The 72,089-nt window shown below is 43.3% G+C and overlaps 1 pseudogene; it reads right to left on the bottom strand.

The window, feature by feature from the left end:
• Positions 1-30,167: 30,167 nt before the first annotated feature.
• Positions 30,168-31,784, bottom strand: LOC138637741 (tigger transposable element-derived protein 1-like; annotated as a pseudogene).
• Between the last annotated feature and the right edge of the window lie 40,305 nt (positions 31,785-72,089).

Here is a 72,089-nt window from a genome sequence, read left to right on the forward strand (position 1 = left end):
TATAGGAACCACAACAATGATACTGAAATTCACAGATCTTATATCTAATATATAAAGCTGAATGTGTGTGTGTATGTGTGTGTGTGTGTATGTACTGTATGTCCGGGATTGGCATCTGCACCGTCGCAGCTACAGCCAATTTTGCACAGTCACACGTCTGGACCCCGAGAGCGTCATAGGCTATGTTGTGAGGTGAAATTTTAACCCCGCGCGTTCCAATTCACCAAACAATTTTGCCCCTATCTACATAATGGGGAAAAAAGTGAAAGGAAAAGTGTTGGAGGCGTCGCAGCTACAGCCACAAAATTTTGCACAGTCACACGTCTGGCCCCCGAGAGCGTCATAGGCTATGTTGTGAGGTGAAATTTTAACCCTGTGCTTTCCAATTCACCAAACAATTTTGCCCCTATCTACATAATGGGAAAAAATGAAAGAAAAAGTGTAGGAGGCAAATTGACAGCTGCCAGATGTGAACAAGGGGGACTTAAAGAATGAGAGCGATGGCGCCAAAGAGTATATACCGTACAGTTGCTAAGGTGGGGCCCCGACATGGGATACTCACCACACACGGGGATATGAACACACACACAAAATGCGCCACACACTACCACGTGCTTGAACACATATTACCCTCAGCACACATTTCATGACAAATACACCAACCTCGCCACATAAAAGTCGAAAGACAAAAGTCGCCGCTCAAAACTCGCCACGCGCAGAACTCGCCACATGCAAAAACTAGGCTCTTGCAAAACTCGCCACAAGTGCAAAACTCACCTCATGGAAAACTCGCCACACGCAAAACTTGCACACGTGGAAAAATTGCCACATGCACAAAAGTTGCAACACATGCAAAAGTTGCCTCACACGAAACTTGCACATACTCAAAAGGCACCACACATAAAACTCGCCACGCGCAAAACTCGCCATGCGCAAAACTTGCTGCACACAACTTGCTACACTAACCTGTCACATGCAACTCGACACACAAAAAGTTGCTACACGCATGTTGCCACACAAAACTCATCTCACAAAAGTCGCTACATGCATGTCGCCACACGCAACTCAACACACACAACTTGACAAGCGAAACTCGCCCTGAAACACACACAAGTCTGGTATTATCCTTCAAAAATAAAAATCTGATTAATAAGCAGACAAACTACAACAAATGTACCATATAGGAAATATGGCAGCTGTCAGTCACATGACCTGTCTATTATGTGTATGTGTGAGCTAATATATACTGCCAGGGGGAGGGCTTCCTGTTGGCTGGGGATTTATCAGGCTGCCAATTTAGCTTACAAATACTGAAGTAAAAATACTGAGCAAATAACGTGTGAACGAGGTCTAATACAGGAGGAGATGACACACAGGTATATACTATATACGGGGGAGATGACACACAGATATATACTATATACAGGAGAGATGACACACAGGTATATACTATATAGAGGAGGAGATGACATACAGGTACATATATATACAGGAGGAGATGACATACAGGTATATACTATATACAGGAGGAGATGACACACAGGTATATACTATATACAGGAGGAGATGACACACAGGTATATACTATATACAGGAGCAGATGACCTACAGGTATATACTATATACAGGAGGAGATGACATACAGGTATATGCTATATATAGAAGATGACATGCAGGTATATACTATATACAGGAGGAGATGACACACAGATATATGCTATATACAGGGGAGATGACACACAGGTATATACTATATACAGGAGGAGATGACATACAGGTATATACTATATATAGAAGGAGATGACATACAGGTATATACTATATACAGGAGATGACATACAGATGTATACTATATATAAGGGAGATGACAAACATGTATATACTGAGGTGATGAGGTGAAAATGAGAGGTGTGAGGTGAAAATGAAAAGGTGTGAGTGCAAAATGAGAGGAGTGAGGAAAAATAGTGGAGTGATCAGAAAATGACAGATGTGAGGTTGAAATGACAAGTGTTAGGGGGGGAATGAGAGGAGTGAGGGAGAAAATGAGAGGTGTGAGGGAGAAAATGAGAGATGTGAGGGGGAAAATGAAAGATGTGATTGGGAAAATGAGAGGTGTGATGGGAAAATAAGAGAAGTGAGGTGCTATAACTAACCACAGATAACAACGCTGGGCTCTTCAGCTAGTATATATATATATATATATATATATATATATATATATATATATATATAAAGTGATGATAAAAATCCTTAGCAAGGTTAAACCAAAAAAGTAAAATGAATGAAAAATCCCCACAATACAACCAAATATGCCAAAAAGGGAAATGTAAAAGTAGCAAACAATATGCAAAATCGCATGGAATAATTAAATACAAAAGAAGTATTTAGGATAAATAAACTTAACACACTTAGATCCAATGGGCTCAATGAAGTCACAGATGTATTTCTTTGTTTTAATTATACAGGTCCTTCTCAAAAAATTAGCATATAGTGTTAAATTTCATTATTTACCATAATGTAATGATTACAATTAAACTTTCATATATTATAGATTCATTATCCACCAACTGAAATTTGTCAGGTCTTTTATTGTTTTAATACTGATGATTTTGGCATACAACTCCTGATAACCCAAAAAACCTGTCTCAATAAATTAGCATATCAAGAAAAGGTTCTCTAAACGACCTATTACCCTAATCTTCTGAATCAACTAATTAACTCTAAACACATGCAAAAGATACCTGAGGCTTTTATAAACTCCCTGCCTGGTTCATTACTCAAAACCCCCATCATGGGTAAGACTAGCGACCTGACAGATGTCAAGAAGGCCATCATTGACACCCTCAAGCAAGAGGGTAAGACCCAGAAAGAAATTTCTCAACAAATAGGCTGTTCCCAGAGTGCTGTATCAAGGCACCTCAATGGTAAGTCTGTTGGAAGGAAACAATGTGGCAGAAAACGCTGTACAACGAGAAGAGGAGACCGGACCCTGAGGAAGATTGTGGAGAAGGACCGATTCCAGACCTTGGGGAACCTGAGGAAGCAGTGGACTGAGTCTGGTGTGGAAACATCCAGAGCCACCGTGCACAGGCGTGTGCAGGAAATGGGCTACAGGTGCCAAAATGGGCTACAGAGAAGAAGCACTGGACTGTTGCTAAGTGGTCCCAAGTACTTTTTTCTGATGAAAGCAAATTTTGCATGTCATTCGGAAATCAAGGTGCCAGAGGCTGGAGGAAGACTGGGGAGAAGCAAATGCCAAAATGCCTGAAGTCCAGTGTCAAGTACCCACAGTCAGTGATGGTGTGGGGTGCCATGTCAGCTGCTGGTGTTGGTCCACTGTGTTTCATCAAGGGCAGGGTCAATGCAGCTAGCTATCAGGAGATTTTGGAGCACTTCATGCTTCCATCGGCTGAAATGCTTTATGGAGATGAAGATTTCATTTTTCAGCACGACCTGGCACCTGCTCACAGTGCCAAAACCACTGGTAAATGGTTTACTGACCATGGTATTACTGTGCTCAATTGGCCTGCCAACTCTCCTGACCTGAACCCCATAGAGAATCTGTGGGATATTGTGAAGAGAAAGTTGAGAGACGCAAGACCCAACACTCTGGATGAGCTTAAGGCCGCTATTGAAGCATCCTGGGCCTCCATAACATCTCAGCAGTGTCACAGGCTGATTGCCTCCATGCCACGCCGCATTGAAGCAGTCATTTCTGCCAAAGGATTCCCGACCAAGTATTGAGTGCATAACTGAACATTATTATTTGATGGTTTTTTTGTTTGTTATTAAAAAACACTTTTATTTGATTGGATGGGTGAAATATGCTAATTTATTGAGACAGGTTTTTGGGGTTATCAGGAGTTGTATGCCAAAATCATCAGTATTAAAACAATAAAAGACGTGACATATTTCAGTTGGTGGATAATGAATCTATAATATATGAAAGTTTAATTGTAATCATTACATTATGGTAAATAATGAAATTTAACACTATATGCTAATTTTTTGAGAAGGACCTGTATATATTGTGGCAAGTAAAAGTTTGAGCACCCCTTTCCAAAATGTGTTTTATTGTGAATAGTTAAGCAAGTTGAAGATGAAATGATCTCTAAAAATGAAAATGGTCACAAGTGCAGAAAGACAGGACAACAGAGTTGTTGCTTTCTTGCTCCTCTCCCTATTTCCCACTCACAGTATGTCTCTGACTGACAGATAACTGCTCTGTCGGTGACACTGTAAGTGCCATCGGTGCCTTGGGCGGCTCATGAGTGACGCAGTGTATTGATCTGTGAATGTGCCACCCCAGGCACTAATAGTGCTGAGAGGGATCTCAGTCAGGGATGGCAGGTCCTTGAGACAAGAGTCACACTTCAGTCAGCAGCAGGCGGGCAATAAGGAGAGAAACAAGAGAGCTATAAGTGCATTGTCCCACTGAAATTTTGACTCAGTAACATACTATTTGTACAAAAAATTTCTCTAAAATGTAAAAATCGAATTCCACATGGAAGGCAAGGATTTAATCAGCATTAAGTGACTTTACATTCAGTACATGCCATTAGTTTGGGATATAATTTCCTAATGACAAGTTCTCTTTGAAATGCAAATGGCAAATTATGAAGGGCCATCAAAAGTTTAAAAAGAAATGTTCATACTCAACTGACGTATCACTTCTCTGGCCCTTCCGCTTTGCATCATTACTTGTCAGATCCTTGGTTCATCTTATCATCCCTGACCCTGAGTTCTGAATCCCTGGGCCTCTTTGCTCTATGCTGTGACTTCTGTCTCTGATAAGGCCGTGGAAATTTTGATGCATGTGTGTGCAAGTTTATTGCTCATGGCATGACCTTATGCCCACTTATGCAGAGAAGTTCCAATCCAGCATTTGCGTCGATGGCCGATTGGGGATGATGAGGAGCAGAGAGACTTGAGAGGTGAGCGGTAAGGTAAATATAAGTATTTTTATTTTTTAGATCTTACATTTATTATGCATAATAAAGAAAATTAAACTTTTGGAGAGTAGCTTCTCTTCAAATCAAATATCCCAAGAAAATTTGCGCGAACAGGTTAATCCAAATTTTTTGTGATTCAGTCATCTCTAGCTGTCATCCTATCATTTAATGGCAATAACATTCCGTTATGTCAGCTTCTGTGATCGTGACAAATCCTTTTTTTTTAATCTACAGTACATAAATATAATTGAAAATCATATGGTTTATTTTTCGATGTTGTTAAACTTCTAAAGTTTTTTTATGCTGTGAGGCTACCTTTTAACCCCTTCCCGACCCATGACGCCACGTAGGCGTCATGAAAGTCGGTGCCAATCCGACCCATGATGCCTATGTGGCGTCATGGAAAGATCGCGTCCCTGCAGGCCGGGTGAAAGGGTTAACTCCCATTTCACCCGATCTGCAGGGACAGGGGGAGTGGTAGTTTAGCCCAGGGGGGGTGGCTTCACCCCCTCGTGGCTACGATCGCTCTGATTGGCAGTTTCACTTTCAACAACCAATCAGAGCGATTTGTAATATTTCACCCATTATAACAGGTGAAATATTGCAATCCAGCCATGGCCGATGCTGCAATATCATCGGCCATGGCTGGAAATACTAATTTTTTTTTCCACTAATGTTAGAATAGGGTTAGGGTTAGGGTTAGGGGTAGGGTTAGGGTTAGGGTTAGGGTTAGGGGTAGGGTTAGGGTTAGGGGTAGGGTTAGGGGTAGGGGTAGGGGTAGGGTTAGGGCTAGGGTTAGGGGTAGGGTTAGGGTTAGGGTTTCGGTATGTGCACACGTATTCTGGTCCTCTGCGGACTTTTCCGCTGCGGATTTGATAAATCCGCAGTGCTAAACCGCTGCGGATTTATGGCGGATTTACCGCGGTTTTTCTGCACATTTCACTGCGGTTTTACAATTGCGATTTTCTATTGGAGCAGTTGTAAAACCGCTGCGGAATCCGCACAAAGAAGTGACATGCTGCGGAATGTAAACCGCTGCGTTTCCGTGCAGTTTTTCCGCAGCATGTGTGCAGCGATTTTTGTTTCCCGTAGGTTTACATTGAACTGTAAGCTCATGGGAAACTGCTGCTTTTCCGCAGCATGTGCACATACCTTTAGAATTAGGCTATGTGCACACGGTGCGGATTTGGCTGCGGATTGGCCGCTGCGGATTCGCAGCAGTGTTCCATCAGGTTTACAGTACCATGTAAACATATGAAAAACCAAATCCGCTGTGCCCATGGTGCGGAAAATACCGCGCGGAAACGCTGCGTTGTATTTTCCGCAGCATGTCAATTCTTTGTGCGGATTCCGCAGCGTTTTACACCTGTTCCTCAATAGGAATCCGCAGGTGAAATCCGCACAAAAAACACTGGAAATCCGCGGAAAATCCGCAGGTAAAACGCAGTGCCTTTTACCCGCGGATTTTTCAAAAATGGTGCGGAAATATCTCACACGAATCCGCAACGTGGGCACATAGCCTTAGGGTTAGGGTTGGAATTAGGGTTGTGATTAGGGTTGTGATTAGGGTTATGGCTACAGTTGGGATTAGGGTTAGGGGTGTGGGGGGGTTAGTGTTGGAGGTAGAATTGAGGGGTTACCACTGTTTAGGCACATCAGGGGTCTCCAAACGCAACATGGCGCCACCATTGATTCCAGCCAATCTCGTATTCAAAAAGTCAAATGGTGCTCCCTCACTTCCGAGCCCTGACGTGTGCCCAAACAGTGGTTTACCCCCACATATGGGGTACCAGCATACTCAGGATAAACTGCGCAACAATTACTGGGGTCCAATTTCTCCTGTTACCCTTGTGAATCTAAAAAAATGCTTGCTAAAACAAAATTTTTGAGGAAAGAAAAATGATTTGTTATTTTCACGGCTCTGCGTTGTAAACGTCTGTGAAGCACTTGGGGGTTCAAAGTGCTCACCACATATCTAGATAAGTTCCTTGGGGGGTCTAGTTTCTAAAATGGGGTCACTTGTGGGGGGTTTCTACTGTTTAGGCACACCAGGGGCTCTGCAAACGCAATGTGACGCCCGCAGACCATTCCATCAAAGTCTGCATTTCAAAAGTCACTACTTCCCTTCTGAGCCCCAACGTGTGCCCAAACAGTGGTTTACCCCCACACATGGGGTATCAGCGTACTCAGGAGAAACTGGACAACAACTTTTGGGGTCCAATTTCTCCTGTAACCCTTGGGAAAATAAAAAATTCTGGGCTAAATAATTATTTTTGAGGAAAGAAAACGTATTTATTATTTTCACGGCTCTGCATTATAAACTTCTATGAAGCACTTGGAGGTTCAAAGTGGTCACAACACATCTAGATAAGTTCCTTTCGGGGTCTAGTTTCCAAAATGGGGTCACTTGTGGGGGGTTTCTACTGTTTAGGCACATCAAGGGCTCTGCAAACGCAACGTGACGCCCGCAGAGCATTCCATCAAAGTCTGCATTTCAAAACGTCACTACTTCAATTCCGAGCCCCGGCATGTGCCCAAACAGTAGTTTACCCCCACATATGGGGTATCACCGTACTCAGGAGAAACTGGACAACAAATATTGGGGTCAAATTTCTCCTGTTACCCTTGGGAAAATTAAAAAATTCTGGGCTAAATAATTATTTTTGAGGAAAGAAAACGTATTTATTATTTTCACGGCTCTGCATTATAAACTTCTATGAAGCACTTGGGGGTTCAAAGTGCTCACCACACATCTAGATAAGTTCCTTTTGGGGTCTAGTTTCCAAAATGGGGTCACTTGTGGGGGGTTTCTACTGTTAAGCCACATCAGGGGCTCTGCAAACGCAACGTGACGCCCACAGAGCATTCAATCAAAGTCTGCATTTCAAAACGTCACTACTTCCCTTCTGAGCCCCGACGTGTGCCCAAACAGTGGTTTACCCCCACACATGGGGTATCAGCGTACTCAGGAGAATCTGGACAACAACTTTTGGGGTCCAATTTCTCCTGTAACCCTTGGGAAAATAAAAAATTCTGGGCTAAATAATTATTTTTGAGGAAAGAAAACGTATTTATTATTTTCACGGCTCTGCATTATAAACTTCTATGAAGCACTTGGGGGTTCAAAGTGCTCAACACACATCTAGATAAGTTCCTTTGGGGGTCTAGTTTCCAAAATGGGGTCACTTGTGGGGGGTTTCTACTGTTAAGCCACATCAGGGGCTTTGCAAACGCAACGTGACGCCCACAGAGCATTCCATCAAAGTCTGCATTTCAAAACGTCACTACTTCACTTCCGAGCCCCGGCATGTGCCCAAACACTGATTTACCCCCACATATGGGGTATCAGCATACTCAGGAGAAACTGGACAACAACTTTTGGGGTCAAATTTCTCCTGTTACCCTTGGGAAAATAAAAAATTGCAGGCTAAAAGATCATTTTTGAGAAAATAATTTTTTTTTTTTATTTTCATGGCTCTGCGTTATAAACTTCTGTGAAGCACTTGGGGGTTCAAAGTCCTCACCACACATCTAGATTAGTTCCTTTGGGGGTCTAGTTTCCAAAATGGGGTCATTTTTGGGGGATCTCCAATGTTTAGGCACACAGGGGCTCTCCAAACGTGACATGGTGTCCGCTAATGATTGGAGCTAATTTTCCATTTAAAAAGCCAAATGGCGTGCCATCCCTTCCGAGCCCTGCCGTGTGCCCAAACAGTGCTTTACCCCCACATATGGGGTATCAGCCTACTCAGGACAAACTGGACAACAATATTTGGGGTCCAATTTCTCCTATTATCCTTGGCAAAATAGGAAATTCCAGGCTAAAAAATCATTTTTGAGGAAAGAAAAATAATTTTTTTTTTTCATGGCTCTGCGTTATAAACTTCTGTGAAGCACCTGGGGGTTTAAAGTGCTCAATATGCATTTAGATAAGTTCCTTGGGGGGTCTAGTTTCCAAAATGGGGTCACTTGTGGGGGAGCTCAAATGTTTAGGCACACAGGGGCTCTCCAAACGCGACATGGTGTCCGCTAACAATTGGAGCTAATTTTCCATTCAAAAAGTCAAATGGCGCGCCTTCCCTTCCGAACCCTGCCGAGTGCCCAAACAGTGGTTTACCCCCACATATGAGGTATCGGCGTACTCGGGAGAAATTGCCCAACAAATTTTATGATCCATTTTATCCTACTGCCCATGTGAAAATGAAAAAATTGAGGCGAAAAGAATTTTTTTGTGAAAAAAAAGTACTTTTTCATTTTTACAGATCAATTTGTGAAGCACCTGAGGGTTTAAAGTGCTCACTAGGCATCTAAATAAGTTCCTTGGGGGGTCTAGTTTCCAAAATAGGGTCACTTGTGGGGGAGCGCCAATGTTTAGGCACACAGGAGCTATCCAAACGCGACATGGTGTCCGCTAACGATGGAAATAATTTTTCATTCAAAAAGTCAAATGGCGCTCCTTCCCTTCCGAGCCTTACCATGTGCCCAAACAGTGGTTTACCCCCACATGTGAGGTATTGGTGTACTCAGGAGAAATTGCCCAACACATTTTAGGATCCATTTTATCCTGTTGCCCATGTGAAAATGAAAAAATTGAGGCTAAAATAATTTTTTTGTGAAAAAAAAGTACTTTTTCATTTTTACGGATCAATTTGTGAAGCACCTGGGGGTTCAAAGTGCTCACTGTGCATCTAGATAAGTTCCTTGGGGCGTCTTGTTTCCAAAATGGGGTCACTTGTGGGGGAGCTCCAATTTTTAGGCACACGGGGGCTCTCCAAACGTGACATGGTGTCCGCTGAAGAGTGGAGCCAATTTTTGATTCAAAAAGTCAAATGGCGCTCCTTCCCTTCCAAGCCCTGCCGTGCGCCCAAACAGTGGTTTACCCCCACATATGAGGTATCAGCGTACTCAGGACAAATTGGACAACAACTTTCGTGGTTCAGTTTCTCCTTTTACCATTGGGAAAATAAAAAAATTGTTGCTAAAAGATAATTTTTGTGACTAAAAAGTTAAATGTTCATTTTTTCCTTCCATGTTGCTTCTGCTGCTGTGAAGCACCTGAAGGGTTAATAAACTTCTTGAATGTGGTTTTGAGTACCTTGAGGGGTGCAGTTTTTAGAATGGTGTCACTTTTGGGTATTTTCAGCCATATAGACCCCTCAAACTGACTTCAAATGTGAGGTGGTCCCTAAAAAAAATGGTTTTGTAAATTTTGTTGTAAAAATGACAAATCGCTGGTCAAATTTTAACCCTTATAACTTCCTAACAAAAAAAATTTTGTTTCCAAAATTGTGCTGATGTAAAGTAAACATGTGGGAAATGTTATTTATTAACTATTTTGTGTCACATATCTCTCTGGTTTAACAGAATAAAAATTCAAAATGTGAAAATTGCAAAATTTTCAAAATTTTCGCCAAATTTCCGTTTTTATCACAAATAAACGCAGAATTTATTGACCTAAATTTACCACTAACATGAAGCCCAATATGTCACGAAAAAACAATCTCAGAACCGCTAGGATCCGTTGAAGCGTTCCTGAGATATTACCTCATAAAGGGACACTGGTCAGAATTGCAAAAAACGGCAAGGTCTTTAAGGTCAAAATAGGCTGGGTCATGAAGGGGTTAAACTACACAGCTACTAAACAGCAAAACAAGCATAATTAAATAAAATACCAAGTGATGTGTTCTCGGATATCCCAAAATACAAGAGTTTAAAGAGAAAACCATGAGCATATTTGTTTAAATGATACCTATTATGGCATGATTAGCATATTTGTAACTTTTATAATTGCATTGTGAGCAAGAAGTAGAGTGAATTTAAATTATACAGCACATTTACTCCTAATTTTGCGATTTTATTGTTATTAGAATTTTGCATTAAGTGTTAAAGCTTTACTCTGAGAAGCAGGTTAATTGTATCATCTATATTCAATTAGCTTTAATGGAGTGCATACATAGCAGTGGTGTCCATTGTGCATATCCTCATTCTGATGGGGAAATGCAGGAAAAGCTATTATTTTGATGTCCTGATAAATTATGTCCCATATTATGTTAAATTAACATAATGCTTGACTAATGTTCATGTATACATGTGCTGTGGCAGCATATCGGAATTTTAACAATTCTCATTGTTGGTTAATGTCTACTGTATTTTATGATTAATGCTAATTAAATGCACTTTTTCCCTAAATATACTTTGTAGTAGCTGTTTAAATGTTAAATGCCAATGGCAAATCACAGATTCACCATTTCCATTGGCAGCAAACTCTTGTCTTCACAAATTGCTCATTTTCCACTTGAGGATATCACTCAACAACAGATGTCCAAGTATATTACAATATTAGATGCAAATTAAATGCAAATGAGCAGTGTCCACTTGTTAGCCTTCATCATTTTAAATTTTAAGATTCATTTTTAAACACAAGTAATGCTTGTACACATAGAGTGGATTATAAAATAAATAAAAATGAAAAATATCAAATAGAACAGATCCCTTCAAGAATACTTGTATGCTTTTGTGTTAACTTTTATTATTTTTATTTAACTATGATTTCTTTTTTCACTACGGATGCAGAACTACTGCATCTATTTAGGTTATATACACCAAAACTTCCATATTAAATAATCTTAAATGGAAACATGAAGAGATCCCACAAATGATGCAAATAAAATACAACTTTTATTAAGCCACATTAAAAACAATATTAAAAAAGCAAAAACACCGTATAGTGGAAACCGAACAGGAAAAATCGGTGAAAAGATATGAACCGGTATTATAAGCTAGCAGCAATCATATCTCATGACATAAACTCTGGCACAGAGTATCTATAGTATTCCAACATGAATGAAATGCCAGGATTTCAATCAATACCGCCCACGTCCTAATACATAACAAAGTATCAATACAAATTTACTCAGCCATGAAGGGGGTAGCAAGGAAAATTCCTAAGCCTAATGTGTGCCCACAAAGCTACACTCTAGATATAGTAAAGTCATGTAAGCCAGCCTAACAATTAGAAGTAAGTAGTGCTTACCGCATCTCATCTATACACCCGTTCGGCGTCCACTCACCCCGACGTACGTTTCGCCACCTGCTTCTTCCGGGGGCGTCCCCGGAAGAAGCAGGAGGCGAAACGTACGTCGGGGTGAGTGGACGCCGAACGGGTGTATAGATGCGATGCGGTAAGCACTACTTACTTCTAATTGTTAGGCTGGCTTACATGACTTTACTATATCTAGAGTGTAGCTTTGTGGGCACACATTAGGCTTAGGAATTTTCCTTGCTACCCCCTTCATGGCTGAGTAAATTTGTATTGATACTTTATGTATTAGGACGTGGGCGGTATTGATTGAAATCCTGGCATTTCATTCATGTTGGAATACTATAGATACTCTGTGCCAGAGTTTATGTCATGAGATATGATTGCTGCTAGCTTATAATACCGGTTCATATCTTTTCACCGGTTTTTCCTGTTCGGTTTCCACTATACGGTGTTTTTGCTTTTTTAATATTGTTTTTAATGTGGCTTAATAAAAGTTGTATTTTATTTGCATCATTTGTGGGATCTCTTCATGTTACCATTTAAGATTATTTAATATGGAAGTTTTGGTGTATATTATGATTGGAAGTGCCCTTGTTTCTATATGGGACGTCTTTTTGATGTAGTTCATATCTATTTAGGTTATGTCCGCACCCAGTTGATATATTAAGTCATGGAACTTGCTGTTTATATTTGGTGAATCTGCAGCAAATTTTGCATGCATTATACATGGATTTTGCTTCAAATTGTACTGAGTAGTCACTTTAATGGAAATCAACAGCCATTCCACAAAATGAAGAGCATGCTGCTGACCTAAGAATCTATAGCTTGCTCATTTTTTCAAAAACTTGTGATGATTTGGCTTCAAAATGCTGTTTATTTGCAGTGATTACTCCTTGACAGCTGAAAGTCATAGACTAATTTACAAACAATCATCCTCTTAATAGCAACTTAAAGTGTTATTCAAAAGTTGTTTTTTGAGTAGCTAACAACTCTGCAACATTCTGTCACGCACAGTGTAGGAAAGACTAAGGGCAACACGAAAGGGATGAGTGGAAGGGAGCCCAACTCTAAGGAAGGAGGAGTGGAGAACCCTAGACAGATCTAAAGCCACCCTGTCTGCCCTAAACATCCGCCACCCTGTCTGCCCTAAACATCCCTATATAGCACCTATCACCGAGCAGGAACCTAATCCCTGCCTGACCCTGGTGATAAACCCTATTTAAGGAAGGACAGAATGACACCTGTTATGACCTGGTGGTCAGGACAATAATGGACCTGGTGGTTAAGAGCACACGGAATGACCTGATAGTTACTGATAATGAAGGACGAGCTCTGGGACGTGGGAACTCTGCTGACCGCAATCCCTAATCCTATCAAACACACTAGAAATAGCCGTGGATTGCGCCTAACGCTCCCTATGCAACTCGGCACAGCCTAAGAAACTAGCTAGCCCTGAAGATAGAAAAATAAAGCCTACCTTGCCTCAGAGAAATTCCCCAAAGGAAAAGGCAGCCCCCCACATATAATGACTGTGAGTAAAGATGAAAATACAAACACAGAGATGAAATAGATTTAGCAAAGTGAGGCCTGACTAACTGAACAGACCGAGGATAGGAAAGGTTACTTTGTGGTCAGCACAAAAACCTACAAAAAGACCACGCAGAGGGTGCAAAAAGACCCTCCGCACCGACTCACGGTGCGGAGGCGCTCCCTCTGCGTCCCAGAGCTTCCAGCAAGTAAGACAACAATAAAAAATAGCAAGCTGGACAGAAAAATAGTAAACCAAAGAAATGCAAGCTGAAACTTAGCTTCTGCTGGGAAGACAGGTCACAAGAACGATCCAGGAGTGAACTAGACCAATACTGGAACATTGACAGGTGGCATGGAGCAAAGATCTAAGTGGAGTTAAATAGAGCAGCCAGCTAATGAATTAACCTCGTCACCTGAGGAAGGAAACTCAGAAACACCCACCAGAGGAAGTCAATGGACAGAACCAGCCGAAGTACCATTCATGACCACAAGAGGGAGCCCAACAACAGAATTCACAACAGTGCCCCCCCCTTGAGGAGGGGTCACCGAACACTCACCAAAGCCCCCAGGCCGACCAGGATGAGCCAAATGAAAGGCACGAACCAGATCGGCAGCATGAACATCAGAGGCAAAAACCCAGGAATTATCTTCCTGACCATAACCCTTCCACTTGACCAGGTACTGGAGTTTCCGTCTCGAAACACGAGAATCCAAAATCTTCTCCACCAAATACTCCAACTCCCCCTCAACCAACACCGGGGCAGTAGGATCAATGGATGGAACCACAGGCGCCACGTATCTCCGCAATAACGACCTATGGAACACATTATGGATGGCAAAAGAAGCAGGAAGGGCCAAACGAAATGACACAGGATTGATAACCTCAGAAATCTTATACGGACCAATGAAACGAGGCTTAAACTTAGGAGAGGAAACCTTCATAGGAACATAATGAGACGACAACCAAACCAAATCCCCAACACGAAGTCGGGGACCCACACAGCGCCGGCGGTTAGCGAAACATTGAGCCTTCTCCTCGGACAATGTCAAATTGTCCACCACATGAGTCCAAATCTGCTGCAACCTATCCACCACAGTATCTACACCAGGACAGTCCGAAGACTCAACCTGCCCTGAAGAGAAACGAGGATGGAAACCAGAATTGCAGAAAAACGGCAAAACCAAAGTAGCCGAGCTGGCCCGATTATTAAGGGCGAACTCAGCCAATGGCAAAGAGGACACCCAATCATCCTGATCAGCAGAAACAAAGCATCTCAGATATGTTTCCAAAGTTTGATTAGTTCGTTCGGTTTGGCCATTTGTCTGAGGATGGAAAGCCGAGGAAAAAGACAAATCAATGCCCATCCTAGCACAAAAGGATCGCCAAAACCTCGAAACAAACTGGGAACCTCTGTCAGAAACAATGTTCTCCGGGATGCCATGTAAACGAACCACATGCTGGAAAAATAATGGCACCAAATCAGAGGAGGAAGGCAATTTAGACAAAGGTACCAAATGGACCATCTTAGAAAAGCGATCACAAACCACCCAAATGACCAACATCTTTTGAGAGACGGGGAGATCCCAAATAATATCCATAGAAATATGCGTCCAGGGCCTCTTCGGGACCGGCAAGGGCAAAAGTAACCCACTGGCACGAGAACAGCAGGGCTTAGCCCGAGCACAAGTCCCACAGGACTGCACAAAAGAACGCACATCCCGTGATAAAGACGGCCACCAGAAGGATCTAGCCACCAAATCTCTGGTACCAAAGATTCCAGGATGCCCAGCCAACACTGAACAATGAATCTCAGACATAACTCTACTAGTCCATCTATCAGGGACAAACAGTTTCTCCGCTGGGCAACGGTCAGGTCTATCAGCCTGAAATTTTTGCCGCACCCGCTGCAAATCAGGGGAGATGGCAGACAAAATTACCCCCTCTTTGAGAATACCCGCCGGCTCAGGAACACCCGGAGAGTCAGGCACAAAACTCCTTGACAGGGCATCAGCCTTAACATTCTTAGAGCCCGGAAGGTACGAAACCACAAAATCAAAACGGGAGAAAAATAACGACCATCGAGCCTGTCTCGGATTCAACCATTTGGCAGACTCAAGATAAGTCAAATTCTTGTGATCTGTCAAGACCACCACGCGATGCTTGGCTCCTTCCAGCCAATGACGCCACTCCTCGAATGCCCACTTCATGGCCAACAACTCACGATTACCAACATCATAGTTACGCTCAGCAGGCGAAAACTTTCTAGAAAAGAAAGCACATGGCTTCATCACCGAGCCATCAGAACTTCTTTGCGACAAAACAGCCCCTGCTCCAATCTCAGAAGCATCAACCTCAACCTAAAACGGGAGCAAAACATCTGGCTGGCACCACACAGGGGCAGAAGAAAAACGACGCTTCAACTCCTGAAAAGCCTCTACAGCTGCAGAAGACCAATTGACCACATCAGCACCCTTCTTGGTCAAATCAGTCAACGGTTTAGCAACAGTAGAAAAATTAGCGATGAAGCGCCGATAAAAATTAGCAAAGCCCAGGAACTTTTGCAGGCTCTTCACAGATGTTGGCTGAGTCCAATCGTAAATGGCCTGGACTTTAACAGGGTCCATCTCGATAGTAGAAGGGGAAAAAATGAACCCCAAAAATGAAACCTTCTGAACTCCAAAGAGACACTTTGACCCCTTCACAAACAAGGAATTCGCACGAAGGACCTGGAACACCATTCTGACCTGCTTCACATGAGACTCCCAATCATCCGAAAAGACCAAAATATCATCCAAATACACAATCAGGAATTTATCCAGGTACTCTCGGAAGATGTCATGCATAAAGGACTGAAACACAGATGGAGCATTAGAAAGCCCGAATGGCATAACCAGGCACTCAAAATGGCCCTCGGGCGTATTAAATCCTGTTTTCCATTCATCGCCTTGTTTAATACGCACAAGATTATACACCCCTCGAAGATCTATCTTGGTGAACCAACTAGCCCCTTTAATACGAGCAAACAAATCAGACAGCAATGGCAAAGGATACTGAAATTTGACTGTAATTTTATTAAGAAGGCGGTAATCAATACAAGGTCTCAAAGAACCATCCTTCTTGGCCACAAAAAAGAACCCTGCTCCTAACGGTGATGACGACGGGCGAATATGGCCTTTCTCTAAGGATTCCTTTATATAACTCCGCATAGCGGCGTGTTCTGGCACAGATAAAATGAACAATCGGCCCTTAGGAAACTTACTACCAGGAATCAAATTAATTGCACAATCGCAATCCCTATGAGGAGGTAGGGCACTAGCTTTGGGCTCATCAAATACATCCCGATAATCCGACAAAAACTCTGGAACTTCAGAAGGAGTGGAAGACGAAATATACAAAAATGGAACATCACCATGTACCCCCTGGCAACCCCAGCTGGACACAGACATAGATTTCCAGTCCAATACTGGATTATGAACCGGTAGCCATGGCAACCCCAAAACGACCACATCATGCAGATTATGCAACACCAGAAAGCGGATATCCTCCTGATGTGCAGGAGCCATGCACATGGTCAATTGGGTCCAGTACTGAGGCTTATTCTTGGCCAAAGGCGTAGCATCAATTCCTCTCAATGGAATAGGATACTGCAAGGGCTCCAAGAATAAACCACAGCGCCTAGCATACTCCAAGTCCATCAAATTCAGGGCAGCGCCTGAATCCACAAATGCCATAACAGAATAGGATGACAAAGAGCAAATCAGAGTAACAGACAATAGAAATTTAGACTGTACCGTACCAATGGTGGCAGACCTAGCGAACCGCTTAGTGCGCTTAGGACAATCGGAGATAGCATGAGTGGAATCACCACAATAAAAACATAGCCCATTCCGACGTCTGTGTTCTTGCCGTTCAGCTCTGGTCAAAGTCCTATCACATTGCATAGGCTCAGGCCCATGCTCAGATAGTACCGCCAAATGGTGCACAGCTTTACGCTCACGCAAGCGTCGATCGATCTGAATGGCCAAGGACATAGACTCATTCAGACCAGCAGGCATGGGAAACCCCACCATGACATCCTTAAGGGCTTCAGAGAGACCCTTTCTGAAGATTGCTGCCAGGGCACATTCATTCCACTGAGTGAGCACAGACCACTTTCTAAACTTCTGACAATATATCTCCGCTTCATCCTGACCCTGACACAGAGCCAGCAAGATTTTCTCTGCCTGATCCTCTGAATTAGGTTCGTCATAAAGCAATCCAAGCGCCAGGAAAAATGCATCAACATCACGCAAGGCGCAAGGGAAAATGCCCAGTCTTGAGGGTCACCACGTAACAAAGAAATAATGATCCTTACTTGTTGAACAGGGTCACCTGAGGAGCGAGGTTTCAAGGCAAGAAACAATTTACAATTATTTTTGAAATTCAAGAACTTAGATCTATCACCAAAAAACAAATCAGGAATTGGAATCCTAGGCTCTGACATCGGATTCTGAACCACAAAATCTTGAATGTGTTGTACCCTTGTAGTGAGATTATCCATCCAAGAGGACAGACCTTGAATGTCCATGTTTACACCAGTGTCCTGAACCACCCAGAGGTAAAGAGGAAAAGAGAGACAAAACACACTGCAAAGAAAAAAAATGGTCTCAGAACTTCTCTTATCCCTCTATTGAGATGCATTAGTACTTTGGGCCACCTGTACTGTTATGACCTGGTGGTCAGGACAATAATGGACCTGGTGGTTAAGAGCACACGGAATGACCTGATAGTTACTGATAATAAAGGACGAGCTCTGGGACGTGGAAACTCTGCTGACCGCAATCCCTAATCCTATCAAATACACTAGAAATAGCCGTGGATTGTGCCTAACGCTCCCTATGCAACTCGGCACAGCCTAAGAAACTAGCTAGCCCTGAAGATAGAAAAATAAAGCCTACCTTGCCTCAGAGAAATTCCCCAAAGGAAAAGGCAGCCCCCCACATATAATGACTGTGAGTAAAGATGAAAATACAAACACAGAGATGAAATAGATTTAGCAAAGTGAGGCCCGACTAACTGAACAGACCGAGGATAGGAAAGGTTACTTTGCGGTCAGCAGAAAAACCTACAAAAAGACCACGCAGAGGGTGCAAAAAGACCCTCTGCACCGACTCACGGTGCGGAGGCGCTCCCTCTGCGTCCCAGAGCTTCCAGCAAGCAAGACAACAATAAAAAATAGCAAGCTGGACAGAAAAATAGTAAACCAAAGAAATGCAAGCTGAAACTTAGCTTCTGCTGGGAAGACAGGTCACAAGAACGATCCAGGAGTGAACTAGACCAATACTGGAACATTGACAGGTGGCATGGAGCAAAGATCTAAGTGGAGTTAAATAGAGCAGCCAGCTAACGAATTAACCTCGTCACCTGAGGAAGGAAACTCAGAAAGACCCACCAGAGGACGTCAATGGACAGAACCAGCCGAAGTACCATTCATGACCACAGGAGGGAGCCCGACAACAGAATTCACAACAGACATCTAGTCAGTCCTCACTATCACTAAAGACAGTTGGCATACACAAACAAGGGGAGCACTTATCTTGAGAAGACTCAGATGTACACAGACCTCCTCCAGCAACACTAAGGAGGATGGTAGAAAACTGCTTTAGCTCCAAGCCTCAACAGGGGGAAATGGAAATATCACTAGCAATTCCCAGAAGCAGGCTGGAAGTCTATAAACACCAGGTGTCCAATTAGAGTCAAGGTGTGTCAATTAGAGCCAGAGAAAGGTTGCCACTGGGTCATAGAGTTAGAAGGGTTAAGAAGGCATCTGCAAGGCCAAATACAGAGACCTTCTGCTGCTAGATTAGATGCGACTATCTGTAGCTACTGACACACTCGTGACATGCTCTCACTGCCTGGTTTCTAGTAGGTCCAGCGCTGTTCTTTGAGCGACAGTTCTGGTGAGTAGCAGAGCTGTAGTATTAGCAAATGTATAAAGCTCAGCATATAATTTTTCTGTAATACATCCAGTAGTGGCTTGTTTAGAAGTCTAAACTGTGATCATTATATGAATAGAATTAACAGTTATAGAATTAACAGGGCATTTGATAAACCACATTGTTCAGTGAGAGCCATGATTAGGAGATCTGCTGTTTAAACATCCAATGGATAAGGGCTGGTGATTTTGCAAAATTTATAAGACAATGTTGTCATGAGCTGAGGGAGGTGAACAGGTAACTTCTTTATAAAAATTAATAAGTTAGTGAGAGCTGTTAATAGTTAACTCCTCTCCTGTAATTTAACTACCGCACATTCATGACAAAGGTATGGGGAGGCACAAGTGGCCTAGCTCAATGGAAACCAGCTGTACATTATTTAAGATAAAAGCTCTCATATCAAGATAACTAAAACAGATGGAAAAAGCAAGTCAATTGTAAACTTGTTTATTTTCATATTGTCTAAGTAACTAAAGCAATGTATGAACATAAATCCCTCCCCTCCAAAAGAAAAATTTTTTTTTTTGCAATTTATTTTCAAACATTATTTTTTTTTTGCTGTCTTCTAATAGATATTTGTGGTCTTTCCACAATTTTTTAATCTTTCTTTCATTGTGACTAGGGTTGAGCGACCTTTACTTTTATAGGATCGGGTCGGGTTTCACGAAACCCGACTTTTGAAAAAGTTGGGTCGAGTGAAATCGGCCGATCCTATAAAAAAGTCGGGGTCAGACGAAACCCGAAACCCAATGCAGTGCATTGGGTTTCCATGGTTCCCAGGGTCTGAAAGAGCGAAAACTCTCCTTCAGGCCCTGCGATCCATATTTTAATGTAAAATAAAGAATTAAAATAAAAAATATCGCAATACTTACCCTCTGACGCGCCCTGGTACTAACCGGGAACCTTCCTTCCTTAGAATCAGCCTTCCAGGACCTTGCGGTGACGTCGCGGTGACGTCGCGGCTTGTGATTGGCCGCGCGGCCGCCCATGTGACCGCTCGCGCAGCCAATCACAAGCCGCGACGTCACCCGCGACGTCACCGAAGGTCCTGGAAGGGCTGATTCTTAGGAAGGAAGGCTGCCGGAAAGAAGCAGGGCGCGTCCGAGGATGAGTATATACGTCACCGCAGGGTCCTGGAAGGCTGATTCTAAGGAAGGAAGGTTCCCGGTTAGTACCAGGGCGCGTCAGAGGGTAAGTATTGCGATATTTTTTATTTTAATTCTTTATTTTACACTTAAATCTGAATTCCGATACCAATTCCCGATATCTTAAACATATCGGGAATCGGTATCGGAATTCCGATTCTAGATTCAAAAGAGCGCCGACTTCATGGCCGACCCCACACTGGAGTCGGGTCGGGTTTCATGAAACCCAACCTTGCCAAAAGTCGGCGACTTTTGAAAAATTTCGACCCGTTTCGCTCAACCCTAATTGTGACAGCAGACACCACAACTTTTTTTTTCTTATTTTTCACCTTGCAATTGTTTCAATGATCCATTCTGTCATCTTTAAAGAGAATTTGTCAGCAGGAGTGTGCTGAATAACCTACAGACACTGTCAGGTTGGCGCCATTATGCTGATTAAAATGATACTCTAGTTGATGAAATCCATCTTGTTGTTGTTTAATCTTTATTTTCAGTTTTGAGTTAATGACATGCTCGTGGGCGGGCCTGTGGGGGTTTCTTAATATGGTGCTCTGATTAGGTATTCTTCAGTATGGCTCCTGACAGGTCATTTATCCCTCAGTATAAAAGTGAAAAAACCGCAGCACAACCATTGTGCCATTTGTTTTCACTTTTATATGGTTATACCCTTATGTGTGCACATCGGGACTATCATGACTTCACAAACTTTCTCTTATAACACAGAGGAAACCACAAAAATTCTATCCAACTCCAACCTCTCTAGTGATTTCTTGAAGATTCCCTCAAGAGAGACACGTGGGAGGGACCTTTAGCGTGAAATACGTCACCTATTCAACTTTGAGCCCCATTATGCCACCCTTACTGAATATTTACAGGCTCAATGGATTCCAATGGGTCTCAGAGTTCCTATTCGACCCACTCTCTTCTATGATATCCCTTAATTCTGATTTAGATTTGAGCAAATATTGAACAAGTGCTCATTTCATCTTACATTCCTCACAGTAGAACACCTCCAAAAAGCCATCATTTCCACCAAAGAAAAGGTGGCCAACATCGAGACACAAATAACATCTTCTAGCAACACCGAAGAACTCGATAACTTGAAGGCTAAGATCAAGAGCAGTACGGACAAGCATAGACGAGATACAGAGGACAAAACGAGACAGAAATTCCAAAGAGACATGGATGACTATGAGCAAAATCATGTGTACCGGTGGAAAAATGGGACCAATACTAGAAGGAACTATTCAAGACCATCCAACAGGTCCTCCACAGATACCTCAACATCAGGGTCTGAACAAGAAGGACGAGACTCCCATTCCACACGAGGTCGTTTTTAGGACAATGACGGCGACCACAAAGAAGAAGAGGACTAGAAGAGGACAACGGAAGAGGAAACTTCAATCAGGCAAGAGTAACCAGATCACAGGTAAATGTCTGCTGGTAGTGAACATTTCCTCTAGGACATTGGGGATAGCAGAATGTAATCTGCTACAGAGGGGACTCTCTTTCTGCCCCACATATAAATTTAAGATCTATCCACAAATCATAATTCCAACAGGTTAATCGAATTGTAACGGACACAACATGACATGCACAGGGACTGGATGAAATGCATTCTAAATTTACGGAAAGGGGTTATCCTACCAACGTATTCAATCAGTCTGTCACAATCCATGTTTGGATCTGTGGCAGATCTGGTTTCCTTCAGATTAAAACCTTTTTTCATTTCAGGTAATCGAGGGTTAATGCAGTTTTTCCCCGGTGGCCGCTGGTGTAATTGCATTGCAGCTTGTTCTGCTGATGTGGGTGGTGACCACTCCCACCTTCCTTTAAAAGGTCACCTGGTGCATCAGCTGACTGTTGGTTATAGAGTTCCTTTCCGGAGAACAACCTCGCAATAGCAGCTCCCTGGTGTCAGCCAAGTCTGGTGTTTGGAGCTCAGTTGCTGTACTATCTGTGTTGTGGAGTCTGCAGCGGCGTGCACAAACTAAGGTCTGAGTTTTGTTACTTTGTAGTTTGTGCATTCACCTTTTGGTATCCTGTTCCCCTCACTCTCATTGTTTATTCCTGTTTATTTGCTTTGTGGTGCTGTTTACACTGGTCACCTCCTGGGGTGGAGGTTGGGGGCTTAGTTCAGGGTTTAACAGGAGACAGGGACAGGTCAGTAACTTGGGCCTCCCTACCTTCAAGGGTACCCCCAAGTTAAGGAAAGACAGGGCTTCCCCTAGCCTGAGGGGCAGTTCAGGGGCCCAGATTCCTCATCTCTTGTTTTCCTATTTCTGCCCTGTGACATTATAACCAACCCATTTTTTTTTATGGTGAGCTATGGCTCAAATGCAGGCCTTTGCTCAACTGCTTCAGACCCTCACCGATGAGTTTAAGGTGCTGCGTGGTGAGGTGGTGCAGCAGCTGCAGCAGTTGGTGGGGTTTTGGGCTTCGGCCCAGGTTCATGCTCAACCAGAGCCCAAGATATCTCTTCCTGACAGGTTCTCTGGTGGGAGAGATACATTTTTAGTTTTCCAGGAAGCCTGGAAAACCTGGACTCCGCCCTTGTTCATCAGGGAGTGAGGAACAGCGTGTGGGGATTATAATCTCCTTTTTTAAGGGTGATCCTCAATCCTGGGCTTTCTCCCTGCCGGCCTGTTCTCCATCTTTACGGTCGGTGGACGAGATTTTTGCGGCTTTGGCGCTTGTGTATGGGGATCCTGATGGCGTCTCCCTGGCAGAATCCCGACTGCGTAAAATCAAGCAGGGGGCTCGGCCGGCTGAGGAGTACTGCTCGGAGTTCAGGAGGTGGGCCACTGACACACAGTGGAATGACCCTGCCCTTAGGAGCCATTTTAGGCAGGGTCTGTTTCCAAAGTTGCAGGATACTCTTGTGCAGTATGCCGCCCCCAGGTCTTTGGAGGCCGCCATGTCCCTTGCCATCCAGGTAGATAGATGCTTGAGGGAGAGACATACGAGGGGCGATACAAAAGTAATGATAATCGGTTATTTCTATTGCACACATAAATTAAAATAAAATGTTTTCTTCTCTCTTAGGTACCCACTAGTCCAGGAAAAAAAAATTACTTAAATAGACCACGATTCCCGGGAGCTACATTCATTTGAATATGAACTGCCGAGGAGTGAACATCAAAATGGAAAAAAACGAGCTCAGAGCTGTCATCAAATACCTCTGCTTGAAAAAAAATGACTACCAAAGACATACAGAGCGACTTGGTGGAAACATTGGGGGACTCTTCTCCTCCATATTCCACAGTTGCACGCTGGGCCAAGGAATTTAAGCTGGGAAGAACATCGACGGAAAATAACCATCGTGAAGGACGCCCATCCACGTCCCTCAATGAAGAAAACGTGAAAAAAGTTGAAGAAGTTGTATTGGCAGATCGAAGAGAGGGTCAAGATCAAGAATTTTTTTCGAAGGGAATTCTAAGTTTAGAAAAGAGATGGACTAAATTTATAGACTTGTTAGGAGACTATGTAGAAAAATACATTTATTTTTTGACTATATTCATTGTGTTTAGTATTGATTATCATTACTTTTGGATCGCCCCTCGCACACCTAATGTGCCTCCGGTAGTCCTTGCTAGGGAGGGGGACACACCTGAGCAGGTGGATGAGCCCATGCAGGTGGGAGGAGTTGTTTCCCAAACGGGGTTGCCTGTGGTTCACCGTAGTGTGGGTGCATGTTTTTACTGTGGGCAGACTGGTGATTTTATCGGTATCTGCCCATCTCGCACCAAAATACCAGTACCACCTAAGAAGCTGCGTCCCCCTGGTCGTGTGGAGGGAGGCGACCAAGGAGTGTATATTTCCTCCATATCTTCTCCTCAGTGTAACCTGTCAGCTGAAGTAGTGGTTGGTGGGGTAACTAAGTGTATACCGGTGCTTGTGGACAGTGGAGCAGGTGTCAATCTGGTGGAAGCTCATTTTGTCCAGACCCATGGCCTGAGGTGTAGAACACTAACTAAACCCCTAAGTGTCCAGGCCATTGACTCCGTACCACTCAGCCAGGGGTGGATGACCCAAGTCGTGGACGATATACACCTGCGCATAGGGACTCATCATGAGGAGTTCCTGTCGTGCCACATCTTGGGGGGAATACCAACACCCATCGTTTTAGGACTCCCTTGGTTGAAAAAACACAACCCGGTCATAGATTGGTGGTCAGCTGGGATCAGTCATATGAGGGCTGCTGTCCAGGGGCAACTGTCTCTGCCATCCTTCCACAACCTACCCCTTCATCTCCAGTGGGGGCAGCAGATATGCTACCAGAAAGTAGGGTCAAGACACTACCCTCACTAAATACTAACCCGGTGTGTCAGAGACCACTTAGGAGGAAGTGTCAGAGGAGGGTGGTGGTTCCCTCTGAGCATAATGGGGGTGTGAGTTTGGTGACACAGGGGGACGCCTCTGTTGTCAAGTCCTCTAAGAATTCAACATCTTGTGGCAGACGCATGCATGAAAATAAACGTTCAGGTCCGGACCTGTGTGTAAATGAGTATGTATGGGATTCCACCAAAAACATCAGGTGGCAGTGTGCAACGGGGTCCTGGAGTTCCAGAGGGATTGGGCCATATCGGGTGTCAGCCATTCTCAGCCCAGGGACTTATCAGTTAGAGTTACCCCCAGTTATGCATGTACACAACTCATTCCCCAGGTCGGCCCTCTGGAGGTTTATGGTGCCTCCGGAGACTTTGTTGGTGGCATTTTCATCAGGCCACGTTTGCCATAAACCTGAGAGTCAGGTGACTGCCGAGGTGAACTTTGGTGGATCAAGGTGTCCTCACCATAGGTTGTTATGTGGTGAGGTCCAGTGTTCAGTGTCCAGAGGCCCCTCATTGAAAGGGTAGTACTGTCACGATCCATGTTTGGATCTGGGGCAGATCTGGTTTCCTTCAGATTAAAACCTTTTTTCCTTTCAGGTCATCGGGGGTTAATGCAGTTTTTCCCCGGTGGCCGCTGATGTAATTGCATTGCAGCTTGTTCTGCTGATGTGGGTGGTGACCACTCCCACCTTTCTTTAAAAGGTCACCTGGTGCATCAGCTGACTGTTGGTTATACAGTTCCTTTCCTGACAACAACCTCACAGTAGCAGCTCCCTGTTGTCAGCCAAGTCTGGTGTTTGGAGCTCAGTTGCTGTACTATCTGTGTTGTGGAGTCTGCAGTGGCGTGCACAAGCTAAGGTCTGAGTTTTGTTACTTTGTAGTTTGTGCATTCACCTTTTGGTATCCTGTTCCCCTCACTCTCATTGTTTATTCCTGTTTATTTGCTTTGTGGTCCTGTTTTCCTATTTCTGCCCCGTGACACAGTCTATGCACCCAGAGATAACTATACACCCAAAAATAGGGAGCCATATCTCCTTTGTCTATATGTTTCACCCTTATGACCACATTTACTATACAACCATAAGATGTCATTGGAATATCCTACAAATGGCCCACCCAGATATCCCTGAATTCCATAATCCCTTTCTACCCTGTTTTAAGAGGTCTTCTAACATCAGGGATATTTTAGTTAGAGCTAATATAGGTGGATCCAGAACCAAACTTATCCAACGATATTTGCAAAATACGAAGACCGGTACCTTTCCCTGTGTACAATGCCATTAGTGCAATGTTTTGAGGGGCAATATCTTTTACCATCCTCACTCGGGGAAGAAATATAACATCAGGGATTTTACAACATGTGATACCTCTTACGTAATTTACCTTATTAAGTGTCAATGTAGCCTAGTTTACATAGGCGAAACTACTCAACCCATCAAGGACAGGATTTCCAAACATAAATCCACCATTCGCTGTAAAAATCTCCTCTTGCCTTTACCTACTCATTTTAACTCAGCAGGTCATAGTGTCTCCCAACTCAAGTTTCAGGTTATAGAGCATATACCCTTTCCAAAATGAGGGGGTGACAGGGTACATATGTTTACACAGAGGGAAGCATTCTGGATACACAAACTACAAACCCTTAGTCCCAAGGGTCTAAATAGGGAATACAATCTTTTACTTGAACTATAATATTCCTTTCCATATTATCTGCATTGGTCGTGATTACTCATTGGATTGTATATGATTAAGCTGTCAGATTTTATATATGACCTATCTATTTGCTTATTGCTTATTCTGCATTACTAATTCTGATGTTCCTCTTTACAAACTCAATTATATTGAAAATCTACTTGCAAATGTCTCCCTGGTCCCCACTACGGATCTCTCTCCCTACCCGACTGCAAAAACAAATGGCCACAAGCTACCATTAATTTCACTCTCTAACAACCCGTTACCTTTTCATACGATCAGCACATAACACACAAAACACAGTAAAATACATTATATATAGTTTATATTGTAACACAAGTTCCCTAGATTTGGAACGCATGCTTCCGGGCAACAAAGACAGTGGGACGCAAGTCTCCTAGCGTTGGAACGCACACCAGGAGGGTAGTGCAATGCATACTAGATGTACTTCCTGCCGATGGACCGCAGATCACGACATCTCCGTCCTATTCACTTCCTCCATGTGTACTTTGGGGATTCCAAAATTCCAAGTGCAGTGAAATTGCAAAAAAAGTGCCATTCCAATACTTGATTTTTGTTTGGCTGTTTTGCTAGGTTCATTAAATGCTAAAACTTACCTGCCATTATGATTCTCCAGGTCATTACAAGCTCATAGACGCCAAACATGTCTAAGTGGTGAAAAAAAATTTCAAAGTTCAAAGTAAAAAAAACCTTATAAATTGCACACTTTTCTGATACCCGTAGTGTCTCTATTTTTCTTGATCTGGGGTTAGTTGAGGGTTTCTTTTTTGTGCGACGAGCTAACATTTTTAATGATACAATTTGTTTGTACAGATACGTTCTTTTGAGCAATTGTTATTGCATTTTAATGCAATGTTGTAGTGACCCAAAAAACATAATTCTGGCGTTTCGATTTTTTTCTCGCTACGCCATTTAGCGATCAGGTTGACCTTATTTTCTATTCATAGATTGAGCGATTCTGAATGCGGCGATACCAAATATGTGTATGTTTGATTTTATTTTTATTTATTTTATTTTGAATGGGGCAAGAGGGGGTTGATTTCAACTTTGTTTTTTTATTTTTTTCAAACACTTTTTTTTAACTTTTGGCATGCTTCAATAGCCTCTATGGTAGGCTAGAGCTGCGACACCTTGATTGCCTTTGTTACATAGAGGCGATGCTCAGTTCACGTGTCGGGGGTCAGCGGTGCGCGTATTTCCAGCCTGATGGCCGGAAGCGCGCGCTAAATGCCGCTGTCAGAGTTTGTGAGCAGCATGTAAGTAGTTAATATGCGCAAGCGGATCGCAATTCCGCTTGCGCCTATTGTGGGCACATGTCTGCTGCTCAAAACAGCTGACATGTCGTGGCTTTGAGGTGGGTTCACCGCCAGAGCCCACCTCAAAACGGAGCTTTTGACATCGGACGTACTATCCTATCCAACGTCAGAAAGGGGTTAAAATTACATTTCCCTGTGAATGAATTTGTCCTGGTTGAAAGCAATGCTAAAGTTCAAAACCGCATCAAAAACGCTACATGTGAACATAGCCCAAGGTGTGGATTAGCATTTTTGTTTTTTGTTATTTATTTTGCTTTATATACAAGTCATTACCCTGCAAAGGATGTTTCTTAACATATTTCCCAGTAAAATCCATTTTGGTTTGTTTTTGTATGTTTTATTGTGACTCTGTAAAAGTGGCGTAAGACTCTGACAACATTATTCACAGCAGTGACCAGAGAATCAGAAATGATTCCAGGGGTCTTCCCCGTGCTGTTCCCATGTCATTCGAGCACTGTCCCCATTGATTTCCACAATTTCTAGTCATTCTGCAGACCGCCCGGGGGAGGGATGTGTGCCGGAAAAATGCTCAAGTTTCCCATAGACTTATATTGGGCTAATTGCGCGGGTCGAGAACCCGAGCATTCCAATTTGCCCTATCACTTCTGATAATGCCTTTTTGTTCTCATCTTTTGTTGTGTAAAACACTGTCCTCCTTAAGTCATCATTACAATGAGTATGGATAATGTCAGTCTCCTGGATGAGGTTGGAAAACCTTTCTTTCACCTTGTAGTAATGGACCGGTTTTCGGTCATATGAGCTGAGTTTTTCGGGTGTTTGATTCACCCTTTCCTTACCCGCTGGCTGCATGCTGGCCGCAATATTGGATTGAAGTTCATTCTATGTCCTCCGTAGTACACGCCTGCGCAAGGCAAGACCGTTGTGCATGGGTCTCGTACCCCAGTCCTCTGGAAGGAGACAAGCCGCTCAGCAATCTACATACACCTTCATACAATAGGTATGTAAACAAACCAATTACCAACAGGCATTGTTGACTGTTTCTAATATTATTATATGGTACAGCAAGTTGCAGCACAAGTGGGTGCTACACAACATATAAGTGATTACAGCACATGGTGACTTACAGCTGACATTCTTTCTGATGGAATCACTCTCTTTTCCCATCTTTTCCATCTGGCCCACATCGACATGACAACTTCTCTAGCCAGGACTTGGCTGCAGAGATTACAACAAAGACACAGTTCACTTCTCATATTCCAGCCATCACCATCTATTCCCAACCTGCACAAACTACGTATCCTGCTGATATCCCAATGCTGAGCTGCTGCTGCCCTATGTGTCCCTATTACTGCACCTACTGTGTGGCTATGTGTGCCCTCTAAATTCTAAAGCAACCCTCCAGAATATAGTAATGTCGGGTGCAAGTGCCCTAGAAAACAGTGCTCAAAGTTTGCCCACTAGAAACCTAGAAAATAATAATGCCCTGTGTGCCCATTTGACATTCACAGTAACCCGAGTTCCCCTCTAACAATAAGTGCCCACTTTACATTTACTAATGTCCCGAGTCTCCCTCCTGTACAGCTCCCCTATACACAGGATAATGATCGCTCGATATATAGTACCACCCACACATTATACTGAACCCTTAGTAGCCACCAAACTGTTTTATGGCTTCAACACTGTATGGTGCCCCCTCACTGTAATCTCCACACTGTATGATAACCCCCTAGGTAGCCTCCATATAGTATAATGCACCAGATAGTTCTCAGTACAGGTAGTCCTCGACTTACGACATTGATCCGTTCTGACGCGGCGTTGTAAACCGAATTTCGACGTAAGTCGGACCATACGTTTATACAGTACTGTACCATAATAACAGTACAGTACTGCGAACACTTAGCTTATCCAAACACCAATCCTAACAGTACCCTACATAATTATCACTAGACATAGGTACAGTAAAATATTGTGCAGTACAGCACGTTTAATAATGAAATACTGTACTGTAAATGCTGTAACAGTAATAAACAGAGTACTGTAATAATCAAAGATAACAATTCCAAAGAGAGAACAGGCTTATTGGGAGGAAGCTGCAGAAGGTGCTGGAGATACTGGGGGAGGTGAGACAAGAGGGGCAGGTGAGTCAAGAAGGGCAGCTGAGGTAGAGGGTACAGGTACAGGATCTGTTGCAGGCCTCTCTACCTTCTTGAAGTACTGCTGCAGGTTAGTTTGGAAGGAGACCATCTTCTTCTCCTCCAAGATCTCCTTGTAACACCTAGGGAATCCTTGCCTCCTCTGGCAACCCTAGTGTACCTTTCCATGTTGGGATCCTCAGCCTCAAAGCTTGACAACCCTTCCTGTATCAGGGCAAAACCTCCTGCCAAGCCATGCCTTGTAAATCTCTTAAGTTCTGGGGTTGGTATGTCTTCCTCTTCCTCTATCATCTGCTTCTCCAGTTGAATAAGGTCCTCAGCAGATCTCAGCAACTCCTCTACATGAGATGCCAGTAGCTCTGTGACATCATCCTCCTCCACCTCCAGATTCATTGTCTTACTCATATCAACAACGTTCTTTATGACACTAGTCACTGACTCTTGGACCTCTGTGACATCATTCACAAACTGGGGACTGCTTAACCTCATCCCAAGAATCCGCAATGTTATTCACAGCATCAAGGATGTTGTATGTTTTCCAAAAGTCCTTTAGAGTCAAGTCCTTATTTTTTCAGTTGCTGCTAAAGCATTACCAATGACCCTTCGGAGGTAGTAGGCCTTGAATGTAGCAATGACTCCTTGGTCCATAGGCTGTATTGGGGCAGTGGTATTAGGTGGAAGGTAAACCACCTTGACATTAGGGTTAAAGTCATCCAGATGGGCAGGGTGTCTAGGGGCATTGTCCAGAATTAGCAACACCTTAAAGGGGATATCCTTGGAGGTATAATACCGCTCCACACCTGGCACAAAATGGTTGGTGAACCAGTCATCAAACACTGCAAGTGTCACCCATGCCTTCCTATTAGACTACCAGATGGCTGGTAGTTGACCCTTTGAAATGCCCTTGAGTGCCCTTGGATTCTCAGCCTGATACACCAGCATGGGCTTCAGTTTGTAGTCGCCAGCAGCATTGCCCTCAAGAAGTCAGTCTCTCCTTGCCGACTTTATGACCTGGTGCTGACTTCTCCTCCTTGGCAATGTACGTACGGTTAGGCAAACATTTCCAAAACAAGCCTGTCTCATCCACGTTGAACACTTGTTGAGCACAGTTACCCCCTCCTCAATTAGCTCAGCCAATGCTTTAGGAAACTCAGTTGCTGCTTTCTCATCAGCACTAGCAGCTTCACCTTGCACTCTAATGTTATGGAAATTGTCACGAACCTTAAACCTCATAAACCAACCCCTACTCGCCGCAAATTCTCCACTTTCACTTCCTTCCCCCTTTTCTCTTTTCAACACCTCAATCAGTCGCCTAGCCTTCTCCTGAATAACCAAAAGGCTCACAGGGATACGGCGTTGATTTTGGTCTTCCAACCAAAGCACCAGTAATCTTTCCATCTCAATAATAAGCCCACTACTCTGCTTTGTTATCACTGTCACTTTCATAGGAGCAGATCCTTTCACATATTCAAGGATACGATCTTTATCCTTGATAATCGTAGCGACAGTCGAACGACTAAGTCCTAATGACCTGCCAATTTCTGTTGGTGTTTCCCCCTTATCAGACCGCCTTATGATATCCACTTTCACCTCCATGGTGATGGCCTTCCTTTTCTTTAATGTACTGGTATCAGATGAGTCTACCTTATGTTTGGGAGCCATAATGAAGGGTGTTATGGCATGCAGGAGACTTGTTTTCCTCTGTAACTGGGTGCAGTGTACAGTACTGGACTCTATTGTTCCGCCCCTGCACGTAGTTCGACTTACGACGCAAAACCGAATAAGTCGGAATGAGGCGTCGTATAAAGCGTCGTAAACACGAAACGATGTAACCCGAGACCATCGACTAACTGTATAGTATTATGCACTCCCCTTAGGCCTTCGCATAGTATAGGCCTCTATAGTGTAATGCACTCCCCATAGGCAGACTCTATAGTATAATGCACCCGCATAGGCAGACTCTATAGTATAATGCACCTCCCCCACAGACACACTCTATAGTACCCCACAAACTTGTACACCATTGCAGAAATCTTAAACACCTTGATCTACATTCACTCTCTGAATCCCTCCTCCCTCTCACAGACATAAGTTCCCTACACAATGCGGATGACGCTGCCGCTCTTTATAACACCACAATAGCTGCAGCTTTGGAATCTCTTGCCCCTCTCACACATATCAAAGCTCGCAAAATCAACATACAGCTCTGGCACACCAGCCTGACCAAGGAACTGAGGCGAGCTTCCAGGGCTGCAGAGCGGTGATGGAAAAGATCCCACTCCAACGAGCACTTTATCGCATTCAAACAGTCCCTCACTACTTTCAAGACCACACTCACCACAGCTAAACAAACCTACTTCTTATCTCTCATATCCTCCTTGTCTCACAACCCTAAACAGTTATTCAACACCTTCAACTCTCTCCTCCGTCCCCCAGCACCTCCTCCCTCCCCACTCATCTCAGCTGAAGACTTTGCCTCATTTTTCAAGCAGAAGATTGAGAACATCAGAGACAGTTTTAGTTGACAACTCCCAGAGCCCTTCCTCCCAACTACCCAGCCCTCCACCTCAAAAACCAACTTCTCCACCATTACAGAAGATCGACTCTCCACTCTACTCTCAAGATCACATAGTAACATAGTAACATAGTAACATAGTTAGTAAGGCCGAAAAAAGACATTTGTCCATCCAGTTCAGCCTATATTCCATCATAATAAATACCCAGATCTACGTCCTTCTACAGAACCTAATAATTGTATGATACAATATTGTTCTGCTCCAGGAAGACATCCAGGCCTCTCTTGAACCCCTCGACTGAGTTCGCCATCACCACCTCCTCAGGCAAGCAATTCCAGATTCTCACTGCCCTAACAGTAAAGAATCCTCTTCTATGTTGGTGGAAAAACCTTCTCTCCTCCAGACGCAAAGAATGCCCCCTTGTGCCCGTCACCTTCCTTGGTATAAACAGATCCTCAGCGAGATATTTGTATTGTCCCCTTATATACTTATACATGGTTATTAGATCGCCCCTCAGTCGTCTTTTTTCTAGACTAAATAATCCTAATTTCGCTAATCTCACCACCTGTGCACTTGACCCCATCCCTTCACACTTCATCCCAAACCTCACCGCAGTCTTCATCCCAACTCTAACCCATCTCTTCAACCTATCACTAACAACTGGTGTTTTCCCCTCAAGCTTTAAACATGCCTCAATCACACCTATCCTTAAAAAGCCCTCTCTTGACCCATCCTCTGTATCTAGCTATCGCCCTATATCACTTCTCCCCTATGCCTCAAAACTACTGGAACAACACGTCCATCTTGAACTGTCCTCCCATCTATTTTCCTGCTCCCTTTTCGACTGCTTACAATCAGGCTTCCGGTCACACCACTCCACTGAAACTGCCCTAACTAAGGTCACCAATGACCTAATAACCGCCAAGAGCAAGCGACACTACTCTATTCTCCTCCTCCTTGACCTGTCCTCTGCCTTTGACACAGTGGATCATTACTTATTAGTACAGACCCTCTCATCCCTTGGCATCACAGACTTGGCGCTATCCTGGATCTCGTCATACCTAACTGACCGAACATTCAGCGTCTCCCATTCACACACCACCTCCTCACCTCGCTCCCTATCTGTCGGAGTCCCACAAGGCTCAGTTCTAGGGCCCCTGCTCTTCTCCAATTACACTTTTGGCCTGGAACAGCTCATAGAATCTCACGGTTTTCAGTATCATCTCTATGCTGATGACACACAGATCTAAATCTCTGGACCAGATATCAGCACCCTACTAACCAGAATCCCTCAATGTCTATCTGCTATTTCATCCTTCTTCTCTGCTAGATTTCTAAAACTTAACATGGACAAAACAGAATTCATTGTCTTTTTCCATCTCACGCGACCCCCCCCAACGAACCTATTCATTACAGTAAATGGCTTCCCACTCTCCCCAGTCCAACAAGCTTGCTGTCTCGGGGTAATCCTTGACACTGATCTATCCTTCAAACCACATATCCAAGCCTTTTCCACTTCCTGCCGCCTTCATCTCAAAAATATTTCATGGATCTGTACATTCCTAAACCAAGAATCTTCCAAAACCCTAGTCCATGCCCTCATCATCTCCCGCCTCGACTACTGTAACCTCCTGCTCTGTGGCCTCCCCTCTAACACTCTCACACCCCTCCAATCTATTCTAAACTCTGCTGCCCAACTAATCCACCTGTCCCCCAACTAATACAGACCCCCCATAGGCAGACTCTATAATAGGCAGACTACATAATGCACCCCCCACAGGCAGACTCTATAGTATAATACAGCCCCCCATAGGCAGATTTCATAATGCACCCCTAAATGCAGACTCTATAGGCTAATACAGCCCCCTTAGGCAGTCTCTAGAGTAACAGATTCCATAATGCACCCCCCAAAAGGCAGACTCTATAATATGATACAGACTCCCATAAGCAGACAATATAGTATAATGCAGCCCCCAATGGGCAGACACTATATAGTATAATGCAGCCCTCCATAGGCAGACTCTATAGTATAATTCAGCCCCACATAGGCAGACTCTATAGTAGGCAGACACCATAATGCACCCCCCCACAGGCAGACTCTATAGTATAATACAGCCCCCCAGGGTAGGCAAACGCCATAATGCACCCCCACAGGCAGACTCTGTGGTTTAATACAGCCCCCTTCACCGTAGGCAGACTCTATAGAAGGCAGACACTAGAGTATAATGCAGCCCCATAAAAACAATATATAAATACTCACCTCTATTCCTCCTGGTTTCTCTGCTGCTCTGAGCGCCCGCACATTTCCGGACAGTGGGAACAGAGTAGTGATGTCATCACAACCCCTTTCAGTGTCGGCATCAGTGACGTCAGACACTGAGAGGAGATAATGGGAGAGGGAGCGCAACACTCCTCCTCTCATCAATTTGGTCATCTGTATCGGTATCCTGCCGTTACATTTCAACCTGAGATGATGGATGGGGGGTCCACTACTTGCACCACCTGCTCAGGGGCCCCATAGCTGCTGGGTGGCAGAGCAGGGAGATCGTGTCTCCCTACTCTGCTGCAGTGTAACTGTATCAGCAATCTGTGCACGCCGATACAGTACAGTAACGTAGCTCAGGGTGGGCTCCCTCAGAGCCCCAAATGGATTTTTATTTCCTAAATTGTGCCCCAACATCCCATTCCTATAATCCCCAATCCCCTCCCCTGTCACATCTATTTTCCTTGCTTTGGCAACACCAATTGTATTTGATCCTGCCAATAAAGCCATTTTTATTTTGAGTTTGAGTGAGCATGGGGCCTGGGGCGACCAGTAGCTACTCTACTGCCTTATGCATAGATCCTGACCAGATTTTCCTTGGCGCAGCGTTTAGGACTGGTCCCTTCCCCACATGCAAGAAGGGGAAAAAGTGTTTGCGTGTCGTTCAGAAGCTTGTAGCTCCCTGCCATACTTTGGGCCAGGGTTTGATGCTCCTTAAGGTTGTGAAATGTGCTAGTGTGTGATGCATATCCCCCAAATGTTTGTCACTACTGCATTCGGTGCACTTAATAACAGCTTTACAGTCTTTAGCAATGTTGCATGAGGAGGCAGAACACTTATAACATATCCCAAGCTCCTTGACAGTATCTCTGCACTCTTGCAAAGTCTTTGCCCTATCACATTCCTTAAGTGGGTGAGGCATTTTGTAGATAGTAAACATTCATTTGTTATATATATCAGGGCCAGACTGGGACAAAAAAGGGACAAAAAAGCAGCTCTGCCACACAAATCCCACCAGTAGGGTTGAGCGACTTTTACTTTTATAAGATCGGGTCGGGTTTCACGAAACCCGACTTTCTCAAGTCGGGTCAAGTGAAATCGGCCGATCCTATAGAAAAGTCGGGGTCGGCCGAAACACGAAACCCAATGCAGTGCAATGGGATACTATGGTTCCCAGGGTCTGAAGGAGAGGAAACTCTCCTTCAGGCCCTGGGATCCATATTTAAGTGTAAATAAATATTGCTATACTCACCCTCTGACGCGCCCTGGTACTAACCGGCAGCCTTCCTTCCTTAGAATCAGCGCGTGACGGACCTTAGATGACGTCGCGGCTTGTGATTGGTCGCGCGACTGCCCATGTGACAGCTCACGCAACCAATCACAAGCCGCGACATCACCGAAGGTCTTTCAAGCGCTGATTCTTAGGAAGGAAGGCTGCCGGACAGAAGCAGGGCGCGTCCGAGGGTGAGTATATTCCTATTAGGTATATACTCACCCTCGGACGCGCCCTGATTCTTTCTTGCAAAGTCTTTGCCCTATCACATTCCTTAACTGGGTGAGGCGTTTTGTAGATAGTAAACATTCAGTTGCTATATATATCAGGGCCAAAAAAGCAGCTCTGCCACACAAATCCCACCAGTAGGGTTGAGCGACTTTTACTTTTATAGGATCGGGTCGGGTTTCACGAAACCCGACTTTCTCAAGTCGGGTCGAGTGAAATCGGCCGATATTCCTATTAGGTATATACTCACCCTCGGACGCGCCCTGCTTCTTTCTGGCAGCCTTCCCTCCTAAGAATCAGCGCTTGAAAGACCTTCGGTGACGTCGCGGCTTGTGATTGGTCGCGTGAGTGGTCACATTGGCGGTCACGCGACCAATCACAAGCCGCGACGTCATCTAAGGTCCTTCACGTGTTGATTCTAAGGAAGGAAGGCTGCCGGTTAGTACCAGGGCACGTCAGAGGGTGAGTTTAGCAATATTTTTTATTTTAATTCTTTATTTTACACTTAAATATGGATTCCGATACCGATTTCCGATATTGCAAACATATCGGAACTCGGTATCGGAATTCCAATATCAGATTCAGAAGATCGCCGACCTCATGGCCGACCCCACACAGGGGTCGGGTCGGGTTTCATGAAACCCGACTTTGCCAAAAGTCGGCAACTTCTGAAAATGGCCGACCCGTTTCGCTCAACCCTACCCACCAGCCCACATACCATAGCATATCTCACCCCCGATTAGTGGATTTTTATTTACTTACTCCAGCATTTTAGGTTTTTTTTAAGCGCTGGAGTGGTGCTTCACATGTAAGCCCTCTAACCCAAATGATATTCTCACTCTCCAGTGTCTTCCCTGCACCACTCCAGTCCCACGACACCATTTTGTAAGCACATCTTCTGACAGCTGGAAGTCAGACGCTAAAGCACAAGTTCTCAATACAAAATTATGAGAGCCAGAATGATGCCAGGACGAGGCTCTCTTAGACTTGTACTGAAAAGTGACATCCGTGCCTCTCCATGAAGCACTAGAGCTGCCGGCAGGTAACCTTTTCACATGAGACAAACCGGAGCAAGGTTAGAAACCAATGGAGGCAGTGGAAGGTGAATATGAGACAGGGGGCAGCGGACTTCCATTTAAAGTACCACTCCAGCCATGCGATAAAAAAAATGCTAGAGCGGTGATTTAAAGGAGCTATTTGAGGAGCCACATGTGAATGGCGCCACAGTGCGCAGGATCGATGAAAGCTATCTTTACCTGATGCACTTCAGAGCTCCAGTTATTGAGATTATGGGGTCCCAGAGATTGGCAACTTATCCCATATCCCAAGGACAGGCGATTACTTGGAGTAACCCATTTAAACAGGTTTTCCAAGATTTTTTTTGTTTGGCCATAGGAATATAGAAAACAAACCAATAATGACAAACCAGACATGCAATACAGCCTCTCCAACAACAAGAGAGGAGAAGTGTGGATATACCGTATATATATACAGAATAAGGCCCTGTTCACACGTTCAATATTTTACATCAGTATTTGAAAAGTACAACCAGGAGTGGGTGATAAATACAGAAGTGGTGATATGTTTCTTTTATACTTTCCCTCTGATTGTTCCTCTCCTGGTTTTGGCTACAAAAACTGATGTAAACTACTGACCAAATACTGAATGTGTGAACATGGCCTTAATACAAATACTGGAAATTACACCCAGTATTCAGGACAGGAGAAGTGGTACTGTGCAGAGTTTGTGTGTTGGTGTGTAGTGGCTCAATACTATTTAGTATATTTGTGTACTATACCAATACGTGGACTGTATAGTAGTATGTCCTGTGTAGCTGTGATATTGCTATTTAGTGGGCCCTGCACCTGGGTATATAATTTGTAGTGGGGAGTCCACACCATATACAGAGCTCCACACTATATAATTTGTTATAAAGCATGGGATGGAACAGTGTGTATATTAAATAGTATACAGTCCACACTATCTAATATACACAGCACCATATTATATACACATATCTATACTATAAATAGTTGAGTCGCCCGCCAGGGCCTAGGGGTACTCGGTACCGGGTCTGGTCGTTTTTAAAGGGGAGGTCACGGTAGTGGCGATTCGGTCTATGGCCCTGGGTGCCCAAGTAAAAGGGATAGTCTTTAAAGGGATTTGCAAAGTAGTAAAAGTTTGTGACGCCACCTGTGGTGCTCGGTCACGGGTGACCGACGCTGCTTAAAGGGGTCATTTGGGGGCGATGGTGCTTCAGCAAAGATGGTGTTGCTTCCCACAGGTGAAGCGGGGTCCCCAGGGGTACAAGTGTGTTTGGCCAGAGTGGTGTGGTGCCAGAATAAACGAACGACACAGGGCTGCAATGTCTTTACCTGGTTTACTGTTGGCAGTCAGTTTCAGTCTAGGGTACTGGCAACAGGTGACGGTGGAGTCCAGGCAGCCTGGAAATGGATTGAACCCCCTTGGTCAGGTCAGATTGGGAGCCTTCCACTATGCACTGAATATGAGTCCCTTGCTGACTGTTGCTTTCTGGCAAGGTAATCTTTCTCTCCTGTCCTGGCACAGTAATTGCATGGTAGGCAACTCGAGACGTTTCCTTGGGATCTCTATTCAGGGTGACTCCGGGCTCTGGTTGTTGCTGTACCTCAGGTGTAATGTGGGCAACTCCCTTTTAGTTTCCTGCCCTCCGGTTCTGCCATGGGACTTGTAGTTCCTCACAGCCCCGGGCTCTGTGGAATAACCATAATTTTTAATCACAGCTTTCATGAGTCTTGGCATGCTTTCCACCTGTCTTTCACACTGCTACTGGTGCAAAAATGTATACAGTTTAAACACATATACCCAGGAAAACACACATACTTTAACCCCTTCGTGACATGCGCCGTACTAGTACTGCGCTGCGGGCACTGCATTTGTGCCAGCCGCAGTACTAGTACGGCGCACCAATCACCGCAGTCTCGCGCTGAGCGCCGCGGTGATCGGGTGCGGGTGTCAGCTGTATATGACAGCTGACACCCCGCAGCAAACTCTGCTGTGGCATGTCATGATACAGGCAGGGGTTAGTGACTTGTTTTTGTCTCCCGGTCTGGTCGTGCGAGGGTTAACCTCTGTCTCATTTTGGGTTTTGTGGGGCTATTTCAGTCTGCTCTGGCCTGCAAACCAATGTCAGTGATAGTTCATACTCCCAGGCCAGAGCAGCTGACCCCCTTGATACTGTGTTTTATCCTCTGCCCATTTACTCTGCTCCCGTGACTTCCTTTTCCTGCCACGCCGCTTGTCTTAGTGTTTGCTCCCTGTGCTTGGACCTCTTGGTATGTGACCCGGCTTGTCTTTTGACCTGTTTGACTGTCTCACATCTCGGTTATCTCTGCTCCCTTCAGGCTCTGACTTCTGGCTTGTATTTGACCACGGGTATTGCTGTGACCTCTGGTACTACTTGTCCTGACTGTTTCTGACTCAGCTCATGTGACCACTCTCTCGCCATTTGGTGGTGCCTGTGCTGCTGCTCAGTGGTGCTACACTGTGTCTGCAACCTCTCTTCCCTCACCAGCATCCCCTGGTGGAAGTTGCACTACACTGCTCTGCAGCAGCATTACAGGCATCACTCATATCAGAGTTACTAAAGAATGTAATTTACTTTGCAGATCGTCTCTGACAGCAATCATAGATTACAGAAAAATGATTCAATGTTGCGGTTAAATCTGCTACGTCACTGGTAAACCATGCAAGAGCTGCAAAGTAGAGTCCAATTATCTGCCATAAATCATCTAGGTTGTCATGATACTCATCGCTGGTGGTCTCAAAGTTCTCTCTGGCCCTTGTTGTTGGTTTTGTTACATATTTGGCACGTTCGTGGTAGGCATTGACTCTTTTTCTGCTGCCTCTGTTGTCAGGAACATAATGCGTTTGTATCACAGAGGAATCCACAGAGCTTTTCATGGACATTGCTTAGCTAAGATGGCTGATGGTGATAAACTTCGTAGCAGACTATATATATATGCATTTTCTATATGCACTTTCTATATGTAGATTCTTATGTCTCCTGTTATTACTCTGTCACTAATGTACGTAGGAGAGATGTGTGGAATGCATCACTTAAATGGAGTCTATCAGCAGGTTTTTACTATGTAAGCTGAAGACTGCATGCTCTAGGGGTTGAAACACAGATTTCAGCAATGCCTCTCCTTTCAAGCTCCAAGGATTTGTTTGCTTGCAATGATTGTTTTAGCACCAGGAGATTATCATTGCTGTGACAGGCTAGTCACCCTGGTCTAACAACACCCCTCCTCTGAAAGGCACCTCACAGTCTATAGACATTGCATATACAGAGCCTGGTGTGGGTGGGGTTACCTTTCTCAGCTCTGCTTCACTGTTAAATATGAAAACTCTGGTTGAGTGCGAATGGCTGAACCCACTAAACTAAGTTGCACATCATTGGAGTGAAACTCTCTTAACCTTTCTTTCTGCATGCCCCTCAATAAAACTAGTGTCTAAAACAGCAGTCGTAACAAATCTGGCCCAAAGTTATATATGAAGTATTTATGCAAGTCTAAGATAATTTTTTATTTATTCTTTCAAGGTACCTTCAAGCTGTGTCTCTAAAATGGTGTTGCGTTATAATTGCAAAGAACCAAATCTGTAAAGCCAGTTTCTCAATAAATGACAGAGGAGGAACAAATACCATTAGTCTAGTCAATGATCCAATCCAGGACCTAATATGTACAGTTCATGCATTTAAATTTCTAATATGTCTGAATTGAAACAGTGTGTGTAGAAGAAATGGTTCCTCTATTGTAACATGAAAGGGTGTTAGCATCATTCCAGGAACTGTTGGTGTGTATTATGCATACTTATTCAGACTAATACCCTAATGCCATTGACTCTCATTTTCCCCCCCAAAACGTATGCATTGCATTTCTGATATGCTGCTAGGGCTGAATAGTTTATACATTGTGCCCTTTATACTGCCTCTATTCAAATTATTCTGTTCATATTTAACCATATTACAATAATGATCTGTCAAAACTTGTATACATATTCTGCTTGACATGCTAAAAAATTCAAAAATTTGGGTTACATTTAAAGCATGCCTGTAATTTAGTCTTAAACATGAAAATACTAGGTGCATATACTAGCTGTCATTAAGTCTCCTCAATCACACCCAGAATTCTATGACTTTTTGTGTTGACATCTAGTCCATGAATAATTTCAGTGATACACTCGTTTCTCATCAATGATAGTCGTTACAGTTTCATATATAATGACTAATCATCATCCAGATCAATTACTGGAGTCATCACAGCAGGAGATTTACTAATTTATCTTTCTCTATTGCAATCCATACTCAATTCCTCTTCTGATATTCCTAGATCACCCTTCCATATCTCCTCTTCAAAGCTGTATTTGACAGTACGTTTTTTTTTTTAAAGAGAAAATCAGAATATGCAATATAAAAAGTAAAACAAAATCTAATTAAATGTAGAATACATTTATAGAATACATTTATACATATTGCAACATCTTTAATATTTGGTAGAGAGGTTGAAGGTGTTTACGTGCAGCATCAGAATTATGTTCACAGAAATACTTTAGAAATGGCAACAAATCTATAGTTCATTTCTTCACATTCACTACCAGACAATATGGTTACTTTAATTTGACAAGTGATGTGTAGTTTTATGGACTGTATGAAATGTTCTTAAGAACAAAATAATGTCTACTGTACAGGTGTTGTTTTCACTAAATTTCTTGTTGTCTTAAAATCTGAGGAGATACCGTATATACTTGAGTATAAGCCGACACTCTAATTTTGCCACAAAAAACTGGGAAAACTTATTGACTCGAGTATAAACCTAGGGTGGAAAATGCAGCAGCTACCGGTAAATGTCAAAAATAAAAATAGATACCAATAAATGTAAAATTAATTGAGACATCAGTAGGTTAAGTGTTTTTGAATATCCATATTGAATCAGGAGCCCCATATAATGCTCCATACAGTTCATGATGGGCCCCATAAGATGCTCCAAACAAAATACGCCCCATATAATGCTCCATATTAAAATATGCCCCATATAATGCTGCACAAAGGTTAATAATGGCCCCATAAGATGCTCCATAGAAACATTTTCCCCATACAATGCTGCATAAAGGTTGATGGCCCCATAAGATGCTCCACACATTATGGCCCAATAAGATGCTCTGCACATTATGCCCCATGAGATACTCCACACATTATGTCCCATGAGATACTCCACACATTATGCCCCATAAGATGCTCCATACATTATGGCCCCATAAGATGCTCCATACATTATGGCTCAATAAGATGCTCAAAACATTATTCCCCATAAAATGCTCCACACATTATGGCCCCATAAGATGCTCCACACATTATGGCCCCATGAGATGCTCCATACATTATGGCCCCATGAGATGCTCCATATATTGTGGCCCCATATGAAGCTCCATACATTGTGGCCCCATAAGATGCTCCACACATTTGCCCCATTTGCTGTTTCTGCGATTAAAATAAAAAAATCGCATACTCACCTCTCTTCGCTCAGGCCCCCAGCACTTGGGATAGTCACCTTCCTCGTTCCACCGCTGTGCTCTGCTCTGCCTTCCATCTAATCGCGTCATCGTGCCCTCTGACCTGAATAGTGCAGAGGATGGAAGACAGAGCTGCGCGCAGCTGTGGAACGAGGAAGTTGACTATCGCGCAATGCTCACCTCCCCCGATATACTCACCTGCTCCCGGCGCGGTGCCTGGCAGAGTCTCACTGTCAGATGGTCTCCGGGAGCCGGCGGCATCTTCCTGTGTTCAGCGGTCACATACCGCTCATTACAGTAATGAATATGCGTCCATATTCATTACTTTAATGAGCGGTACCACCAAAAAGGTGGGCTGAAAATCTCGGCTTATATGTATGTATGTTTTGGAGGTGTTTCTCTGCCAAGGGCACCGGACTACTTCACCGCATCAATGGGAGAATAGATGGAGCCATGTACCGTAAAATCTTGAGTGACAACCTCCATCCCTCTGCCAGGACATTAAAAATGGGTCATGGATAGGTCTTCCAGCAAGACAATGACCCAAAATATACAGCCAAGGAACAAAGGAGTGGCTCAAAAAGAAGCACATTAAGGTCCTGGGATGGCCTAGCCAGTCTTCAGACCTCAATTCCATAGAAAGCTTATGGAGGGAGTTGAAGCTCCGAGTTGCCAAACAAAAGCCTCAAAATCTTATTGATTGAGAGATGATCTGCAAAGATGAGTGGACCAAAATTCCTCCTGACATATGTGCAAACCTCATCATCAACTACAAAAACGCATGACTGCTGTGCTTGCCAACAAAGGGCTTTGCCGCCAAGTATTAAGTCTTGTTTTCCAGAGGGATCAAATACTTATTTCTCACTGCAAAATGCAAGAATATGTATATAATGTATACAATGTCATTTTCTGGACTTTATTTTTTATACTAACTTACCCTTAAAATTATAGACCGTTCTGTTCTTTGTCAGAAGGCAAACTTACAAAATCAGTAAGGGATCAAATACTTATTTCCCCCCTGTACCTGGGTTATTCTAGGGACATTAAGGTAAATGCTGGAGGGTAGAGACCATCCACCTACATGTGAATAGGTTAAAGATGGTGAATATTGTAACAATGTTGTAGCATGTGTAAGGGTGTGACAGGGACTGTATTGTGCTTCTCCCTCTCTAAACAGTGTTTGCATAAAATGTGTGATTTGTGACTGTTATAGTATGTGATGTTGCATAGAATTCATTAAGCACTAATGTATTTGGTTAATGTGAAATATAGAGCTTAATGTCATTTGTACATAGTGTTTAGGGAAAGTTTAGCTATTAAGTATAGAGCATAGATTAGATTAGAATTGGGTACAGTTCAGTGGGGGCACAATAGAGTTAGGAAACTAGGGTACCGGATAGGAATAGTTAAAATGATGAGAGATTTTTCTAGTTGGGAGGGTCAGGAGTAGTTAAAGTTAGGACACTTCCTTTTTTAAGTAGTGAGTTGGATGGAGATCAGTGATATTGTCCCAGATTCCCAAGCAAGAACTAGCTCGGAAAGTTAGGGATTGAGACCCCAACAGGGTAGCCTACCCTTTAAAAAAAGATGTCTTCTGTGTGGCTGCTCCCTGTATAGTGCTCTTTGACTTTAACTTTCTTCCCAGGAGCTTAGGGGAGCCCACTTTTAAACATTTAAAAGGAACCACACTCTGCAAAAAGGAGGGAGGGAAAAACCTAAATGGGACGACCCGAGGAGTGAGCCAGGTCAGGACCACATAGACTGTGAGTGCTCCTGGATTGTTGGAGCTGTGGTGAGTTGGCCACTGGGCCATTTTGTTAAGTAAAATAGACATTCTGTGTCTGGATATCCGGGCCTATTGTATTAAAACAGACAAACCATATATGGGTCACAGAAGCAAGGGGACTGGGGTCAGTCGGTCCCACGTTTAAGTAAAAAAACTTGGACACTCCGCTTCAGTGTCCCTAGGAAAAGGGACAGGGGTGAGTTGGACCCATGTTTAAACAAGAACTTGGACACACGGTGTTGGGATCCCTATGGAAACTGACCAGCGTCATGTGGACCTGTGTTTGCAAAGGTGCTTAGACACACTGTGTCAGGATGCCCATGGCAGGGGGACCAGGGTCAAATGGACATGCACTATTGATTGGACAACCCGAAGGTCGTGCCAGGTTAAAAGGGACTGTTCCCATGTGTATTCGGGTGAGTGTTTATTGTCTGCCAAAGGGCCGGGTTGGTAAAGAGAATTGGACTATATGTTTTGGGGCCCAAAAACAGTGGGATCGAGACCAGTTCTGACCAGGAACAGGGCCAAAGATGGTTGTGAGGAAAACAGGCACATATGTGTGATGTACCCTACATGTACCTTATGGTTGGGGATAACCATGTTTTAGAAGGGATGTGTATAATTCTATGAGCACTAATGTATTCGGTTATTGTGATATATAGAGCTTAACGTTAATTGTACATAGTGTTTAGTGAAAGTTTAAAGATAAGGATAAATAATAGATTAGGATAGGATTGGGTACAGTTCAGTGGACACACAGTAGAGTTAGGAAGCTAGGTTACAAGTATAGGAATAGTTAAAATGGGGACTTTTTCCCAGTTGGGAAGGATAGGAGTAGTTATAGTTGGGCACTTTCTGGTTTAAGGCAGTTAGTGAGTTGGATGGAGATCAGTGAGATTGTTCCAGAAACGAGTTCACTGAGAGTAACAGTTCAGAGCCATAGGACTGAAAGTCACACGGATACGAGGAAATCTTCCGAACCTTACTGTCTGGAAATGGTATGGAAGAGCCATCCTTAATTTCACCCTCAGAAGGAAAAACAGGTACAGATTCCAAAGCAAAACGTAACAGGAGCTCTATGGAGTGCTCGTTCTGTCTTTAACAAACTTTCCTACATTCATGATCTATTTATTACTAATAAACTTTCCTTCTTCGCTATGACTGAAACCTAGTTCACCACCTCTAACAAAGTCTCTCCTGCTGCACTCTCCTACAGTGGATTCCACCTTTCCCACACCCCTCACCCCAGCAGCACGCTTCTTCACCCCAATCCCAATGCCACCCTCTGTCACCCTCCCTTTCTTTGAGGTGCACTCGGTGAGCATCTATTCCCACTCCATCTAATGGCTTTCAGTATCACCTCTATGTTGATGACACACATATCTACATTTCTGGACCAGATATCACCTCCCTACTAACCAGAATCCCACAATGTCTGTCTGCTATTTCATCCTTCTTCTCTGCTAGATTTCTAATACTTAAAAATCTCAATGAGAATAACTGTTTAACTCCATATCAGCATGGGTTTATGAGAAATCGCTCCTGTCAAACCAATCTAATCAGTTTTTATGAAGAGGTAAGCTATAGGCTGGACCACGGTGAGTCATTGGACGTGGTATATCTCGATTTTTCCAAAGCGTTTGATACCGTGCCGCACAAGAGGTTGGTACACAAAATGAGAATGCTTGGTCTGGGGGAAATTGTGTGTAAATGGGTTAGTAACTGGCTTAGTGATAGAAAGCAGAGGGTGGTTATAAATGGTATAGTCTCTAACTGGGTCGCTGTGACCAGTGGGGTACCGCAGGGGTCGGTATTGGGACCTGTTCTCTTCAACATATTCATTAATGATCTGGTAGAAGGTTTACACAGTAAAATATCGATATTTGCAGATGATACAAAACTATGTAAAGTAGTTAATACAAGAGAAGATAGTATTCTGCTACAGATGGATCTGGATAAGTTGGAAACTTGGGCTGAAAGGTGGCAGATGAGGTTTAACAATGATAAATGTAAGGTTATACACATGGGAAGAAGGAATCAATGTCACCATTACACACTGAATGGGAAACCACTGGGTAAATCTGACAGGGAGAAGGACTTGGGGATCCTAGTTAATGATAAACTTACCTGGAGCAGCCAGTGCCAGGCAGCAGCTGCCAAGGCAAACAGGATCATGGGGTGCATTAAAAGAGGTCTGGATACACATGATGAGAGCATTATACTGCCTCTGTACAAATCCCTAGTTAGACCGCACATGGAGTACTGTGTCCAGTTTTGGGCACCGGTGCTCAGGAAGGATATAATGGAACTAGAGAGAGTACAAAGGAGGGCAACAAAATTAATAAAGGGGATGGGAGAACTACAATACCCAGATAGATTAGCGAAATTAGGATTATTTAGTCTAGAAAAAAGACGACTGAGGGGCGATCTAATAACCATGTATAAGTATATAAGGGGACAATACAAATATCTCGCTGAGGATCTGTTTATACCAAGGAAGGTGACGGGCACAAGGGGGCATTCTTTGCGTCTGGAGGAGAGAAGGTTTTTCCACCAACATAGAAGAGGATTCTTTACTGTTAGGGCAGTGAGAATCTGGAATTGCTTGCCTGAGGAGGTGGTGATGGCGAACTCAGTCGAGGGGTTCAAGAGAGGCCTGGATGTCTTCCTGGAGCAGAACAATATTGTATCATACAATTAGGTTCTGTAGAAGGACGTAGATCTGGGGATTTATTATGATGGAATATAGGCTGAACTGGATGGACAAATGTCTTTTTTCGGCCTTACTAACTATGTTACTATGTTACTATGTTAAAAAGGACAAAGCAGAATTTATCATCTTTCTCTCATTTCACTCGACTCCCCCAACAGACCTATCCATTGAAGTAAATGGCTACTCACTCTCCCCCGTCACACAAGCTCGCTGCCTCGGGGTAATCTTTGACACTGATCTCTCCTTCACACCACATATCCAAGCCCTTTCCACTTCCTGCTGACTCCAACTCCAAAATATTTCCTGGATCCGTACGTTCCTCAACCAAGAATCTGCAAAAACCCTAGTCCATGCCCTCATCATCTCCTGCCTTGATTACTGCAACCTCCTGCTCTATGGCCTCTGGTCCAACACTCTTGAACCCTAAACTCTGATGTCTGACTAATCCACCTGTCCCTCCGCTATTCCCTGGCCTCTCCCCTCTGTCAGTCCCTGAACTGGCTCCCCATTACCGAAATACTCCAGTTCAAAGCTCTTACCATGACATACAAAGCCATCCACAAACTGCATCCTCCATACATCTGTGACCTTGCCTCCTGGTACTTACCTCCACTTAACATCTGATCCTCACAAGATATCATTCTATACTCCCCTCTTATCTCCTCTTGCCAATATCACATACAAGATTTCTACTGCGCATCACCCCTACTCTGGAACTCTCTACTCCAACATATAAGACTCTCGTCTCCCATGGAAACCTTCAAAAAGAATCTGAAAACCTACCTCTACCGACAAGCCTACAACCTTCATTAAGCACTGATCAACCAAACCGCTGCAGGACCAGCTCTACCCTTGCCTACTTTATCCTCACCCATCCCTTGTAAATTGTGAGCCCTCACAGGCAGGGTCTTCTCTCCTCCTGTACCAGTCATGACTTGTATCATTTAAGACTACTGTACTTGTTTTATTATGTATACCGCTCCTCACATGTAAAGCACCATGGAATACATAGCGCTATAATAATAAAATAATAATTGCTTGGAAAGTTGAGAAGCTGCGGAACAGGATGGTATGTTTGAAGGACAAGGGGTCCCAGGAGAGCAAGGGACAGCACAGGTGAAAGAAACTATGACTAATGAGAATTACTATGTGGTACCTGTGACTGAACTGAACTTGTTGAGTAAAGTAAAATGGACTGGGAGTCCGTCAATCAATGTGTGGTGGCATTAGGACCTGGGATCATGGAACCCGTGGAGATCTCCAATCCAAAAGTGAGTGTTGTGCACTACATGCAAACCACATGACAGGCAGGACAGTATATTTTCTTTCTCCTGCCATTACTACCACGCTGGCCACCTCACGCACACTCACTTTGCAAGGTTGTGCAGGGCATAACTCTAGTTTCAGCATGAATACAACAGCTGCTGCAGCCTTGCCTACAGGGGAGAGGAACCTATTTTGCTCGTGAATGTATTGCTGTTTAATATGAAGGTGATTCTGTCTACACTACTGGCTGTGTAATATTCAGTAAAAGGACATTTTATTAACCCCTTTACCCCCAAGGGTGATTTCCACATTATTGACCGGGCCAATTTTTACAATTCTGACCACTGTCCATTTATGAGGTTATAACTCTGGAACGCTTCAACGGATCCTGATGATTCTGACACTGTTTTCTCATGACATATTCTACTTCATGATAGTGGTAAAATTTCTTTGCTATTATCTGTGTTTATTTGTGGAAAAAGATAGAAATTTGGAGAAAAATTTTGAAAATTTTGCAGTTTTCCAACTTTGAATTTTTATGCCCTTAAATGACAGATATGCCACTCAAAATACTCAATAAGTAACATTTCCCACATGTCTTCTTTACATCAGCACAATTTTGGAACCAAAATTTTTTTTGTTAGGGAGTTCTTAGGGTTAAATTTGACCAGCAATTTCTCATTTTTACAACACCATTTTTTGTTAGGGACCACATCACATTTGAAGTCACTTTGAGGGGTATATATGATAGAAAATACCCAAGTGTGACACCATTTTAAAAACTGCACTTCTCAAGGTGCTCAAAATCACATTCAAGGGGATTATTAACCCTTCAGGTGATTCACAGGAATTTTTGGAATGTTTTTAAAAAATGAACATTTAACTTTTTTTCACAAAAAATTTACTTCAGCTCCAATTTATTTTATTTTACCAAGGGTAACAGGAGAAATTGGACCACAAAAGTTGTTGTAAAATTTGTCCTGAGTAAGCTGATACCCATATGTGGGGGTAAACCACTGTTTGGGCGCATGGCAGAGCTCGGAAGGGAAAGAGCGCCATTTGACTTTTTAATGCAAAATTGACTGGAATTGAGATAAGACGCCATGTCGCGTATGGAGAGCCCATGATGTGCCTAAACATTGAAACCTCCCAAAAGTGACACCATTTTGGAAAGTAGACCCCCTAAGGAACTTATCTAGAAGTGTGGTGAGCACTTTGACCCACCAAGTGCTTCACAGAAGTTTATAACGTAGAGCCGTAAAAATAAAAAATCATATTTTTTCACAAAAATGATTTTTCGCCCCCAATTTTTTTTTAATTTCCCAAGGGTAACAGAAGGAACTGGACACCAAAATTTGTTGTAAAATTTGTCCTGAGTACGATAATACCCCATATGTGCGGGTAAACCACTATTTTGGTGCATGGCAGAGTTCGGGAGGGAAGGAGCGCCGTTTGACTTTTCAATGCAAAATTGACTGGAATTGAGATAGGACCACCATGTCGCATTTGGAGAGCCCATGATGTGCCTAACCATTGAAACACCCCACAAGTGACACCATTTTGGAAAGAAGACCCCCTTGGGAACTTATCTAGATGTGTTGCGAAAACTTTGAACCTCCAAGTGTTTCACTTCAGTTTATAACACAGAGCCGTGAAAATAAAAATTCTATTTTTTTCCACAAAATTTTTTTTTAGCCCACATATTGGTATTTTCCTGAGGGTAATAGGAGAAATTGGGCCCCAAAAGTTGTCCAATTTGTCCTGAGTAAGCTGATACCCCATATGTGGGGGAACCACTGTTTGGGCGCATGGCAGAGCTCGAAGCGGAAGGAATGCCATTTGGAATGCAGACTTAGATGGATTGGTCTGCAGACGTCACGTTGCATTTGCAGAGCCCCTGATGTACCTAAACAGCAGAACCCCCCACAAGTGACCCATATTGAAAACTAGACCCCCCAAGGAACTTATCTAGATGTGTTGTGAGAACTTTGAACCCCCAAGAGTTTCACTACAGTTTATAACACAGAACAGTGAAAATAAAAAAAAAAAATTTTTCCACAAAATTATTTTCTAGCCCCTGGTTTTGTATTTTCCCAAGGGTAACAGGAGAAATTGGACCCCAAAAGTTGTTGTCCAATTTGTCCTGATACCCCATATGTTGGGGTAAACCCCTGTTTGGGCACACAAGAGAGCTCGGAAGGGAAGGAGCACTGTTTTACTTTTTCAACGTAGAATTGGCTGGAATTGAGATTAGACGCCACGTCACGTTTGGAGAGCGCATGATGTGCCTAAACAGTGGAGACCCCCCAATTCTAACTGAAACCCTAACCCAAACACACCCCTAACCCTAATCCCAACCAAAACCCTAGCCACACCCCTAACCCTAATCCCAACCCTAATCCCAACTGTAAATGGAATCCAAACCCTAACTTTAGCCCCAACCCTAATCCTAACCCCAACCCTAACCCCAACCCTAACCCTAGCTCCAACCCTAACTGTAGCCCTAACTTTAGCCCCAACCCTAACCCTAACTTTAGCCCCAACCCTAACTGTAACCCTAACCCTAACTTTAGCCCCAACCCTAACCCTAACCTTAGCACCAACCCTAACCCTAGCCCTAATGGGAAAATGGAAATAAATAAATGTTTTAAAATTTTATAATTTTTCCCTAACTAAGGGGGTGATGAAGGGGGTTTGATTTACTTTTATAGAACGTAAAATCACTGCACTCGTACGATGAAGATATTCAATTCATGTGGATAATTTTATTAGACAAATGTTCAGGTGAGGCGATAAGTATAAAACGTTTCGGCCAGCCCGTGGCCTTGTTCACTAAATCGCTAAAACAAATAGAACAGAACAGTAGTAAATAACTATGTACAGGGACAAGATTACATATATACATATATACATATATACAGTTCAGAAAGCATGTCAATACTTGTGTCGAGGAAAAGGAGGCTAAATAGGCCCATACCATCAAATTAACAAGGAACAAAAAACAATGGAGCAAGAGAGATGCACAATAGATAATTAGTAACAGAAGAGACGGTAGGGAAAAAAATGTCCAGCGTACCCTTAGGTAGTAGATTCTTCCTACAGATGCCAATGGCTGTATGGGTAGATATATATAGATTAAATAATCCAGTGTGTACATAACAAGTAGGTGGATGATAAAAAGTAAAGATACATAACTACCTGTGTGCTTTAAGGGACCAGCCAGAGCAACAATACCTTGGAAGAATATAACCAGTAATGTGGGAAGATTCGTATGGCTGAAGAGAAGGGGGGAAGGAAGGGGGGGAAAGAATGAGAGCGAGTAAATATCTGCAAAACTACTGGCAACGTCTATGTAACAGAAAGAAGGAGTCACTTTTGTATGTACATCACCTTAGTGGTAATGGTGCCGAGGTCGCCGTGGTGCAGGGCAGACAGGTATGTGTACCAATAGCTGTAAGGGTAGATGTAGATACATACAGATCTCAGTGTGTGGGTAACCAATAGATGATAATGATGATAGAAACAAATATATCTAGCTACCTGTGCGCTTTAAGAGACCCGCCAGAACATAAATTGGATACCCTGGAAGAGTACAACCAGTACTGTGGAAAAGTCCGTGTAGCTAGAGGGGGGCAAGAGAAAATAAGTACCTACAAAGCTACTGGTTATGTGTATGCAGTAGAGAGGAAAGAACACTACCTGCTAGGTTGTGGAGCCAGCCAGGGTCAATGTATACTGAACTAAACCACCGGAATAAGGGGATCAATGTCACTAGAAAGAAAAGGGGACCATGAGTATGGCACTCGGCAAGTGCTTTTAAGCACAAAGAAAACTTATCTGTTGGTGGTTGCTCACATCCGTCCTCAGATGTCCGTGGAGACAGGTAGCCAGGACCCGCGTTGGTGGGCAAGTGGGGAGAGCAGACACTCACAGTGTCACTGCGTGGAGTAGCGCTTGTCTGAATGTGCCCAGAAGGCACCTATTTATGGCCCTGGGTGGTGATGTGTCCATAACGAGTGCAGGGACGCCGGCGCATGCGCAATGGCGATTTCAGCCGCTCGTGCGTGCGCAGTAGCAGCGGAGCACATCGGTCTGCCACAGAAAGCCTGGGCCTGCGCAGTGTACGCAAGCCCAGGTCTGCCGATGACCGAACGGATGCCAAAGCCTATCTAGTGGGAGCTATAGGGGAAGGGGGGGGGGCGGGCAATCAGCGTTGCAAATGGAGCGCCCTAGTGAAAAGGGCGGAGGACTAGCAGGCGCTAGTGAGGTGCCATGCATGTAGGAAGGCATTGTTTTGGAAAACGCCGTAGGGGTGTGGGGAATGCGTGAAGAGAGGCTGTGATGTGTAGATGAAGGGAGCGCTGCTATGAGGAATACAGACTGGCAGTACATAATGATCAGTACAATACATGAAAAAGACAGTTACATGGTAAAACATACAGATGCATGGTAGGAGTCCAAACTAAATAAAATGAAATAAAAAGAACCCAAAAAAGGAATGAAAAGAATGAAATGAAATGAATGAAATGGATGAAATGAATAGAAATGAAATGAATGAAATGAATGAAATGAATGAAATGAAAAAAATGAACAAAATGAAAAAAAGTGAAAAACGAAAAAAATGAAAAAAATGAAAACAATGAAAAATGAAATATGAAAAAAGAAATGGAAAAATAAAAAATGAAAAATGAAAGAAATAGAGAATGAAAAATGAATGAAAAAAAATGAATGAGAAAAATGAATAAAAATGAGAAAAATAAAGTAAATAAATGAAAAATGATGGAAAATAAAAATGAAATGAACTGAAAATAATGAAAAACTGATCGAAAGTAATGAGAAAAAAAATTGGAAAAATAAAATAAAAATTAAAAGTAAAAAATGGGTACGGGGAAGCACAGTCTTACCGTCTCCACTGTGCAGAAGGGTGAGGCTACTAGTGCAGTTGATTAAGTCTAGAAAAATAAAGTAGATCATGTTCGCCAGTCTATCTCGCGGTTCAAACCCCTAGGGTGAAGGCTATCAAGGGTGTAAATCCAGAACGTTTTTCGCTGTTTTAGCAACCGAATGTGGTTCCCTCCCCTTCTCGGGCGAGGGACTCTTTCTATAATCTGAAATCTAAGTTGTGACACATTGTGTCTTGACTCCTTAAAGTGCAATGGTAATGGTAGCCATGTTTTTTCGCATCTAATTGTAGATTTGTGTCTCGATATTCGATCTTTAATGGCCTGAGTCGTCTCTCCTACATAAAATAACCAGCATGGGCACTTGATGATATAGACCACGTAGTTTGTATCACAGGTGTAGTGCTCCTTGATGGGATATGACTTCCCGGTCCGCGGGTGGACCACCTCATTGCCTTTAATGACGTTGGAGCAGCATCGGCAACTTAAACAGGGGAAAGTACCAGTTCTACTTTGGCCCGTCAGAGTTCTATTTGAAGCTGTTTTGTGTGATCCTAGATCTGCCCTTACTATTTTATCACGTATATTCTTGGGTCGTCTGGTGCACATTAAAGGTGGATCTTTAAATATGGGGATGTTAGGATAGGCCTTGTTGAGGAGAGGCCAATGTGCTCGAATCAGGTTATGTATTTTATTCATTGTAGGGTGGTAGTTATGTACAAAGGGCAGACGTGGATTTTTTTGTTCTTGTACACCTGAGTCTAGATTATCAGAGTCCTGAAGTGCTCTAGAGGATTCCGTATTAAGGAGATCCGCCGGGTACTGGCGGGCTTTGAACTTGTTAGTCATTTCATGTAGCCTCAATTCTCTAATTGAAGGATTGGACACAATTCTGGTTACCCTTTTAAATTGTGATCTGGGGAGACTGTTTTTGATAGACCTGGGATGGCAACTGTTATACAACAGAAGGCTGTTACAGTCAGTCGGTTTTGTAAAGATGTCAGTGCTTAAATTACCGATTGAATCTTTGATAATCTTAGTGTCTAGGAAGGTCACTTCGTCCTTGTGGTGGACCAATGTGAAGGACAGTTCCGGGCTGACAGTATTGATGGTGTCGTAGAATTCTAGGAGGCTAGTTTGATCGCCCTGCCATACGCAAAAAACATTCATTTCATTCATTTCATTTCTATTCATTTCATCCATTTCATTCATTTCATTCTTTTCATTCCTTTATTGGGTTCTTTTTATTTCATTTTATTTAGTTTGGACTCCTACCATGCATCTGTATGTTTTACCATGTAACTGTCTTTTTCATGTATTGTACTGATCATTATGTACTGCCAGTCTGTATTCCTCATAGCAGCGCTCCCTTCATCTACACATCACAGCCTCTCTTCACGCATTCCCCACACCCCTACGGCGTTTTCCAAAACAGTGCCTTCCTACATGCATGGCACCTCACTAGCGCCTGCTAGTCCTCCGCCCTTTTCACTAGGGCGCTCCATTTGCAATGCTGATTGCGCGCCCCCCCCACTTCCCCTATAGCTCCCACTAGATAGGCTTTGGCATCCGTTCGGTCATCGGCAGACCTGGGCTTGCGTACACTGCACAGGCCCAGGCTTTCTGTGGCAGACCGATGTGCTCCGCTGCTACTGCGCACGCGCGAGCGGCTGAAATCGCCATTGCGCATGCGCCGGCGTCCCTGCACTCGTTATGGACACATCACCACCCAGGGCCATAAATAGGTGCCTTCTGGGCACGTTCAGACAAGCGCTACTCCACGCAGTGACACTGTGAGTGTCTGCTCTCCCCACTTGCCCACCAACGCGGGTCCTGGCTACCTGTCTCCACGGACATCTGAGGACGGATGTGAGCAACCACCAACAGATAAGTTTTCTTTGTGCTTAAAAGCACTTGCCGAGTGCCATACTCATGGTCCCCTTTTCTTTCTAGTGACATTGATCCCCTTATTCCGGTGGTTTAGTATACATTGACCCTGGCTGGCTCCACAACCTAGCAGGTAGTGTTCTTTCCTCTCTACTGCATACACATTACCAGTAGCTTTGTAGGTACTTATTTTCTCTTGCCCCCTCTAGCTACATGGACTTTCCCACAGTACTGGTTGTACTCTTCCAAGGTATCCAATTTATGTTCTGGCGGGTCTCTTAAAGCGCACAGGTAGCTAGATATATTTGTTTCTATCATCATTATCATCTATTGGTTACCCACACACTGAGATCTGTATGTATCTACCCTTACAGCTATTGGTACACATACCTGTCTGCCCTGCACCACGGCGACCTCGGCACCATTACCACTAAGGTGATGTACATACAAAAGTGACTCCTTCTTTCTGTTACATAGACGTTGCCAGTAGTTTTGCAGATATGTACTCGCTCTCATTCTTCCCCCCCCCCCTCCCCCCCTTCTCTTCAGCCATACGAATCTTCCCACATTACTGGTTATATTCTTCCAAGGTATTCAACTGTTGCTCTGGCTGGTCCCTTAAAGCACACAGGTAGTTATGTATCTTTACTTTTTATCATCCACCTACTTGTTATGTACACACTGGATTATTTAATCTATATATATCTACCCATACAGCCATTGGTATACACCTGTCTGCCCTGCAATACGGCGACTACAGCATCATTAACACTAAGGTGATGTGCATACATACATGACGGCCAAGTTAGGCCTGTCTATAGCTGTACCTGAGGTCACACTAACACCAGTCATACAGCAGCACAGCTCATTTGTTCCTATTACCCGTTACAGGTTATTTTCCTTTTTCTCTTGGCTGACACCCCAGCAGCAATATTTACGCATCTGTAGGAAGAATCTACTACCTAAGGGTACACTGGACATTTTTTTCCCTACCGTCTCTTCTGTTACTAATTATCTATTGTGCATCTCTCTTGCTCCATTATTTTTTGTTCCTTGTTAATTATTGATGGTATGGGCCTATTTAGCCTCCTTTTCCTCGACACAAGTATTGACATGCTTTCTGAACTGTATATATGTATATATGTATATACAGTTAGGTCCATATATATTTGGACAGAGACAACATTTTTCTAATTTTGGTTCTAGACATTACCACAATGAATTTTAAACAGAACAATTCAGATGCAGTTGAAGTTCAGACTTTCAGCTTTCATTTGAGGGTATCCACATTAAAATTGGATGAAGGGTTTAGGAGTTTCAGCTCCTTAACATGTGCCACCCTGTTTTTAAAGGGACCAAAAGTAATTGGACAATTGACTCCAAGGCTATTTCATGGACAGGTGTGGGCAATCCCTTCGTTATGTCATTCTCAATTAAGCAGATAAAAGTCCTGGAGTTGATTTGAGGTGTGGTGCTTGCATTTGGAAGGTTTTGCTGTGAAGCAAACATGTGGTCAAAGGAGCTCTCCATGCAGGTGAAACAAGCCATCCTTAAGCTGCGAAAACAGAAAAAACCCATCAGAGAAATTGCTGCAATAATAGGAGTGGCAAAATCTACAGTTTGGTACATTCTGAGAAAGAAAGAAAGCTCTGGTGAACTCATCAATGCAAAAAGACCTGGGCGCCCACAGAAGACAACAGTGGTGGATGATCACAGAATAATCTCCATGGTGAAGAGAAATACCTTCACAACAGCCAACCAAGTGAACAACACTCTCCAGGAGGTAGGCGTATCAATATCCAAATCTTCCATAAAGAGAAGACTGCATGAAAGTAAATACAGAGGGTTCACTGCACGGTGCAAGCAGTTCGTAAGCATCAAGAATAAGAAGGCTAGACTGGACTTTGCTCAAAAAACATCTAAAAAAGCCAGCACAGTTCTGGAAGAACATTCTTTGGACAGATGAAACCAACATCAACCTCTACCAGAATGATGGAAAGAGAAAAGTATGGCGAAGGCGTGGTACAGCTCATGATCCAAAGCATACCACATCATCTGTAAAACACGGTGGAGGCAGTGTGATGGCTTGGGCATGCATGGCAGCCAGTGGCACTGGGTCACTTGTGTTTATTGATGATGTGACACAGGACAGAAGCAGCCGAATGAATTCTGAGGTATTCAGAGACATACTGTGTGTTCAGATCCAGCCAAATGCAGCCAAACTGATTGGTCGTCATTTCATACTACAGATGGACAATGACCCAAAACATAAAGCCAAAGCAAACCAGGAGTTTATTAAAGCAAAGAAGTGGAATATTCTTGAATGGCCAAGTCAGTCACCTGATCTCAACCCAATTGAGCATGCATTTCACTTGTTAAAGACTAAACTTCAGACAGAAAGGCCCATGAACAAACAGCAACCGAAAACCACCGCAGTGAAGGCCTGGCAGAGCTTCAAAAAGGATGAAACACAGCATCTGGTGATGTCCATGAGTTCAACACTTCAGGCAGTCATTGCCAAAAAAGGGTTTCAATCCAAGTACTAAAAATGAACATTTTATTTAAAATTATTGAATCTGTCCAATTACTTTTGGTCCCTTTAAAAACAGGGTGGCACATGTTAAAGAGCTGAAACTCCTAAACCCTTCATCCAATTTTAATGTGGATACCCTCAAATGAAAGCTGAAAGTCTGAACTTCAACTACATCTGAATTGTTTTGTTTAAAATTCATTGTGCTAATGTCTATAACCAAAATTAGAAAAATGTTGTCTCTGTCCAAATATATATGGACCTAACTGTATGTAATCTTGTCCCTGTACATAGTTATTTACTACTGTTCTGTTCTATTTGTTTTAGCGATTTAGTGAACAAGGCCACGGGCTGGCCGAAACGTTTTATACTTATCGCCTCACCTGAACATTTGTCTAATAAAATTATCCACATGAATTGAATATCTTCATCGTACGAGTGCAGTGATTTTACGTTCTATGATTGAGAGGACCACAGGTTCCGTTCATTTGCACCGTCACCTCCAGAACTGTCGAGTGCTAGCCTTCTATACTCTCTATACTGATTTACTTTTATAGCGGACTTTTTAGCGGATGTTTATGATTGGCAGCAGTCACACACTAAAAGACGCTTTTTATTGCAAAAAATAGTTTTTGCGACTCCACATTTTGAGAGCTATAATTTTTCCATATTTTGGTCCACAGTCATGTGAGGTCTTCTTTTTGATGTTTTATTGGTACCATTTTCGGGCAAGTGACATTTTTTGATTGCTTTTTTTTCCGATTTTTGTGAGGTATAATGAACAAAAACCAGCTATTCATGAATTTCTTTTGGGGGGCGCTTATACCATTCCATGTTTGGTAAAATTGATAAAGCAGTTTTATTCTTTGGGTCAGAACGATTTCAGCGATACCTCATTTATATCTTTTTTATGTTTTGGCGCTTTTATTCGATAAAAACTATTTTACATAAAAAAATGTATTAATTTTGCATCGCTTTATTCTGAGGACTATAACTTTTGGATATTTTTGTTGATGATGCTATATGGCAGCTCATTTATTGCGGGACAAGATGACGTTTTCAGTGGTACCATGGTTATTTATATCCGTCTTTTTGATTGCGTGTTATTCCACTTTTTGATAATAAAGCGTCCTTTTTTGCCTCGTTTTCTTTTTTTTTTACAGTGTTCACTGAAGGGGTTAGTTAGTGGGACAGTTTTATAGGTCGGGTGGTTACGGACGCGGCGATACTAAATATGTGTACTTTTATTGTTTTTTTTACTTAGATAAAGAAATGTATTTATTGAAACAATTTTTTTTTCTTTAGGATTTTTTTTATACGTGTAAATATTATTTTATTTACTTTTTTACATTGCCCCAGGGGGGACATCACATTATAGTGACAGATCGCTGATCTGACACTTTGCAGTGCACTGTGTCAGATCAGTGATCACACAGGCACTGCAGGGAGGCTTCCCGGCACCTACTCTGAGCAATCGCTTGAAAGCCACCTCCCTGCAGGACTCGGAAGGACCCCTGCAGCCATTTTGGATCTGGGCTTGCAGGGAGGAGGAGGTAGGAGACACATTGCGTTGCTCCGAGGGTCTCAGTGAAGCACGCAGGGAACCCCCTCCCTGCGCGATGCTTCCCTGTGCTGCCTGATCGCTGCAATCATCTTTCATCACAGTGTTCCGGGGGTTAATGTGCCAGGAGTGGTCTGTGATGGCTCCTGGCACATAGTGCCAGATGTCAGCTGCGATAGCTGACACCCGACCACGCTCCCCCCGTGAGCGCGGCTGATCACATTAGATATAATATCCCGTCGGCGATCATACGGGCCCATACTGTTATGATCCAGTGACCTTGGAGCTGCATGAGAACTTTCACTGGAGAACGTGGCCACTATACTGACCGCAACTAGAAGTAGCCGTGGAGTGTACCTAACACACCTAGACACCTCGTCACAGCCGGAGGACTAAATACCCCTAAAGATGGAAATCGAAATACTGTCTTGCCTCAGAGAAAATCCCCAAAGGATAGACAGCCCCCCACAAATATTGGCGGTGAGTCAGAGAGGAAAAAACATACACTGGCAGAAAAAACAGGATTTAGCACAGGAGGCCACTCTAGCTAGATAGGACAGGAAAGGACAGAGTTCTGTGCGGTCAGTATTAAAACCCTTCAAAAAATCCACAGCAGAATATACAAAAAACTTCCTACATCTAACTAAAGATGTAGGAGCGTATATCTGCAACTCCAGTGAAACCAACCAGACTGAGGAAACACAGACACAGTCTAATCTGGACAAAAGAAAAACAAATGAACAGTACTGAAAATAAGCACACTGCATGTGTGCCACAGGAAAAGAAACAGACACTTATCTTTGCTGAACTGGCAGATAAGCAGGAGAGGCCAGGCAGAGATCCAACACTTCCAGAGAAACATTGACAACTGGCAAGGGCTAAAGGATCCAGCACACTTAAATATCCCAGTCAGAATTGTAATTATCCGATACACCAGGCCAGAACTGCAAGTCAGAGACAACTGCATTCCCACCAACAACCACTGGAGGGAACCCAAGAGCAGAATTCACAACAGTACCCTCCCCTTGAGGAGGGGTCACCGAACCCTCACCAGGGCCCCCAGGATGATCAGGACGAGCCAGATGAAAGGCACGGACCAAATCAGCAGCATGGACATCAGAGGCAAAAACCCAAGAATTATCCTCCTGGCCATAACCCTTCCATTTGACCAGGTACTGAAGCTTCCGTCTCAAAAAACGGGAATCCAAAATCTTCTCAACAACATATTCCAACTCCCCATCAACCAACACAGGGGCCGGAGGATCAGCCGAGGGAACAACGGGCTCCACATATTTCCGCAACAAAGATCTATGGAAGACATTATGGATAGCAAAAGAGGCCGGAAGCGCCAGTCGAAAAGACACCGGATTAATAATCTCAGAAATCCTATAAGGACCAATAAACCGAGGTTTAAACTTAGGAGAAGAAACCTTCATAGGAACATGACGGGAAGACAACCAGACCAGATCCCCAACCCGAAGCCGGGAACCAACACACCGACGACGATTAGCAAAACGTTGAGCCTCCTCTTGAGACAACACCAACTTGTCCACCACATGAGCCCAAATCTGCTGCAACCTGTCCACCACAGAATCCACACCAGGACAGTCAGAAGGCTCAACCTGCCCAGAAGAAAAACGAGGATGAAAACCAAAATTACAAAAGAAAGGCGAAACCAAGGTAGCAGAACTAGCCCGATTATTAAGGGCAAACTCGGCCAATGGCAAGAAGGCCACCCAATCATCCTGATCAGCAGACACAAAGCATCTCAAATAAGTCTCCAAGGTCTGATTAGTACGCTCGGTCTGGCCATTTGTCTGAGGATGAAATGCAGAAGAAAAAGACAAATCAATGCCCAGCCTAGCACAAAAGGCCCGCCAAAACCTAGAAACAAACTGGGAACCTCTGTCGGAAACAATATTCTCTGGAATACCATGCAAACGAACCACATGCTGAAAGAACAATGGAACCAAATCAGAAGAGGAAGGCAATTTAGGTAAGGGCACCAAATGAACCATCTTAGAGAACCGGTCACAAACAACCCAGATAACAGACATCTTCTGGGAGACCGGAAGATCAGAAATAAAATCCATCGAAATATGCGTCCAGGGCCTCTCAGGGACTGGCAATGGCAAAAGCAACCCACTAGCACGGGAGCAACAAGGCTTGGCCCGCGCACAAGTCCCATAGGACTGCACAAAAGAACGCACATCACGTGACAATGAAGGCCACCAAAAGGACCTACCAACTAAATCTCTGGTACCAAAAATGCCAGGATGACCGGCCAACACGGAACAGTGAACCTCAGAAATCACTCTACTAGTCCATCTGTCAGGAACAAACAATTTCCCCACAGGACAGCGGTCAGGTTTGTCAACCTGAAATTCCTGAAGAACCCGTCGTAAATCAGGGGAAATGGCAGAAAGGACCACCCCCTCTTTCAGAATACCGATCGGCTCTAAGACCTCAGGAGAATCAGGCAAAAAACTCCTAGAGAGGGCATTAGCCTTAATATTCTTAGAACATGGAAGGTACGAGACCACGAAATCAAAACGGGAAAAAAACAAGGACCATCGAGCCTGTCTAGGATTCAGCCGTTTAGCAGACTCGAGGTAAATCAAATTCTTATGATCGGTCAAGACCACAATACGGTGCTTAGCTCCCTCAAGCCAATGCCGCCACTCCTCAAACGCCCACTTCATAGCCAACAACTCCCGATTGCCGACATCATAATTGCATTCAGCAGGCGTAAACTTACGGGAAAAGAAGGCACACGGTTTCATTAAGGAACCAACAGGATCCCTCTGAGACAAAACATCCGGTTGGCGCAACACTGGAGCAGAAGTAAATCGACGTTTAAGCTCCTGAAAGGCAGAGACAGCCACAGAGGACCAATACCCCTAAAGATGGAAATCAGAATACTGTCTTGCCTCAGAGAAAATCCCCAAAGGATAGACAGCCCCCCACAAATATTGGCGGTGAGTCGGAGAGGAAAAAACATACACAGGCAGAAAAACAGGATTTAGCACAGGAGGCCACTCTAGCTAGATAGGACAGGATAGGACAGAGTTCTGTGCGGTCAGTATTAAAACCCTTCAAAAAATCCACAGCAGAATATACAAAAAACTTCCTACATCTAACTAAAGATGTAGGAGCGTATATCTGCAACTCCAGTGAAACCAACCAGACTGAGAAAACACAGACACAGTCTAATCTGGACAAAAGAAAAACAAACGAACAGTACTGAAAATAAGCACACTGTATGTGTGCCACAGGAAAAGAAACAGACACTTATCTTTGCTGAACTGGCAGATAAGCAGGAGAGGCCAGGCAGAGATCCAACACTTCCAGACAAACATTGACAACTGGCAAGGGCTAAAGGATCCAGCACACCTAAAGATCCCAGTCAGAATTGTAATTATCCGATACACCTGGCCAGGACTGCGAGTCAGAGACAACTGCATTCCCACCAACAACCACTGGAGGGAAGCCAAGAGCAGAATTCACAACACCATACCACCTTTACGGGATAATACGTCCAATGTCAGAAAGGGGTTAAAAAAATAATTTCAAACATCCTTTGTCTCTGAATATTATTTGGCCAGCAGAGCACCTATGATCATCTCCTTTATATCCAGTTATACAAAGTACCAAAGATGTAAATTGTTAAACAGTTATGATCTTTTACCAGATATAGTCCATGTTGAACTTCTACTACATTTTCATTGTTACTCGCTTGAACATCAGTGTGCTCGGGATACTCATTACTCAGTGAGTATTTTTTTAATGTTCGAGAGGGAGCGCAAGTCCCCGCCCTTCATGTTTTGCACTTTTTAGACAGCCAATGACCATGTGGGGATTGCCCACCAATGACTGTAATGCCTTAGTCATCTTGGTTGTGGCATTACTGTGATTGGCTAGCCGCATAGCATTGTCAGGTCTACATAAGAGTTGGTAGAGGTGCTGGTGAGATATGGACAGAATTGTAGCTGAGTATTAGCTATTGATTCAATCACATTTATATTTCTTTAAAGTACAACAAGAGCCCTTCTTAGGGCTAAATACTGTATAGTGAAAAGCAATACTGCTGTTAGCAGTGCTTAGGGAGAGATTATGGTTAAGGGATCATGTAGGACAGGATCAGATGAATTACATGTCCGTTATGCTGCAGCCTGCAACTAATACAAAAACCTCTGGGCTAATAATATTAGTTTGATCTTAATCCTGCAAATAGTTCTGAGCAGGGAAATATTATATACCATTTTTACTGCAGCAGTTGCATGTCAGAAGCATACATCAGCAGCATGGTGGCTCAGCGTTTAGCACTGCAACTTTGCAGCACTGGAGTCCTGGGTTCAAGTCTTATCAAGGCCAACATTTGCAATGAGTTTGTATGTTCTCCCCATGTTTGCATAGGTTTCCTCCCATATTCCAAAGACATAGGATAGGGAACTTGGATTATGAGCCCCATCAGAGAAGGTGATGATAATTTATGTAAAGCACTGGGGAGTATGACAGCACTATATAAGCAAAAGCCTAATGATAATAATACAGCCAGAATTGGTTGCATCTCAGTAGTATTGCTATTTTGATACTGCAGTCGTATACGTCCACATGAATTGGACAAATTTTTCTGCATTGTTATACTGATTTTTTTTTCAGCAGTGACATTTTATGCAACATTTAATGTGCTAAAGCTGGATCTCAATCTCCGCAAAAAATAATTATTTGTTTAAAAAAATTGCATTGCTATATTGAATCTGGAGTCTTAAACATTAATTTGAACTGGGGCACAGTTTGCTGGCATTATAATAATGCAATTTTTTGAGCAGTGAAATTTTATTTTGCATTTATTGTGGTAGAGTGGGCCTCAAATCATCCAAAACAAAGTTTGTTAAAGAAAAATGCATTCCTATACTGATACTGCAGTCATTTACATCCATTTGAAGTGGATACAATTTTCTGGCATTGTAACACTGCAATTTTTTTTTTGAGCAGTGAGATTTTAAATGCCAGTTATCATGCTAAAGTTGGACCTCAAAACCTCTCCCCAAAACCATTTGTTAAAAAAATTGCATTGCTGTGCTGATACTGCAGTCTTATATGTCCATCTGAATTGGGCAAATTTTTCTGACATTGTAATGCTGCAATTTTTTTTCAGCAGGCACATTTTACACAGAATTTGTCATGCTAAAGTTGAGTCTCAAAATCCACCAAAAAAATCACATTAATATATTGAGACTGTAGTCTGATATATCCATTTGAAGTGGGCAAATTTTGCTGGAATTGTAATACTGCAATTTTTTGAGCAGTGAAACTTTATTCTGCATATATCGTGTTACTGTGGACCTCAAATCACCAAAAAAGTAAATTGTTTGTTAAAAACATTGCATTGTTATATTGATTCTGCAGTCTTATACATCCATTTGAAGTGAGCAAATTTTGCTGGTATTGTAATACTGCAATGTTTTTAGCAGTGACGTTTTATACAGTATTTATCGTGCTAGAGTTGGGCCTCAAACCCACCCTTAAAAAAATTGCTTGCTACAAAATTTGCATTCCTATATCGATATTGCAGTCTTATACATTTATCTGAAATGGGCAAATTTTGTTCGTATTGAAGAACTGCAAATATTTTCAGCAATGACATTTTATACCCCATTTATTGTGCTAGAGTTGTGCCTCAAAACACCAAAAAAATCTTTGGTTTCAAGTTGCATTGCTATATTGATACTGTATCTTATACATCCATCTGTAGTGGGAAAATATTTCTGGCATTGTAATACTGTCTGCAACGTTTGCTCAACAGGGAAATATCATATGTAATTTAAAATCGACAAGGAGTGTGGTAAGGCACGGTAACATGGACGAGATGCTGAGGGTGAGTGCAGAGACCAAGGCCCTGGACAAGGTGAAACTATACCAGCCACATGAACACAACAAACACACACACACACACATCATGTTGATCTAGCTTCACGTCACACTTTGCAGGGGTGTGCGGAACACCACTCTTGCAGCCAGTCCAGTTTGAAAAGGTTGTTGGATGGATAGCAGATAATGCTTCCAGTCACTTTGCAAGTACCTTGCTATCTACCACACGGTCCAGTCTCAGTAACTGTGATGGTGGACCAAATAATCCTCGGGCTGATCCTCCTTCTTCCCACCATGCAGAGTGCCCGGAGACAAGTGATACCACACTAGGACACTCCAAAGAGTCCTTCACTTTTCCATTTATAGATTCTTGCCTCTCATCCTGCCCTTTTCAAGCAGGACATGAGAAGATTGCATGTAGCGATGTCCAAATATTTGAGCAGCCATATCACCAAGACAATTCCTCTATGAAAAATTGACTATGATCCCCTTCACAATCAAATAGCTACTACCAACAGAGACAGTGAAGTCACAACACGATCAAATTAGATAAAACAAATAAATGGCTTTATTGGAATATCAAACAGGAAAATTCCATAAATAGCATAAATAGAGTATAAATAAATATCACTATGGATAACCACATATATAGTATGCAACAGAGGTGAATAGAACAACTCTGCTGCTCATAGACTGAAAATAGCTAGCAACAGAGACAATAGAGAATATGACTCATATATCCAGACAGTGCTGATCTACATAGATATTAATCAACATAAATGTATGCAGATATTATATCATATAACAAATATCCCATATGATGTAAATCTACAAAGCCTCTGCATATCACCTAACATAAGTATGCATGATCACATATAACACCATAAGTCTTGCCCAGAATAAGGCACCAATAGGCTCAATCTCATGAAGCATGCTTAATTTACATAGATGTATCAATTACCTGCGGTCATCGCAGTGTAAGGATAATGGTCACAAGGCTGCACCTCGACTCGCGTTTCGCAGTCACAGCAGCTTCATCAGGAGGTAGCCAGTATTGTGTGTGGCGTCTATTTATATAGTGGCTATAATTACCCGAGTGTCTGCAGCTGTAGCGGCGTGTTCCTGGCATGTTGTCGCTCAGTAATGAGTTGTTCTGTTCACCGCTATTTGAGCAGCCATGCTCACAAAAAGGTGACGGTGGGAAAATGCAATTACTGCCGCAAGAGGTGGATGATGATGAGAAACAATTGCCAACAAGTGGTGTTGTTACATCAGCAAGTCAGGAGGAGGGCCAGGGTGCAGAAGTGGAAGACAATGAAGTCACTGACCCATCCTGGGAAGGTGACATGAAGAGCGAGGACAGCAGTGCACTGGGGGAAGGATTTGCAGCACTACAACAGGCAGGAAGAGGCAATGGGGTGGCCAAAGACCCAAGGCGGGCAACTGATCCCCAGAGCACCAAACATGAGTCAAGTTGCCAAGCCAAGGGTTGGGCGTTCCTGAGTTTCGTGCATTTTAAGGACAGTCCAGTTAACCCCAAATATTCCATTTCCAACATCTGCCATGCCAGCATCAGCAAGGGCTGCAAAACTCCTAGCCTGACTACCACCAGCATGCTCAGACACATGCAAACAAAGCACTCGACTGCTTGAGCCAAATGCCAGGTTCCAGAAACAGTGTCTGCAGATGACACCATTGCCTTTTTCCCTTTTTCGACATGCACGCCAATCCCTTTCTCATGATGTAGGTTAAAATGCCTCCTTCCTTGCACCTGTCATTGCACACTTGCAACCACCATCAGCAACCACATCCACGTCCTTGTCCCAGAAAGGCATTCAGTTGTGCCTACCCAAGTTCTCGACACGCAAGTGTAAATACGCAGCCACCCACACACATACTACAAAACAATTTGCCAAAATTTCCAGAATTCTTGCCCTGAAAATGTTGCCATTTAAGAGACAGAACCCTTTCGCAACCTCATGGTGGTGGCAGTCCCTTAGTACTTGGTCCCTAGCCGCCACTATTTCTCCTGGTGTGCCTTTCTTACACAAGCACTTTGTCCATAACATCCATCATGCCCTGACCAATTCTGTGACTGAGAAGGTCCACTTAACCACAGACAATTGGACAAATGGTTGTGGCCTTGGACTCTTTATTTCTGTGATGACACACTGGGGGAATATTCTGGAAGCCAGGGCCCATTTGAACTTTGGGACGAAACATGCGCTACAGACACCAAACAACTGTAGGATCTGCTTCAATCAGAGTTTCCTCAACCTTCTCACCTTCTACAGCAGTTCCTGCACCTTCTGCTCCTCAGTCTCCATTTGAGAAACATCAACATCAGTCTAAAACTGGAAACACTGCATCACTGTCTTGGCTAAGGGCAACAGATTCTGCTGAAGCTAATTTGCTCAGGTGACAAACTACACACTGCTACAGAGCTGTTGAAAGGTCAAACAAACCAGACTGATCTGTGGCTCTTGCTCCTGAATCTTCAACCAGACATTGTCATGTGTGACAATGACCGTAACTTGGTGGCAGCTCTGAAGCTTGGCAAGCTCGCACACATACCATGCCTGGCACACATGCTCAACTTAGTGGTTCAGTGGTTTCTCAAAACCAGATCTGCCTGAGATACTTGGGAAAGTACACCGTGTGTACCCATTTCCACAAGTCAGCTACAGATTCCGACACTCTGGCAGTGTTGCAGCAGCATTTGCAACTTCCAGCTCATAACTGGTGTACGAAGTCAACACATGCTGGAACTCAACATTACATTTGTTGTAATGGCTTTGTGAGCAGAAGAGGGCCGTAGTTGAATACCAGCTACACCACATCCTTTGGTTTTCTCGTCAGCCTTCACACATAAGAGCTCATGAGTGGGCATGGATGTCTGACATCTGTGCGGTTCTCCAAAACTTTGTGGACTCAACCAAGATGGTGAGTGGCGATAACACCATAATCAGCATAACCATCCTGTTTTTCTGTCTACTGAAACACTTGCTGCTCACAATTAAAGAGGAGGCATTTCAGACAGAGAAACTTGGGATAAAGCAAGAGACTATACTGGGTGATGCTACACAGCCCAGCCTCATCTCATCTTCTCAACGTGGATTGATTGATAATGATGAGGAGTATGATGAGGAAGAAGAGGAACAGGTGCTGGCTGCCTGTGCTATAGATGGTACTACTAACACAACCATCATCCCTTCTGCTCATCATGGATGGCCGGAAGACGAGGAGGAGTGTGACGCTAGTCACTACTCACGGACAGGCCGTGAGGGAGAAGAGTCAGATGTTCCAGGGTCAATTCTGAGAGAGTACGTAGATAACCAACAATCTTCACATTGTTTACATATGTGTTGTAATAATTTTGCACTATCGTCACCTTATCATGTAATATATGTATATAATTATGTTTTAATGTTTCCATTATGTCTATAACACTGTCAGTGATCATTGATTGATCACTGATTTAATCACTCGTTGGTACATACCACTTGTAATTCATCACAGGATTAGGTCAGTGATCTGGTCTTTGTTTATTCATTTGTTCTCCTACACATAATGGCCGCATTCACGGTCTCCATAAAGATAGCCACCGATAGTGCGCACGTGCGCTGTGGGTCCCGGACTGATTCCTCCCCCTCTGCGGCTATCTTCACTTGCCGTGCACGCATGTCATCTGATGTCATACTGCGGAGTTCCGCCTACATGCGAGCACGGCTTTGACCGCTGTGGGGAGGGCGGAACAGGGTCTCATGCGCGCGTGCGCCAGAAGTCGGGTGAAGTTCCGGTATGTGAGGTATTTATACCAGTGGGATCAATCAATGGCTAATACCCCCTTTTGAGAAAGCTAGGCGGCGAAACGCGCGTCAAGGGGCAGCTGGGAGCCGTGGGGAGCCATCCATATACACTATGGGTAAGCTTTTGGGAATGACTGTTTGACTAATGAGTTGGTAGCACTGATGGAGTGCTAAGGCACTGTATGCTGGCATTTGCATTTTACATTCATTCACGATTTCCATGCATTTCCCTGTGGATGTACTAGTTCCCCTGTAGGCTACCCAGCTTACCGGTATGTTCCCTTCTTGATTTCCTTCTATATTTGCTATGACAGCAGTTTACTGGATTTATGTATTTTGTATGTTTTTGTGGATATGATCTTTTGTAATAATAAAGCATTATATAGTTTTATTATGTTTTGTGGAACTGGTTCACTCCTTTTATTGGTCTTATAACAGTATTCTAAGTGTGGTCGCTCTACTGACTTGTATAGAGGTAAAATTATGTTCTCCTCATGAGCATCTATGCCTCTTTTAATGCATCCCATTATTTTATTTGCCTTTGTAGCAGCTGCCTGACACTGGCCACTAAATGTGAGTTTGTCGTCCACTCATACTCCCAGGTCTTTTTCATTGACGGTTTTGCCCAGTGTTTTACAATTGAGCAAATAATTTCACATCGTATTTGCTCCACACAAGTGTGTGTCCTTACATCTATCCCCATTAAAGGTTATTTGCCATTTATCAGCCTAAGCTTCAAGTTTACATAAATCATCCTGTAATAATAAATTGCCCTCCTCTGTATTGATTACCAAGCAGAGTTTAGTGTCATCTGCAAATATTGAACTTCTACTCTGTGTATCCCCTACAAGGTCATTAATAAATATGTTAAAAAGAAGAGGGCCCAATACTGACCCCTGTGGTACCCCACTGCTAACTGTGACCCAGTCCGAGTGTGCTCCATTATTACCACCCATTGTTTCCTATCCCTGAGCCAGCTCTTAACCCACTTACACATATTTCCCATATCCCCATTGGTCTCATTTTATGTATCAACCTTTTGTGTGGCACCGTATCAAAAGCTTTTGAAAAGTCCATATGCACTACGTCCACTGCGTTCCCTTGGTCCAGTCATGTACTTACCTCTTCATAGAAACTGATCAGATTAGTCTGACAGGAATGGTCTCTAGTAAACCCATGCTGATATTGGGTCATGAGGTTATTCCTCTTCAGATACTCCAGTATAGCATCCCTTAGAATGCCCTCCAGGATTTTACCCACAGTAGAGGTTAAGCTTACTGGCCTATAATTTCCAAGTTTAGTTTTTGTCCCCTTTTTGAATATTGGCACCACATTTGCTATATGCCAGTCCTGTTGTACAGACCCTGTTATTATGTAATCATTAAAGATTAAAAATAATGGTCTATGAATGACTGTACTTAGTTTCTGCAGTACTCGGGGGTGTATTCCATCTGGGCCCGGAGATTTGTCAATTTAAGTGATTTTTAGACTCCGCCGTACTTCCTGATGGGTTAAGCAGGTGACATTTAATGGGGAATTTTTGTTATCACTAATTATTTTGTCTGCCATGGGATTTTCTTGTGGAAATACTGTTGAAAAAAAGTCATTTAGCATATTGGCATTTTCCTCATCCTCATCCACCATTTCACCCAGACAATTTTTAAGCGGGCCAACACTATCATTTTTAGTTTCTTACTATTTATGTAGTTAAAGAATATTTTGGGATTATTTTTACTCTCTCTGGCAATATAGTCCTCCAGTCAGTACAATGGCCCCCAAATAGTCCTCCTCCAAAGACAGCATATGATTTCTCCAACTCCTGTACTGATCAGAAGCAATTCACTTTCTTATTAAACGGTGTAAATTTGGTTTCCCAGTGCAGGGGAAAATCTGCTTTATTGAGAGCTCCTGGAGCGTTTTGCCTCTCAGCTGTACACTGTTAGCCACTTCCATCTCCTATATAAACTAGGCCCTGGCTAGCAATCATTGTCAGAGTGGCTTATGCTGCCTGGCTTGAGGATGTTGTTGTTTTTTATAGGAAAAAGGGGTTGCTGGGTTTATCTGTGACTGATGCTAGGTTTTCAATGTGTGATAATTCCCTTTATTCTCCTACTTTGGTTTAAACCCATCTCCACTCCCCAGTCCATTCCTCTGATATATGTGTGAGTATATTTTATGTTTGGTATTTATTGCTTCCCCTGTTTATATTACCTTGCTAGCCTGGTTGGCATAGTACGGTACACTACTACTCCCCTCTTCCCTGGGTTGGGAAGGGTACAGACTGACAGCAGATTCATGAGCTAAGGTAAGCTATGTGGCTCCAACATCTTAACCAGCAACAGTAATCCTGGGAACAGGTCAAGCTAGGGCGACGACCCTAGCATTAGTGACAGTGAAGGAGCCCTTGGTGCAGGGACGCTCGGCACAACAGAGTTATGACAAATGGCCCCCATAATGTAGCAAGCATATACTGTTTAAAGTGTGATGCTGGGCAGGAAGGGGTGTTCCAATGCCACCCCACAAACTCACAAGCCCTGTAGAGGCCATGTGGTCTGCCGCTTTCAGAGGTTTGCCACTGGGTCTGAGTTGCTATTTTCAGAAAGGGGTATACATAAGCAGCCTATTGGAAAAATAAAACATAAAACCACAATTCTTAGTTGAATTATTTTCTATGTACAGCACTCTTACAATTTTGTTATCACCTTAAATATAATTTGTGTACTTGACTTTAGATTACTCTACAGTTGCAATATATATTGTTTGATTAGTGAACTTTTTAAAGCCTAAAATTGTAGTAATGAACACTGA

The sequence above is a fragment of the Ranitomeya imitator genome, chromosome 5 (assembly GCF_032444005.1).
Source record: "Ranitomeya imitator isolate aRanImi1 chromosome 5, aRanImi1.pri, whole genome shotgun sequence".
Classification (NCBI taxonomy): Eukaryota; Metazoa; Chordata; class Amphibia; order Anura; family Dendrobatidae; genus Ranitomeya; species Ranitomeya imitator.